This window comes from Muntiacus reevesi, chromosome 18 (genome assembly GCF_963930625.1).
Source record: "Muntiacus reevesi chromosome 18, mMunRee1.1, whole genome shotgun sequence".
NCBI lineage: Eukaryota > Metazoa > Chordata > Mammalia > Artiodactyla > Cervidae > Muntiacus > Muntiacus reevesi.
In genome coordinates this window covers 29,397,058-29,469,146 of record NC_089266.1, presented here as the reverse complement: position 1 = coordinate 29,469,146, position 72,089 = coordinate 29,397,058, and the positions used below count along the sequence as shown (strand labels likewise).

General features: G+C 42.7%; 1 protein-coding gene across 1 annotated transcript; it reads right to left on the bottom strand.

Annotated features, from left to right (window-relative positions):
• Nucleotides 1-23,832: 23,832 nt before the first annotated feature.
• On the bottom strand, nucleotides 23,833-50,012 carry TEKT3 (tektin 3). The gene is made up of 7 exons (XM_065910665.1): nucleotides 49,434-50,012; nucleotides 45,255-45,338; nucleotides 39,667-39,737; nucleotides 35,474-35,617; nucleotides 33,645-33,867; nucleotides 31,391-31,545; nucleotides 23,833-24,553 (listed from the first exon to the last, which is right to left on the bottom strand). The coding sequence occupies exons 1-7, from the start codon at nucleotides 50,010-50,012 to the stop codon at nucleotides 24,337-24,339; spliced, it is 1,473 nt and encodes a 490-aa protein (XP_065766737.1). The 3' UTR covers nucleotides 23,833-24,336.
• Between the last annotated feature and the right edge of the window lie 22,077 nt (nucleotides 50,013-72,089).

Below are 72,089 nucleotides of genomic sequence, written 5' to 3'. Positions count from 1 at the left end.
TTTTTCACCCAATAATTTTAGCGACTGAGTCTTATCCCCTACTCCTTGTACACAATGTTATGTGTGAATACCTGGGTGGAGCTGAAACCAGTTGGTGTTGTTTTAACAACCACACAATGGATGAAGACTGAGTTCCCAGTCCATGCCAGTGGCTGCTTCTATGAAGGGAACAAAAGTTATACAGTTGCTCTAACTAAGGTCACTGGGCTTTACTGGCTTCTTCCATGATGACAGAGTAAACAGACGACTAAACATTTTTGGCATCCACAGTCAGAACCAGCCTCTGGGAGCAGTGTATTTTGAGCATCTTAACCTCAACTATGTGAAATGAAGGAAAAATAAAGTCTTAAAATCTTATTCATTTAATAACTCTTTAGTGAGCAGCTACTATGAGCCAGGGGTGAACATTGTCACAGGGTCTCGTCAATCTTCATTAAATTCAAAAATAGCCAGGAAAGCTTATGGTCCCTGTATGCTCGCCTCCTTACCGTGTAGCTTTTCTGTTTCCTCCATGAGGTGGTACAGTCTGATTCTGCACCGTTTGAATCCAGAGCTGACCTGCTTTAGCCAATGGGATGTTAGGAGGCTTAAAGAGCAATTGCCCCTTGAGGGTTGATCTCCTACTGCTGGGGACTGTTCCCCCATCATCACAACAAGCCCAGGGAAGCCTGCTAGGTATGGGGAGACCTCATGGAGCATGATCTCAACCATCCCACCCAACTCCGAAGACCCCAGACCCCCGAGCCACCCTGGATGGGACAGTGGGTTTGGGGCCAGATCAGAAGGGATACCAAATGAAGCCCAGCCAGCTCTCAGAATCTTGATAGTCAATAAATTGTCATTTTAAGCCACTGAGTTTAGGAATGGGGACTTCCCTGGTGGTTCACTGGTTAAGATTCTGAGCTTCCAATGTAGGGGACAGAGGTTCAATATCCGGTGGGGGAACTAGGATCCCACATGCCATACAGTTCAGCGAAAAAAATAAAAGTTTGGGGATGATTTCTTATGCAGCTAAAGCTAACTGATACATGGGGAATCATAGAGTTAGGATTTCATATCAAACAGGTTATAATCAGAAGCAGGACTCTGTCAGCAGAGGCAATTGGAACCCCCCCACTCTGGCCCCACCCACGGTCATGGATAGACTTCCTCACATTCCTGGTTCTTTGCGGCCTAGAAAACAGGCTTTCAACACTGGCTCAGCTGCATCTCTGAGGAATGAGAGTGATAAATAAAGAGATTGAGAAGACTCCAAGGTTCTATAGGATCCCATAGATACGCCAGAGGGACATGTCCCCTGGTCACACACTGGGTGTCATGCCATGTAAAATCGCTCTAAAAACTTCTGAAGTCTCACTCTCAATGTGTACTTCCTCATGGCAGCCCTGTTCCAGTTGGCGAGCTGTGTGCGCACAAAGCTTCCAGCAGCATCACCGTGGAGACAGCTGAGGCCAACCCTGCAACTCATATAGCCCCCTGCCTGGAACTGTGAGCTCTCCTCTGTGGCGTAAGCCTGACTACTAACACTTTTCCTTTGATGCAGGTCTTCAATCCCCAATGCAAGGTGTATGGAAAATCAAGTAACAGACACCTTTTTATGAAAAACAGCACCCTTACTTGGGAAGAGCACTGAATAATTAAAAGAATAACTCTCAACGTTCAACATGTCCTTGGCCAGAGAAAATAGTCATACCAGGAAACATTGCTCTATCACCACCATCTCTGAGCCACAGTCTATTTTTTAAGTATTTATTTACTTACTTTTGGCTGTTGTCAGGTCTTCCTTGCTGTGCACGGCTCCTCATTGCAGTGGCCTCGCTTGGGCAGAGCACAGGCTCTAAAGTGCAGATTTCAGTGGTTGTGGTGCCTGGGCTTAGGTGCTCCGTTGCATATGGGATCTTAGTTCCTGGACCGTGTCCCCTGCATTGCAAGGCAGATTCTTAGCTGCTGGACTGCCAGAGAAGTCCCCGAGCTAGAGTCTTGATGGCAGCACTACTCTGAGGCTGACCCTACCCAGGGCACTGGGCGAGGGTCTCAGGGCTGCAGGAACCACACTCTACCACATGCTGAGTGGTCACCCCCCTCCACAGAGCCACACTGTCTTAACAACCTGCAGACCCCAGGACCATAAAGCTGTCATTTCCAGAGAAAATCTGCAAAGCGCTTTAAAGAGTGTCCCTTGAAGCACCTTCCTGAGGCAGCATCTTGCAGCCTTAAGATATTCCTCTCACTGGTGGAAACAAAGCTTAACATGTTTTGCCTTGCTCTGTGGAAGCAGGGAAGGTGAGAAGAGGAGCCGACAATGTCAAACAGTCAAGGCTGCTGCAGCTCCTTCACTATGAAACCACCTCAGGTCCAGGACATTCTGGAGCCTGCTCTCCTTCATCCAGAGAGGATGGGCCCCTCTGAAAGGTACCAGCATCCAACCATCCATTGTCAAGACCGGAAGCTGCGGCATCACCCCAGACTCTATGCCTTCTCTCAATACCAGTTACCCATGGATCACCAAGTATGAGCAGCTCCACCTCCAAATTGTTTCCACCACCTTCATTCTCACGGCAGCCACTCTATTTTAGGCCCTGGTTTAATTCCTCTGAATGACTGCCAAAGCCAAATGCTCTCTCTGCCTGCACTTTGTCACTATCTAGTGACCGTTAAAAATAATCATCATCACCAACTTGTTATGTTCTGGACATTGTACTCATACAGTAAGTCCCCTACATACGAACCTCCACGTTGCCAACTTTCAAAGATGCAAACATGTGTTTGCGTGTCCAATCACATGAGTTAGTTCATATGTCTATAAGATTATTGTACTATAAAATTTTAAACGTTTTATTTTTTCTTTGTTTTTTATGGAGTGTGTGTTAGTCATGTCCAGTTCTTTGCAACCCCCAGACTCTTCTGTCCATGGAATTTTCCAGGCAAGAATACTGGAGTGGGTTGCCATTCCCTTCTCCAGGGGATCTTCCCAACCCAGGGACCAAACCCGTGTCTCCTGCCTTGCAGGTGGATTCTTTACCATATGTGAAAAGTATTATAAACCTATTTCAGTTCAGTACTATCAATGATGGACAGGGAATCCTGGCGTGCTGCAGTCCATGGGGTCACAGTCAGACACAAATGATTAACTGAACTGAACTATCAATATATAACCAATCACGTTAGTTGGGTACCTAAGCTGACTTTACTGGACTTATGAACGAGTTGGACTTAGAAACGTGCTCATGGATGGGAACTCATTCATATGTAGGCGACTCACTATACTGAAATTGACCTGAGAAATAGTAATTGTTACTTTTCCCCAACATTTTATTATGATAAAAAACAGAAAAAAAGTTGAAAGAGTGGCCCAGTGAACACCCAAAGTCTTACCACTTAGAATCTACAATTGCTACCTTTGAACAGCATTTGTTCTATCAAATATGTATCCATCTATCAACCCATTTTACTTTTTATTCATTTAAAAGTTAGTTGCAGATGTCAGGTTATTCATTCTTAAATAATATGACATGTAAACCATTAAATAAAGTGCAATACATGCTTAACATTTTTAAGGTAAGATTTACATACAGTAAAATGTGCACATCTCAAGGGCACCACTGATGGAATTTGATGACTGTCTCCACCTGAGTAATACAGCACATTATTGTCAACCCAGAAAATTCCATCAAGCTGCTTTCCAGTCAATTCCTAGCCCCCAGGGTCAACCACTGTTGACAACTATTATTTTTGGAACTACTATTCCAAAATAAAACTAAAATAAAATAAAACTATTATTCCAACTATTGTTCCAAGTTTTCCCTTGTGAGGGAAGCAAAGCTAGAAAAATTGAACATTTTGCTCATAGAATCGAAGTAAAAAAGCCTGAATCCTTCTAACTCCAGAGACCATGTTCTCATCCTGGCTTTGTCCCAAAGCTTTAGCTGAGTGTCTCTAGTGAGGTGGCCTGCCCACGAAGGCCTCCGTGGAACATGCTGAAGGTTTCTTGAGAGAAAAGTCCGCTAGAGGATTTCTTGATGGATATGAACATCTAAAAGAACTTCAAAGGTTCTGAGAAGTCCTGCAACAAAAAACATCAAAACAGAACAAAACAGAAACCTGGTTATAGCCTGCTTATTGTTGCTGTTTAGTCACCAAGTCAAGTCTGACTATCTGCGATCCCGTGGACTGTAGCCCTCTGGCTCCTCTGTCCATTGGCGTCTCCAGGTAAGAATATCAGAGTGGGTGGCCATGTCCTTCTCCAGGGATCTTCCTGACCCAAGGATCTAACCCATGTCTCCTATGTTAGCAGGTGGATTCTTCACCACTGAGCCACCAGGGAAGCCCATTTATTAGCTGACTTAAATCCTTTTGTCCTGTAACAAAATATGCTGTGATGGTGCTTTGAACTATTCCCCAATACCTTCTGTACTCAGTGACAGGTGGGCTGCAGTTTGTAGTGTCTCTACCAGGCGTGTTCTGTCCTGCCTTCTGACCCCTGCCCTGCCCCTTCTCCCTGCCTGGAATTCTCTCAGCCTCCATCACCACTCTGACTTGTGCTGGTCCTCCAGCTCTCAGTCTATTACTTCTTGGAAAATTCCCAAATGCCCTGAAAGGACCGGTTAGGAATGTATCCCCTGTGTTGCAATGGTCTCTGCCCCCGCCAACATCCCCACAAATAGCACTCCTCTCTGTTGCCTTGGAGATGCCTTTTTATTTGTGTCCTTTTTTACTTATATGTTCTCTGTTTGCTAAATATCCACAGACCCTATGACCACCCAGACACATTTATTTGCTCTTATCATCTCATTCCATACCTGGATTAGAAGGAACTGTATCAAGCTGGAGAGCCTCTGGGTCCATAATAATTCCCCAGTTCCCCCTTCAGGGCAGCCAAGAGCATTGGACAGCCCTCTCCAGGGAGGAGGAAGCCTCAAGTGCTTAGAAAAGACCTTTACCCACTGACCAAACAACGCCCAGCTCTTCCCAGAGGCCAGACCTGTCCTTGAACCTCTCCATTTCCATTTCAGCAGACACCTGGCAGCATGTGAAAGGACTGTTAAAATGATCATTGTTTCCTTGTTCTTCTGGTCCCTCAACATCTCCTTCAGGAAAACAATGTATAACATGGGGAGACTGTGTCTTCAAACCAGGCTATAAAACCTACTTAACAGAGAATATAGTTGAAATTCCCTCATATGGAGGAAACAGGCTTTTGTGCATCATCCAGGAATGAAACTGTCACTTAAAACCAATTCTGTGGGGGAAGATACTTCAAGGACAAACAACCAGCTTATGAACTTTCCTTGCCATGATCACTTTGGGTCGTTTCTGGTCAAAGGGTAAATCCCTACCACCCTCCTTGGCCAGAAACAGAAGTCCCTTTGTTTGGTTTTTGCCCAGTATTTTCCAAACAGGCAAGGGTCTTTCTGAACTTTTGATCTTAGCCACATGGTCAGTGCATGACTTATGTTCCAAGAATCTGCTCCAAGTCACTCCCTTCAAGAAGCTTCTAACACTTTCCATCTACCATCACACACTTCATATAGAATAAAGCCTTTCTATTCATGAGGAATACATTCTGAGCCTGGGAAAGAACCTATTTTAGTTAACTAGCACCAAAATGCCCATGAGGCTCCTCTGTCATGGAATTCTCCAGGCAGGAATCCTGGAGTGTGGGTAGCCATTTCCTTCTGCAGGGAATCTTCCTGACCCAGGGATCAAACCCACATCTCTTGCATTGCCGGCAGATTCTTTACCTTCAGGCCACCAGGGAAGCCCCAGAATGCCGGTAAGCATTCACAAAACATAGTTGCTTCCCATTTGGAACTGAATGCTCTTTAGGAGAAGTGTGCTACCAAAGACCCAAGCACACAGAAGGCAACCTACAGTCCATCAGTATCAATGGTTACTGTCAACAGTCACGTCCTTAGAGGTCTTTCATTTCTTCTCTTCTCCATCATCGCCGCTAGCAACTGGATTTTTCTTAAGGTTGTTTCTCACTACACTCAGATAGATTCTTATCAGTCACACTATGAAGGTAACTGTGCCAATCACCACCATACCCCTCCCTCCAACCAAGCATCAGCTGGTGGTGGAAAGTCAGCTGGTCTCCTCACTAGTTTGGTGACTTGTTCCTGCCCATACATTTCACACTGTGCCCTCAGCCACCCAGGTCACACTGCACCCGGGCAAAATTAGTCACTGCATGTGTAAATGAACTGGTATATCCAGACAATGGAATATTATTGAACACACACAGTGAGCTATCCAGCCTTGAAATGACATGGAGGAGGGTAGCTCAGCTGGTAAAGAATCCACCTGCAATGCAGGAGACCCCAGTTTGATTCCCAGATCAGGAAGATCCCCTGGAAGAGAGCATGACAACCCACTCTGGTATTCTTGCTTGGCGAATCCCCATGGACAGAGGAGCCTGGTGAGCTACAGTCCATGGGGTCGCAAAGAGTTGGACATGACTGAGCAACTAAGCCCAGCAAACTTAAACGCATATAATTCAGAAAAAGAAGCCAATCTGAAAAGTCTACATACTGTATGACTCTGACTACATGACTTTCTGGGAAAGGCAAAACCTTGGAGACAGTCAAAAGATCAGCTGTCAGGACTTTGGGGAGCAGTTAGGAATGAATAGTTAATAGCAGTTAGGGCTTCCCATGTGACTCAGACAGTAAAGAATCTGCTTGCAATGCAGGAGACCCAGGTTCAACCCCTGGGTCAGGAAAATCCCCTAGAGAAAGGAATGGCTATCCACTCCAGTATTCTTACTTGGAGAATTCCATGGAGAGAGGAGCCTGGCAGGCTACAGTCCACAGGGTCCCAAAGAATCAGACATGATTGAGTGACTAACACAGACACTAGGAATGAATAAAGTACAGAAGGTTTCTAGGGCAGTGGAAATACTCTGTATGGTATTGTAATGATGGGTACATGTCATTAAACCTTTGTCCAAACCCATACAATACTCAACACCAAATGAATGCTAAGGTAAACTGTGGACTTTGGATGACTATGATGAGTCCTTGTAGATTCATCAACTGTAATAAACATACCATTTGGTGGGGGACATTGATAATGGGGAGGCTGTGTATGTGGGGAGGCGGGTAGAAGCTGTATGGGAAATTCCTATACCTTTTTCTCAATTTTCCTGTAAACTTAAATCTTGTCTTTAAAAATAGTCATTAAACTTAGCTTCACAGTGATAAGAGAATAGACTGTATGATTTCAATGCCTTTAGACCATGAAATTTTTGCACCTTGTTTTATATCCTTGGGTACGTTCCAACATCTCCTAGTTTATAGTCTATGGGAACTTGAATACAATTCATAGCCTACTGTTGTATGAAAATTGCATAAATCTTAATTACTTTGAATTGGTTTATGGTGCTGTTTGAATCTAGTATATCCTTTTCTGTATATTCATTCTATTAATTTTTGAGCATTTGATATTGGAACTCCAACCAAAAATCTTAAATTATCTACTTAAAAAATAATCGTAATATATAGTGGAACTGTATATAACTTTGTTCCGTATTTTCCAAGTCTGCTGTAAAAGTGTTAACATACTTTGGCAATTTAAAAAATAAAAAAGAAAGGGAAAAAAATAGTCAATAAAAAAATTACTGGATGGCACAGGCCTGTGTCCTTACTCAGATACTGCTGACACCCTGAATACCAAGTCCAGCTGTTGAGAATCTAATTACACTTTATTGCATTTCTTTCTTTTTTTAATTTCCTTATTGATGTTCTGCTTCTAGGCTCTAGTCTTGGAAGGCTGAGACTTGCCTTACCACTCTTCCATTCCTATGACTAACTTCAGTCCCTGGCATAACATAGGCACTTTACTAATATTTGTTGAATGCAAGAATGAAGGAGTTGTTGAAAAAACATACAAATCTCCAAACTTCTGTGTTTCACTAGAAATCTGCACATGAAGGTGGGGATCCCGGGTTTACATGCACCACATTCTGGCTGTTAAATATTGCTTTGAATTGCTTTACAACTCATTTATTTATGTTACTTCAAACATTTAAAATTTACAGCCTCATGGCTCATCCACTATCCTTTCTGTTGCTTGGACTTCGAGATGGGTTTAATAGACTTTGGTACAGTAGAATCATAGGATGTCTCAAGAATGCTGGGACATGGAGAAGGAAATGGCAGCCCACTCCAGTATTCTTGCCTGGAAAATCCCATGGACAGAGGAGTCTGGTGCACCACCATTCATGGGGTTAAAAAAGTTGGACATGACTGAGCAATGAAACCACCACCACCACCATGTATATGAATGTATGTTTGTTCACACAACGTCATGAAGTGTGCCCTTGTTAAATGCTCTTAATGTCTGAAATTTTATTACCAAACAGCAGCAGAGCACCCACCCATAATAGGAATGACCTTCCCACTCTTTTATGTTTCTGCTACATGCATTCTCATGCTTGCTTCTCCCATGTACTCAAAGCATCCATCTTCCATCATTCCTGGTTACAGGAGGCAGCACTACTAATGGAATGAGTAATTTGGGGGACATTTATTTCCCAAAGAAGAGGGAAGATATATAGATAATAAAATGCATTCTGCAAAATATAGTTTTCTTTCAAAAATAAAGAGTTTTATTTTTAGTTATGTAAAATGAAAATGTTATAATTAGTGGAAACAAAGTGCTGCAATGCATTTCCTTATTCTGAGATGTGATTCCCCCAACATATCAGCAAAGAGGCTGGTGTACATAAAGTAAGAGTTAGACATAGTAAATGCAGTTGTTTTAGAAATAGCTGTGAAAAAATATCAGTTGTTTTTTCTTTGGCTCCATAATTATTTTTCTGGGAGGAAATTCTAGTGGAAAAGATTTTTAATGGAGAAAAATCAGTATTTACAAATACATTCAACACAATTTTTAAGAGCTACAATGATTAGGGAAAGAAATAATGAAAATACATTGCATCTCTAAATAATGTGTATCTTTTAACACAGGTGTTTTTAAAAATTGTGCAGCATCGTAACGAAGTTCTTATGTTGTATAATTAATTGGGGAAAATTGTGGATGCCAATTTGAATTGTATAATTATTTTAAATTATGACATTATTTTATTATCCTAATTTAAATATATATCAATATGAAAAAAAAATAATGCTGGGACAGTGATGAATGTGTTTTTGAAGGTCTTTATCACTTCAGCATTTATCACCTTTCTCATCATTTTCTATGTTTCTTCCTGAAGGCTAATGTGTGCAGGAACTTTGAGAGCTTCCCCACCACAAAGTAGGAACCCTCTTTGCTTTTTAATCTGACTAAAAACCTAGAACATGTATATGAAGACACACTATTATTTTATTTTATTTTTTTGGCCACACCCTCCAACATACAGGATCTTAGTTCCCCAACCAGGGATTGAACCCATGCTCCATGCACTGGGATCATGAAATCTTAATCCGTGGGCCACCAAGAAGTCCCAAGACACACTATTATTATCAATGTGCTTAGTCGCTCAGTCGCGTCCAACTCTTTTCGATCCCATGGACTGCAGCCTGCCAGGCTCCTCTGTCGATGGGGATTCTCCAGGCAAGAAGACTGGAACTGGTTGACAAGCCCTCCTCCAGGGGATCTTCCTAACCCAGGAACTGAACCCAGGTCTCCCAAATTGCAGGCGAATTCTTAACCATCTGAGCCACCAGGGAATTATCATTTTATTATTCCCATTTTAAACATGAGGTAAGTGGGGTTTGGAGTATAAAGAAAAGTCCAAGTCCATTAGAATTGAACTATCCTGCCACCAGCTCCATCTCAAGTGTCAGCTTTCTCCTGGTTCACTTTATCTCCAAGGATAAACACTTCATGGTGCTCAGTCTCTCTAACAGTGGATCTGATAACCCTTGACGAGCCGCCGCCTGGAACAGGCTCAGGATTTTATGTGAACTATTTGGAGGCCTCTGATGGAAGGCTGTGCGGTATGAACATTCAGTCATGTTCAAAACATCTGAGGGACTGAGCTATGTTTATCCAGACCTGGCAGTTCTTGTGTTCAGAACTATTTTCCTGGAGCACGCTGGAGGGGCTCGCCTTTGCCAGAGAATGTTCCTATAAGGTTTCCCTCGAGTGAGAGGAGAGCATCGTCCCTGCTCTGAGGCCCTCCTAGGGGTGTGGGAACATAGTTTTCATCAGATGCTTATGGACACCTTGTTCCCAGCCTTCCCACATGGCCTTCCCAGTGCACATGTGGAAATGCCACAGCCATACAGATTTACAGCCCATCCACACCGGCTTGAAGACAAGCCCAGGGGTTGTGATGCTGGGTTCTACCGCTCTTTTCTTGACCACGAATTCCAGCCACAGGCCACTTGTGGTCTGAGTCCTAACCCAGCTCTCAGCACGTGTGACCACATGACTTCTGGACAAAAAGACGGGCTGTGTGGGTGGGGATCCCGCTCTGGACCCAGGCAGCCACGAGAGGACCCCGGGATGCAGGAGGCATCAATTCTTTCCTGAATGGGATGAGCCATTAGTGAGCTTAAAAAGCAAGCCATTTCTTACAAGCTGGATGACCTAGTTTTACCTTAGTGAGTCTGGTTCCTTTTTGCTATGTCGCAAACTTTATGAATAGTTAAAGCTGGGCTTTTTCTAGTAGCCATGTATGGATGTGAGGGTTGGACCCTAAAAAAGGTTGAGCATCAAAAATTTGATGCTTTCTAATTGTGATGCTGGAGAAGATCTTGAGAGTCTCTTGGATGCAAGGAGATCAAGACTGTCAATTCTAAAGGAAATCAATCCTTAGTATTCACTGGAAGGACTGATGCTGAAGCTCCAATACTTTGGCCACCTGATGCAAAGAGCCAACTTATTGCAAAAGATCCTGATGCTGGGAAAGATTGAGAGCAGGAGGAGAAGGGGGTGACAGAGGATAAGATGGTTGGATGGCATCACCAACTCAACGGACATGAATTTGAGCAAACTCTGGGAGATAGTGGAGGACAGAGGAGTCTGACATGCTGCAGTCCATGGAGTCATAAAGAGTCAGACACAACTTAGCAATTGGAAAACAATAAACTTTACAGAAACTTGCCTTAAATGTTTGCTCTCAGCTATACTCTTAGACATCAAAAGAAGTCACTTTCCACCCATTGTGTATTATTTGCCAGGATGGCCCTAACAAAGTACCCCAGAGAAGACGGCCACCTTCTCCCTGTGTCTTCCCCTGGTCTCTCCTCTATGTGTGTCAATATCTAAGGCATCCTCCTCTTATAAGGACTTCAGTCATTGGCAACCCACTCCAGTGTTCTTGCCTAGAAAATCCCATCGACGGAGGAGCTTGGTGCAGGCTTCTGTCCATGGGGTCGCAAAGAGTTGAGCACGACTGAGCAATTTCTCTTATAGGACCTCAGGGTAACTTACCTCTTAAAGAATCCTGTCTCTTTATACATCCCATTCTGAGATACTGGGGTTAAGACTTGAACATGGGAATTTTAGAGAACACACTTCAGCCCATAACATATCCCTACACAGGACAGTGTTGGAGGGCTTGGTAATTAATGAGCAATTCTTCAAAGGGAAGAAAAATTTGAGAGGAGAGAATTGGAGCTTCACTCCTGAACTCCCTTCTCCCCAAAGGAACAGACAGGGTTTCTGGGTTCCTTGCTTTTTTCTTTTGAGGTGACACACACATTCAAACCATAGAAATCAATGAACACTAGTGCCTGAGAGAAGCAATGTCTTTCCCTACTTTTTCATACTTTGGTTCACAGAATAATAGACTTTCTCTCTCCTCCCTATAGACAACTTTTAAAGGGAACCTGGCTGACTTTTCTCTACCACCTCCCAGGGTCCTTCCCCTAAGTAAGAATGGGATCACTGACCCATTGAACATGAAATTCATTCAAGGCACTGGGGTCACAGGGCTCAGATCACTGCTCATGGGCCCACACTGTGGTATTTTCAGGGGATTATATGTAAGGCCAGCTAGTTATCCTCACTTCTGGGTGAGAGATAGTAGCTGAAGGAACTCCCTGTGGTGGTCCAGTGGTTAAGAACAGACCTTCCAGTGCAGAGGACATGGATTCAATACCTGGTCAGAGAACTAAGATCCCACATACCTAGGAGGCAACTAAGCCCACACACTGCAACTACTGAGCCCATGTGTCCCAGCAAAAGATCCCATGTGCTGCAACTAAGTCCCAAAGCAGCCAATAAATTAAAACAGATAAAATAGATTAGGGGGGAAAAAGTCAGTAGCTGAGTCAGGAATTTTTGAGGCCTTGCTTCTCTCTTTCTCTATTGCCATCTGAGAATGTGGTCCCAGATTTCAATTCTGGGGTAAAAGCCAGGAAGTGAGAGACCCTTGTCTTTGATCCCAAGCTTGAGAACCCTCTTCTAATTACCCACACTTTGCATTGGGATATTGGGCTCTGAACTGGTGTACTCAATATGCTATTTAAAAAGGAGGCATGCAAATGAAAATGTTTCTCTGTTGTTTAGTGAGACCTGTGTATATAATCAAATAGCAGGAGGAGAAAATATCCCTCCCAATCTCTTTTCATGCTGTGATAATTAGAAGGTTAAAGGGAGGATTAATTAAAATAATTGGGGCATCTCTTGCAATAAAGGTAAAAAAAACCCATAAACTGGTTGGCGGTATTGAGAAGAACATTGTCTGATAGAACGGGAGGATCATATTCTCTGAGGAACCACAAGCTTTGAACTTTTCAGATTGTTCCCATTTCCTGAAAATAAAGACAGAAAGTTTTCTACATTATCTGTCTCTAGGGGTACTGAGTGTTGCTTATACTATTTCCACAAGTCAACTTTTACTGAATATATATATCCATCCTGTTCAAGAACATCTACCTAATTTATTTAAGAACTTCATTTTGTTTTCTGTTTATTCTTTTTCAAAAATTTGTCATTTTTTTTTGTTATCGTCACTCTGCTGTTTTAAATCCTCAGTTCACAGAAAAGAATCAACAGCTCCAAAGTGGTTTGTTAAGAGTGTGTGGAAAATAGTAATGTAAATACGAGAGCTCAAAATAGCCTCATAAATGTAAATAGGAAAGAGGATTCCAGTCTAGTTCAACTATAGACTATGAATCTGCATGTGCCAGAGCAGATTTCCTACAAACAACTCCAGCTGGAGGGTTGAATGAAAAGTCTGACAAGTGAATTTTTAGATAGGATTTCACTGGTTGAAGGAATTTATTTCTTTCTACTTCTGCACTGATTTGTCCTGTTCAGAAACTTCGTTAAATAGGAGTATGAAGATTTTGCATCATTTTCCACCAGTAACCTCTTTAATAAACCCATTGAGCAATTTTTTTCTAGAATGACCACAAAATACTGCTTTCCAGTCTTCAATGGAATCTTTTTCTCTAAGAAGTCTAAAACTTCAAAGCCAACATTCAAAGCCTTCTCCAAAGCATCAACAGGTTGGAGTCAAAATATTTTCCCAAAGTTCACAAAACCAATTTCATAGCCTTTGACACATTTGTGCTCAGAGAGGAAATCAAATGAGCATGTGGAAATCATTAGGGCATTCACTACCCATTTCTAGTTCTCTGCCTCCTGCGTTCCTGACAGCACTGCATCTCCCAGTTGCCTTTGAAGTCAGGCACAGCCACATGACCAGCTTCAGTCTGGAAAAAAAGGGTGGATAAACAATTTTCAGAGTTCTCTCTAGCCTGCTGCCAGAACAACTTGTCCGTGTTCCAGCAGTGGCTGTTCCGCCACCCTGGGTCTCAGAGTAAGGATGACATGCAGCAGTCTTCAACTGCCTCGTGCCAGTCACGAACTTTGCTGAGTGAGATCAGGGTCCCACTTGTTACTGCGGCATAACTTAGCTCAACCTGACTGATGTGTAGAGATGGGATTTATTCATCAGTGGATACCAGACGGATGATGCCCTGTATTAATAACATCTAATGTGAAAGAGCAACGTTCTGAAGGCTGGTGGTAAGGCGTGTGTTTGTTTTTGGTTTGTGGTTGGATAAAACCCTGGTGTACCAACTTTTGAACTCACTTGGAATATGAGTGACCTATCTTCAAGGAAGAAGCAGCTTATGACTTTTTCTGTTGGAAACTTATAATACAAAAGAGGTATTTATTTTAGTGAGCAATTATTGTGTGAGTCACGGTGAGGATTGGAAAATGTGTGTTGGGGACACTAGCTAAGTAGGTATGGCGGGAGGAAGAGCTGGTGAAAATAAATGTCGGGATTACCAGTGCGTGTGTTAATCATGACACAGTAAAGCAGGGAAGACACTCAAATTGGAAATGTAAATCAAGCAGTGTCCATTCAGCATAGGCCTTTTGACAGATGGTGTGAAGGTATCCGCAGGAGGTATAAGATTTTATTCTCTACAATAGACTGTATTGTAAAAGGCACTCAAATGAGTACTTGAATTTAGGAATGAGCTTTTGGTTTTTTAAAAAACATTACTTCGTGGCACTGATATTATCTCTTAAGGCCATCTCAGTGATGTCCAGGGCTTTGCACTATATATTTGGAAATTCATGAGGATTTTTCAGGAGATGGACAATTGGTAAAAATGAGTAAGTGAGTGATAGTCGCTCAGTCGGGTGCAACTCTTTGCAATCCCAGGGACTACAGCCTGCCAAGCTCCTTTGTCCTTGGAATTCTCCAGGCAAGAATACTGGAGTAGGTTGCCATTTCCTTCTCCTGGTATAAGTGACTTAATTGCAAAGAATTTGACTCTTTCCCAATACCTGTTGGTGTTTTTCCATTATCAGAGGAAGAGAGAGGTGACATTGTTGGGTAGACAACATTTTAAAACTGGAACCAAAATGATGTCACAGAATTTGAAAAATTCAAAAACTTAATTCAACCAAAAAGCGCACGAGGAAATGTTCACTGATCCTTCCCAGCTTTCGACTTTCACTTTTATTGTTCTTCTGGATGTTTGAATACATACAGAGAGTGTATACTTTCATGATACTTAAAAATCTATAGTCATCTAGAATTTATACTAGTTTATCTTACTAAATTACAGTCTACATTAATTTTTTCGGCAAACTGCTATTTATTGAATCATCCATCCTCCCTCCTACTATTATGGAGCATCGATTTTATTAGATCCACATATATAAGGGCATGATTTTGGACTTTCTGTTTTCACTGATCTGTCTGCCTATCTCAGTTTTAGTTACTATAATTTTAAAATGCTGCTTCTGTAATAATAAGTAAGAATAGCTGAAAGATTTTTAAGGACATTTAGAGAGGTTTTACCTTATAGTGACTTTAAAATTGTTATCAAGTAACTCATCACTTTAGAAGATAATATATGCAATCTGACTCCTGCAGTCTGCTTGATTTCTTCCTCTCTTCACTGGCTTCTTTCTCTATACTTGCAAACATGAACAACTTTTTCGTATCTTGAAGAAACTTGCACTGACTATCTTGTGTTTTTCCGGATGTTGCATTCCTGCATTGTCCCCAGCACCTCTGGACATCTGGGTGTGGCAGAACGGAGCCCTTAATGGGAAAAAACCTCAACATGTGGTTTTCCTAGAAGCTCTCCCATCTTTCTGTTCTGACCACCGCAAGTGTGTCCTTCCTTCTTCCTCGGTACCTTCCACTGAGAAGTTCACCAGAAGCTTCTCTGGCTTCTTGCTGCCAATAGGTCAAATCGAAATCTCTCAGGCTGGCACTCAGGACCACCAGAGTAAGAGCACAAACTTACTTTGCAGCATCCATACCCACTGCTACCCTAGTTAACACTGGGGCTGAAAGGGTCTGGGTTTCAGGAGCTGTGTGGTCTTGGGCCCTTAGCCTCACTCCCTACAAACCCAGAACTCCACCAAGGAGTGGCTTAGCCAGTGGGATTTTGAGTGTGTAAGCCACTAAGAGACCTGCGGGATTGGGAGCCCCGTCTTGAGCACACATGCAGAACACGGCCCATCTTGTGCGGCGGTAGTGGCAACACCTCTAGACTCCTGGAGGTAAACCCTGGGATTCTCCCTTTTTCTTCTGTGTTCTTAGAGGTGTGGGAGAACGTGATTCTCTTTTCTCATTGCTCACCCTTTTTTGACCCAATGAAACTATTTTATTTCTTGGCATCCCTACACCCACAATTACCCTTAATAGATGCTCTATAAAGCTTTGCAAATAAATAGAGACCACATGGTCACAACACAGAGAAAAGACCCCTGAGAATCAGAAGGTCTGAGCTTCATCTGGATTTGTCTTCTTCCAGTTCTGTGGCACTGAACCACTAAATAGCTTTCCTGAGTTCCAGTGCCCTAAATTTTCATTTGAAGTGGTGTTAATTTCCTGTGTTTAAGAGTCACGTGTGGCTGGTGGCTACTCTTTTGGACAGAGAAGACAGAGGACATTTCCATCATTGCAGGAACCTCTACTGGACAGTGCTGGGAGTTAATACAGCACAAGAAGAAGATGTTGCGACTGGCAGACATGTCATAAAATAACCTTTATGGGAAATGCCTAGAATAGAAGCTTCACGGACAGCAGAAACACCGCTGCATTGAATGGAAGAGATGGTCAGTGTCTGTCAGAGGCGCTCCAGGGCTTCAGAGGAATTAGATTAGTGGAGATTCAGAAAGCAACTGAGAAACCTCACCGGAACCATCTGGGAGTCATCTGAACTCACTGAGTCATAGGGAGGAAGAGGGGAAAGCAGCCCCACCTCATGTAAGAGTCTGCAGCGTTCAACTCAAGCTATGGGGTGGCTCCCCCAAAGTATTGTGAGGCTTCAAATGGGAGACAGTGGTATTCAGATCTCTAAACTTCTTAATCGATTTAAGAAATTGAGCTTGATGCACGCAAGGAAGTGATTACTGGCCTTAAATAGAAATGTTTTGATGAAGTAACAGAAATGGAAGCCTGATCGCAGGAGGCAGTGTGAATGGACACAGCCTATCATGAAAAGACTCTTCACAAATGCAATGAATTTTCCAGCTGCAATATCTAACCTCAGAACCAAGGTCCTATGCCTGCATTCTAGCTGTAACAACTACTAGGGAAAAAATCCTAAAAGATGCCTAAAAACAAAAATCGAATTGATAGAAGGCCAATATCTTCAGAAGCATAACATCTTAAATTCTGAAGCATTGTGCTTGAGAAGGATATGAAGAACAGAAAAGTTGGAAGGAAGTTCTGGGAAGAAATCAGATTTATTCCTCTTATAATCTGAAACCTAATAACAGTACCTTTTACTTGTATGGTACTTTAGAGTTCAGAAATGGCTTTTAATACATCTTTCTCTGAGCAAAAAAAAGAAAAAGAAAGAAAAGAAAGAAATTGAGCTTGAGTTAAAGAGGCAAAAACATGGTGTTTAGCCCAGAGAAAATAAGACTGGGTAGACACATATAAGAGGTGATACCTTTTCCAACTCACAAACGTCCTGTTAACCTGTTAACCCTCTGTTCAGTTCTCAGGATCCTCTTCAAAAGAGTCCTATAATGCGTTACTTTTAAGAACACCCCTTTGCCAGGTTTTGTTGTACCAGCTGTACTGTAAGTTTCTAAAGGGCAACAACCAAGACACCACTCCCCTCCAGTCTTCACATCGCAACCAGAGCATCTTTCAGGAATTGAGACGATGACCCTCCTTGAGTCACACCCTCCAATGATTACACATCACAAGTAGGGTCAAGATCAAACTCCCACAGCCAGGACCACCTATGAAAATGCAGGGCTCCTTGTTCAAAACTTATTAAGAATTTCAAGATGGTGACAGCAGAGCACTGAGCAAGTATGAGCTCCCCTGAGCCCAGGGCCTTGAGTGACTGGGCAGGCCTCACGCCCATGAAGCCAGCCCCGCCTGTTTGTAACTTTCTCATATTAGCGTTGCCGCTCAGTCATGTCTGACTCTGTGATCCCATGGACTGTAGCCCACCAGGCTCCTCTGTCCCTGGGATTCTCCAGGCAAGAATACTGAAGTGGGTTGCCATGCCCTTCTCCAGGGCTTCTTCTTGACCCAGGGATCAAACCCGGGTCTCCTGCATTGCAGGAAGATTTACTGTCTGAGTCACCAGAGAAGCCCTGTATGTAGCTCCTCAAATGTTCGGGATCTTTGAAAATGCACTTCTCTGTACCCTTGTGGACTCTCCCATCCCAAGCACATTGCACATTGATTCTGTCCCTTTCAGATAGTTGCTTAAATGTCACAATTTCAAGACAGCCTCCCAAGGTTCAATCCCTCTCATAAATTGTCATAATTAGCTTAGTTCTTTGTTAAGAACTAAGGGTTCTTAATTCTTAAATTTGATTGGGTTGCCCGTCAAATACACAGGGCTGTCACCTCCATGAGGGCAAAGACCATGTCAATCTATTCACTGTCTTATTTCCAGAGCTCAATAAGCACAAACATATGGACGGAACTCAGTAAAAATCTATTGAGTGAGTGAATGAATAAAGAATGAATTGCAAATAACCCACATATTTTCTTGTTTTTTTTTTTTTTGCAAGTGCAATGTGCCACTTACCGAGAGATCTTCAGCTTAGCTATCGAATTTTTGCTATTGATTTCTAACATAATTCCACAATGATAAGAGAACAGCTATGATTTCAATACCTTTAGACCATGAAATTTTTGCACCTTGTTTCTCTTCTTGAACAATAAACACATCTCAAAACTTCTCTATGAAGGTAATTACTCATCCGACCAACCAAAACTCAAATGACTCTTGAAATTCTCACTAGATAGCTCTGCATCGGTAGGTTTGAGGTTTTTGTTGACTCCTCATCTCTAAATTTCATAATTAAAGCCCTTTCTCCATTCCCTAACACAGCTACTCCACAATGCTTAGTACCCATTTTATTAATACATTCCTGTGTATCCTCAGTTCCATGCAAACAAATAAAAATGTGTCCTTAACTAAGAGTCTTAAAATCCTCAAGATAAGATGAATAGAAACCAAACCAAGGTGAGAAAGGGAGGGACCTACTTCTAAATTCTCTTTTCTGTCTAGAGGAAGTTAGCTATTTCTGTTGCTATAACTCCAGCTCAGAAGACAGTCCAAAATGCACACATACGGGAAAGAACCTATTTTAGTTAACTAGCACTAAAATGCCAGTGTCACAAAACACAATTGTTTTCCATTTGCAACTGAACACTCTTTAGGAAAAACATGCTGTCAAAGACACAGGCACATGGAGGGCAGTTCCACAGTCCATCAGTATCAACGGTTATTGCCAACAGGATGCTAGAAGAGCTTGATTCCTAGAACTGAGTACCTTCTGTCAAACTGCTTGAGATTTTTTTCTTCTATCTGCAAAACAGAGTATACACTCAGATATGGTCCTTAAATTCTATTTAAAGATATACTCAAGGAAGTTTAGATCTAGGGCTTTGCAATACTGTGACAAAATTAATTCATTGATATTGATGAGATTGATGGTTCAAAATATTATACTCTCATGAATAGCTGTTGGGAAAAATAATATGTCAGTCTTAATTTTCTTTGAAGCACCACAAGCTTTGATAATGTCTAATTTATTCTAAACAGTCAGAGCTCCCTCATCACTCTACCATGGTGTCACTAGAGCTGCTTTTTGGTCTTGATGAGCTCTTTAGAAGCTCTTTGCTAAAAGGAAAGAGTTGGCAGCAGAAATGGTCTCCTATTAGCTTCCAGCAAAATGAGAGAACAGCAGGGTTCCCAGGGAACCAGCCATCAATCAAGGAACAGAACCCTTCCGATGTCGGAAGAGAAAGATCTGGTCTGAGGGAGAATTCAGAACTGCTGGAGCAGAGGCTGCAGAATCTGTGCTGCTGCTTCTCCATCCTGGGCCCCTGCAGGTTAGAGCCCCCTTCCGACCTCTAGATTCTTACCAGTGTGAACACACACGTGGCCCCAGAATCCTTCTCAGCACTCTTGAGTAAGCACAACTATGGTCTAGAGCTGGTCCTCAAGATCAGATAGACTTCCCACCCTTGGAGAAGAGATTAAGCATTGTCTCTTTTCCCCATGAATGCATGAAGGTACAGGGTTCGGGAAATACCATCCTGGCACCTTGCCTAGAAGGCTGGTGTGGGTAATCTCAACAATGGTAGGTCCAGCACCCCTGGGAACAGCTGAAGGGCCGGGGCTAGAGGAGGGGACACCGACAGGGACAAAGGGGACACATCAATGAGAACCATTCCACCTCCTCCTGCACTAGGTCAGCCCTGCACACAAAAGGAAGCACTCCAGCCCCGTTTTCAGGGCAAAACAAAAATTATAACCGAGCACCAGACCCCACATCAGCTATTTACAGCATGAACTCAAGACTCAAAAATGCCCGGCGAGGTGTTTATGACAACACTCTCCAGGGACGTAAATGGAAATTACTAAAATTATAGGTGACTTGGCTATTTAGGGGCAGTTACACACATTTCTAAATTGGAATGATGCTTGGCTGGGTGGAAGCCTTCAACATTTCACAGCCCTTCTTAAAGCCACATAATATTAAAGACGATTTGAGCCTGAGTACATGAAGCCAGATCACGTGTTGATATTTGCAGACCTGGAATTCTTACACAAGATCATACTCTGTGAGTCTTGGCTGTTCATGGGTCCTTGTGTTTGAATATTTGCCCTGGTGAAGTAGCTGTGACATTTAGACCAGAAACCAAATGTTTATTTGTGGAATTTTGCCTTGCCCACACTTTACCAAAATAACAAGAAAACTAGCCTTTTCCTATGTCTGAACTGCATCTTCTTCCCATCACATTCTTGTAATCCTGGGAACATATGTTTAAGTAAAAGGACTCCACATTCACACATTCCTCAAAAAAATACAACAAATTATAATTCATGGAAAAAGTCGGCAAGACTTTTCCCGAAACATACAACAAATAAGAGACATGTGGAATTTATGTTTTTTCTCACCATTGTCTAAAAATGATGACTACCAACACTTGATTGCTCTAATTGCTAAGTGTTTGGTGGCACTTATATATCTTTGTTTCCATTAGAAGCAAGGAGAATGACGAAACCTACAATTTGATGTCTAAAATGATATACTGGGACTACGAAAATAACACTAGGACAAGCTTATCATGTTTATGTCAATCCTACTAGCATTTTGAGATGTTTTGTGAGGTTGACTAAACCAAGAATTTCTGGGGAAAAAACTTTAGGAAACAGAGAAAGAGAGAGAGAAATAGACTTGGGGTTAGTAGACAGCGGTTAGACGAAGCAAAGAGAACTCAGGAAGAAAAGATGCTAATGAGAGAGAGGTAGGCATGCAAGATGCAAGAAGCAAGAAACAGGAAAGAAGAGACTTCCTTCCCCCACCCCCACCCCTACCCCCAGTAATTTCATCTTCCCATTTCAGAGTTTCTAGATCAAAGGATTCAAAGCTAGCATGCTCTCTACATCATATCAAATTGAATTCCAGATGGTTAACTGAAACTTAAGAAGTCACGAACTGAATTAGAAGAAATTATAAGTAAATAATCCTGTGGTGAGAAAGAGCTTTCCTGGTATAATTCCAAAGAAATAAATCATAATGGAGACATCTACACAGTTCACCCTCTGAACATTAAAAACTATAAGCAAAATGCAAACACAAGTGGCAATAAAGAATGTATGTTCTGTTTATGTACAGCTAAGTCTCTTCGCTGTTCACCTGAAACTACCAGAAGATTGTTAATCACCTATACTCCAATACAAAATAAAAAGTTTAAAGTTTTTTAAAAAAAGACTATATAATCTTGGGAATTCTCTGGTGGTCCAGTGGTTAGGACTCAGCGTTTTCACCACCTGGGGCCCAGGTTCTAAGATCCTACAAACCGCGGAGCAAGTGCAGCCAAAAAAAAAGAATATATATATATGTTCAGTACATAGGATGAAAGTGTGTGTCAAATGATATACAGGGAACTCTTAAAAACAAATGAAGAAAAGATAAATCCTTGGGGGAAACAGGCAAATAACAAGGACAAGCAATTGACTAAAGAAAGTTAAGGACCCAGTAAACAATGTCCTACATGCCATGATTTTCCAAAGATGAGATGTGAAAGCAATAGGACCACTTTTCTGCAATGCGAAAGGCACAGAAAGTCAGACCCTCTCATGGGCTGGTGGCAGGGATGCTAAGTAACACATACTCTCAGGAATGCCATTTGACAAAATACCGTAAAAGCCTTTCCCAACGTGTGCCTGAGTTCTGATGTAATGATTACATATCTAGCAACTTATCTTAAGGAAAATATTAAAGATGTTTGCATCTTTGCAGACATTTCACTAACAAGACTCAGTCATGGCTACATTTTCATAAAGAAAAGTTCCTTTTATAAAGAGGAATTCCCTGGAGGTCCAGTGGTTTAGGACTCCATGCTTTCACTGCCAAGGGCACAGGTTCAATCCCATCCCTAATCAGGGAACTAAGATCCCACAAGCTGCACATGGAGCAAAAAGAGAAGAAAAAAATTTATTAAAAAATAAATTAAAAAAGAAGAGTCAGTCACAATAAAAATATCCAATAATGGGGGATGGGACATAAACCATTCAAAAAACTCAAGACAATGGAATATTAAAAAGCCATCAAAATGATGCTGTGGAAAGGGATTAAATGACATGGAAAGAGTATACATTTTCAAGTGGAAAAAGCATAAATGAGTTGAGGTGAGCAAGGCTCTGGGGATGGAGTCAGTCACATAGTAAGTTTCAGCTTTATAAGGGCTACTTTATTCGGAATTCCATTTCTGAGTGGAAAATGTGCACAAAATCACAAAATATATGTATATCGAAGCATCTAGTTAGTTTAGAAGTATTGGAGATTTTTATTTTCCTCTTTTGTTCATCTGTACTTTCTCTTTTTTATCAAAGTATAGTTGACTTACAGAATTATGTTAGCTTCAGGTGTATGACAGCGATTCAAGATTTTTACAGATTATAATCCCTTTAAAGTTACTAAAACATAAAGGTTGTATTTCCTTGTGTTTATGTATTTTATACATAATAGTTTGTACCTCTTAATCCCCTACCCTTCTCTTGCTCCTCCCCTCTCTCCTTTGCCCACTTGTAACAACTAGTTTATTCTCTGTGAGTCTGTTTCTGTTTTATTAATTTCATTGTTTGTCTTATTTTTCAGATTCCACATATAAATGATAATATAGTGAAACAAATCAGCCATAGAAAGGCAAATATTCTGTTATCCCTTGTCTGTATTTTCTGACATTTCCACGAGTGGTATTTATTGTTTATACAGACACTGAGGCAAGGTTTTTAAAAATTATGCTGTGTATTAACAGCGAATGACAGAAACCCATTTGAATAAGGAAATGAGATTACCAATCAATGTTATTAATTATGTATTTAAATATAAGCATTACATTATACATATTTGTAAATAAACATAAATACTGCATATTACCTATATATGCAAATACATTTTATATGTACATATAATAGAAAAAGGATTGGAAACATATACCATAAAATGCTAACAAGCTTCAGTGATTATTTCTGGGTGTTGTGAAAATAAGCAATTTTCAGGGGTTCTGTGTGTGTGTGTTCCCTATTTTCCAAAACAGATGTTCAGCAAATGTTTTTCATTTGTAATAAACAAAAAGATTTTTTAAAAAATACACAACCCCTGAGATAAGGCGGGACGTCCTACAATGTAAGTGATGTCCCGTTTACCGGTCCAGCCAGCATCAGCACCCTTTTGTCACCTTTTTGGACCCTCCGCACTCACTCACAGGTGAGGTGAGCAAGTCCTGCTGATTCATTGTACCATGTTTGGCACTTCTCTCCTCTTGGTTTCCACGGCTATCTCTCTAATTCAGACTCTCCTTGCCGAGTCATGGCTTTCACAAGGACACGTCCCCACTCAGAGATGCCCACTGTTCCCCCAACGGACATGGAATTGAAACCCTCCCCCAACATTTCCAGGCATCTCACCCATCCTATTTCTTCATACACACCCTCCATTAGGAATCACAGCCAAACTGTCTCCTTACTATTGTCCAGATGCACTTTTTCCAGCTTCCATTTTGCTTGAAGGGCCCAGACAACCACCTTCCCAGAAATCTCTCTCCTCTCAAAACCCACCTGCCAGGACACGATCTCTGTCCCCACGGCCTCAGAGGAAATACACTTCTCCTTTCCAGCCCATTCATATTACACAGAATAACAGGAATAATACAAATAAATGTTCTTACCTAGCCTGTTACATTGTATTTCTCTAGCCCAGAAGCCTAGTTAAATCATAGAGAATGAAGGTTTGGATGCAAAGAAAGGGTTCTCCAAGACAGGACCCCAGTATGTGTCTATAAACACGATCCTTTAATAAGTGAACAGATCATCCCTTGCATAAGTGCAGGCACAGCGCCCTGGTCCCGCCTGGTCCCGCCTGGTCCCGAGAGCGCCACGTCTGGTCCGGGGAGAGCCCCTAGCAGAAGCCCACCAGGCGCAGGGTGCTGGGGAAGCTTCTGCGCATGCTCATGCACTTGTCCTGGTCGATGTATAGAGAGTTGGCCTTGACCGCCAGATCATGCTCCAGCGTGGCCTTGGTGTGGGCCAGCGACTGCAGTGTGTCCTCCGCGTCCCTCAGGCGCTGCTGCAGGGTCTGGATGGTGTCGTCCACCTCGTACACCTCGTTCACCAGCCTGCATGGGGAAGAGGTGCCCATTAGGCTAGTAGAGGTCAGGCTGGTCACTGCTCCACCGGGGGCGCCTGTGCTTCCCGCATTCCCGCCGGTCACCCCAACCTCAGAACTACTTCATATCGATAGGGACAGTATCGGCGCGCAGTTGCTTGAGACCAGGAGCGCCCCTGTGGTCCATAACCAGAATCCAAAAGGCTGGGGCACACCAGCGAGTTTTCATGCTCACATTGGTCATACACACACACATATTGAAAGCCGTATTTTTTTTTAAAAGGCCAACTTTTAAACATTTGATTTTCTTTTAAATAATAAAGATCTGGGGAAACTGAAACAGTTTCATTGTCATACATTGACGTTATCATTAAAAATGGTTTGCATAGTTAGGAAGAGGGGGACACTCGATTGTATTCAGTGGCTAGAATTCAGCCCAATCTGTTAACTATGGGGGAGGGGTTAGTTAATGGGATACTTCTCCAAATATGATGCCCCTCCCCCCACCAATGCCCCAGAGTTCCAGAGTAAACATGGAAATGTCAAAAACCTAAGAGAACATGAAAATGACAACGCATGAAATCAGCTACATGAGCCACGAAACAAGTTGCAGTTCTGATTGTGTGCTGATGAAAAAGATGACACATTTTTCCTTAAGACAGAAAGGAAAAAAGGCATGATTTTGAATTAAAAAAAAAAGAAATCTAGCATCTCCCTCTCAAATTATTGTAATCCATATTGTTTTCATTTTCATTTCTTTATCAGTGAATCTTTCCTCAATGTCTACTGGGCATTTGCAATTCTGCAAAAACAATTGGGCAAATGTTTTCCCTAACTTGTTTTTGACTTTTAATTAGCTTATGATATTTTTGTTAAAAGTAAGATTTCAATTTTTAGTAAGCTGTCTTTCTTTTTCTTTGTGATGTCTTCTATTGTGTTTATATTTAGAAACCTTTTCTCCTCCCAAACAACAATGAAGCAAGGACTCCTTTACAGTCTGATCTGGCCAATAATACCCAAAGGATATGACCACATGGTCAATCAAGAGAAAGCATATGAAACAGGTTACAAAATGACAATAATGATGATAATTAATCTATTGACTGCATTAGTTTATGTGTATATATACATGCATGCTCAGTCTCTCAGTTGTGTCTGACTCTGTGACTCCATGAACTGTAGCCCACCAGGCTCCTCTGTCCATGGAATTTTTCAGGCAAAATACTGGAGTGGGTTGCCATTTCCTCCTCCAGGGGATCTTCCCAACCCTGGGATCAAACCCACGTCTCCTGTGTCTCCTGAATTGGCAGACGTTTTCTTTACCACTGAGCCACCTGGGAAGCCAGTGAAAACACCAACTCCAAATTCATCAAATTTTGACCAGCAATTGAAAGCTAAAGTTTTCCTTATTTGGAGGTTCATTTATCAGGAGACTGGAGTGCATGAAATTAACTAAAATGTACCATAATCTAAAGAGAAGAGCGACAGTGAACAAATAGGGATGGGGACATCCCTGGAGCTAGAATATGATCTCATGATCATAGAAAAATATTTAGGCCATGTTTAAATCATTATACCAAGGCCATCTTATAGCTCCACAGAACTTTGCAACTGAAAAATAAATGTGAGAGGTCATCAAGCCAAGCTTCCTTGTTTTACAGTTGAAGAAACTAAACCCCAGGGACTGATGAACTGCCCTCCCTACGGGCACACATCCATGTTTATACACAGCATGGTCATCCAGGAAGATGGAAGGAAATCAGGGGCCTTGACAACCATAATAAAGAACTGGGTCCCATTTCCTGCCCGACCCGCTCAGCACCCAGAAGCAGAGAGCAGGGAAGTTGGCCTCTGCACTCTCTCCTGCTCATGAATTTGAACAAAGTGAAGAGTTTGACATGGAAGGATAAAGGAATGATTTCTTCATTGTGTTAACTTGTGTTGAATAATATTATGTGAGAACAAGAGGAAATAACATCAATGTCTGATGATAACAGACACCATAGCTGGATGATGGGGTACTACACAGCCATACCTTTTATAAAAGAATTTGTTCTTGCCTTGGGATTCCCTGGTGGCTCAGTGGGTAAAGAATCAGCTTGCAATGCAGGAGACATGGGTTCTATCCCTGGGTCAGGAAGATTCCCTGGAGGAGGGCATGGCAACCCTTGTCTAGAAACCTATGGACAGAGGAGCCTGTCGGGCTACAGTCCATGGGGTCCCAAAGAGTTGGACACGACTGAAGTGACTGAGCATGCATGCACATGGGGAAAGAGACTTAGAATATAATTTAATATTGGTTGAAAACATTAAGCCCCCAGCCCCAGGTTGGGGGGCACTGCAAAGCACCCCCAAAATGCTCATGCAAGCAACGACAAGCCTGTGCACACCCACACCGTGACTTCATCTCAGAACCTGACCTGTTTTCTTATGTTGCAATGGGGGAGGGGAGGAATTAAACTTTTGTGCCAAAGTTTCCTTTGGTCTAAAATCAGTAAATGCAGCATCTGAGAACAGAGCTAAAAGCATATTTTTGTTGCTGCTGTCAAGGTCAAGTTGGATTTTAAAAGTTAAGTTTCTTTTTTGAAGATCCCAGGGTTTACAATACCACTAGCAAAGAAACAGGTCTTCAGAGAGACTGTTGGATAGGGTTGGGGTAGGATTTACGAGGGCTCGCTGTTTATAATCACACTGGCCTGCTTCTCGTCTCGCATCCTTCACCGAGCTGTTTTCACTGCTTCAAAAGAAACCCTGAACCCGAAGGTAGGGACGGAGCAGGATTATATGAGTCTTTACTCCTCCAAGCCAAATATGTTAGTCTAGCGGGAAATTTATCTGTGAGAGATCTTCTGAAGAAAGACACATTAAAATATCAATTTCTTAAAAGGAATACAATTTCTTAAAAAGATACTTAGAATGCATCCTTGTTTTCCTATTGCTGTGTGAAGGCAGTGCAGAGGTATTACGCCTCCCTCAACTTGCACCATTACAAATACATTTTTCCTCCTCTTTCAAGGCCACGTTCCCCTCTCAGTTTCCTTATTTTTTTGGCAGACTGCACAGAGCCATTCCGCTGGAACCACTCCTTCTGGGGGAAATCACAGAACTGAAAAACAGTTTGCATTCAAATACAAATAAAACTACCATCGTTTAAAAAAAAAAAATCAAGATGAAGTACAGCAGAGCCTGGTCTGGCCTGCCACCAAGGATGCCAAGAATGTTTAGAATTGCTCTTGAAAGGACCCATTTAGAAAAACTTCAAATGCAAAGCAAAGTCTTGAAATGAAAACAGCACTTCTTCTCTGTCCCCACTCCCCTGAGTTCAGGGTTCTTATGTTTTCCTCATCCAGACAGCCAAAGGCTGCTTTCAGAATGCTCGATTGAAAAAGAAAAATAATCCCCTCCCTCAATAACCATCCTCATTTCCACAGTTGTTCCTCTGGGACCATATTTTTGGCAACGACATTTTAACAAGAAATCTTTATGGAAACAAAAGCTGGTTTTGTCCTGAAGTTGGTAAAGGAGCAGAGGAAACAGACACACAGCAGGGTCGCCAGGAAGTAAAGAAAAAAAAAAAAAGCAAATTCTGTTCAGCCGGGAAGGGGGAGAAAAGAGGAAAACGCATTCAGCATCTTAGAAGTGGCTGTAAACACCTCATTGTCTGATAACTGCAAAGTCAAATTTGACCATGACCCAAAACCCTTCCAGAAAGCAACCCTGTGCTGGTCTGATGGCAGCCTGGACAATTTCTCTCTCCCCGCCTCTACTTTCGATGACTTTGCAGAAATTGTCGGAGCATGAAACTGCAGCTCAGCTTTTCCTAATAATATTTGCATAAAACCACAATTCATGATCTAATCTAACTGGCCAAATGGGTGTGACCCCACTCACTACCAGGTTCCTGTAATAAACAGACACTTCCGACTGGCTGCCTCCGGAGTAGAGCCCATTTATCCTCTGAGATGGGCTTTGTGTGAGTAGGGGTTCTGTGGAGCCCACTTGGAGAAAGGTGGCCTGGGTGGGTGGCCTCCTCCAAGGGATAGCCAGACGACAGCTCCACTGAGAGAAACGCAGCTGCTGCGGGAGATGAAAGCCAGTGGCATGTGGTCTAGAGCCCGTCTCTCAGCATCCAACATAGACAACACTCGTGGAGGGGGCTCTGCAGTGATGCTTCCTCTGTGACCCTCAGGTTCATCTTCTTCTCCGAGAGCCAGATGTAGCCTGTGCTCAGCTACGCCATCCCACAGCGCATCCAGAAGCCAGAGGAGCTCAGTCCCAGGACGGGTGGTGCCAGGGGTCCCCCCCAATGAAAGAGAAGCAGAAGCAAATCGCCAACTTGGCTAAATGGAGCTCAGCAGCAGACAGACAAGGATTCTAACTATCCTCCCAGCAGGTGCCAGCCAGGAGACGTCCCTCAGCCCACGTCTGCCTCAGTTTCCTTATTTATAAAGTGAAGATCATGCAGGAGGTAAAGTATGCAGGACAGCGCCCAGCACAGAATAAGATCAATAATTGACAATGGCTCTGGTGATTGTCAGGCTTCCCTGGTGGCTCAGACAATATAGTACCTGCCTGCAATGCAGGAGACCCGGGTTCAATCCCTGAGTCAGGAAGATCCCCTGGAGAAAGAAATGGTGACTCACCCAAGTATTCTTGTCTGGAGAATTCCATGGACAGAGGAGCCTGGTGGGCTACAGTCCAGGGGGTTGCAAAGAGTCAGACTTGACTGGGAAACTAATACTTTCATGGTGATTGTCAGCATCACCACCTTTATCATCTTCATCATTTCTGGCTTCACAAAGACCCCCCTTATTGGACATACATATACCTATGGCTGATTCACATTGATGTTTGACAGAAAACAACAAAATTCTATAAAGCAATTATCCTTCAATTAAAAAATAAACAACAACAACAAAAAGATGCTCCCCCTTTCCTTCCCTCCGGGAAACACACAGCCTCACCCCCCTGCTTATTCCCTGGGTAAGAGCTCAGAGTCCTTTCATCCCTGGATAGAAGGGAACTCTATCGTGGAGAAGGCAGACGACAAGGCCAGTGGCCTCTTCCCTTTGCGCAAGTTCAAGTGCTGCCCCATCGCTCCTCCAGTTGCTATAAATTTGACTCGCTTCTACACAAATTGTTTCAAGACCTAAGCAGAGCCATGATGAAATCCAGAAAGAGGCAGACAGGCTGGTACTGAGAAATTGGAAATGAAGCCAGAATGGGGGTGAGGGTGGCCAAGTCCACACGAGGCCATCTAAAAGGAATCTTCCAGGTTAAAATGATAAGAATAAAATACACCTAGTGTCCAGCAGATGCAGTGTGGAGTCAGCTCCCTCCCACTGAGCACACGTGGGAGATGCTTGATGAAGACCAGCTGCTTTCAATTTCTACTGAGAACAAGAACAAACTGAAATGAGCTGAGCTGAGCTGTTGGGGCTTAGGGAATCCTAAGGATGCTCTGAGAAGGCAATGGCACCCCACTCCAGTACTTTTGCCTGGAAAATCCCATGGGTGGAGGAGCCTGGTAGGCTGCAGTCCACGGGGTCGCGGAGAGTCGGACACAACTAAGCGACTTGACTTTCACTTTTCACTTTCATGCATTGGAGAAGGAATTGGCAACCCACTCCAGTGTTCTTGCCTGGAGAATCCCAGGGATGGGAGAGCCTGGTGGGCTGCCATCTATGGGGTCGCACAGAGTCGGACAGAACTGAAGTGACTTAGCAGCAGCAAGGATGCTCTGAAGGACCACAGCAGGTATTAGCTACCCAAAGAGGTGAAAGAGAGCAGCGGTGGGAACAGACAAATAGGGTCTGGGGAGCTGGTGCCCAAAGTCCTTTTTCTGATGAGTCAGGGGGACTGAGAAGCTCACAGCGGCCAACCTCTGAGCTGCTTCCAAGACAGGAATCTGGTAACCCTGGAGATTCCAGGGAAGTGTAAAGGAACCCAGCACCTCCTCCACCCGCTGAAGGAGGCTACATGTTTGTTAACACTTTTCTTGTATGTAGTGTTGATGTCATTTCCTTTTTTCTCTAACCGTGGTAAAATATACATAACACAGAATTTACCATCTCAGCTCTCAAGTTCATGGCATTAGTACCTTCACAATCTTGTGCATCCATCACCATCTTCTATACTTCAAGAACTTATCATCCTAAGCTGCAAATACTAATGCCATTACTGACACTTTAAAGAAGGCTCCTGTCAAAGCTATGGTCTTTCAAGTAGTCATGTATGGATATAAGAGTTGGACCATAAAGAAGGCTAGACACTGAAGAATTGATGCTTTTGAATTGTGGTGCTGGAGAGGACTCTTGAGAGTCCCTTGGACTGCAAGGAGATCAAATCAGTCAATCCTAAGGGAAATCAACCCTGAATACTCATTGGAAGGATCGATACTGAAGCTGAATCTCCAACACTTTGGCCACCTGATGTAAACAGCCAACTCATTGGAAAATATCCTGTTGTTGGGAAAGATTGAAGGCAAAAGGAGAAGAGGGTGGCAGAGAACGAGCTGGTTGGATAGCATCACCAATTCAATGGACATGAACTTGAAACCTCCAGGAGATGGTAAGGGACAGGGATGCCTGCCATGCTGCAGTTCACAGGGTCACAGAAAGTCGGACACAATTTAGTGACTGAACAACAATGACAACAAAACAGCTCCAGCACCGAGACCATCACTAGGGTCCCCCATATTCCCGAGCTGGCGGACACGCCTTTGAAAGGAGCTCAGAGCTTCAGGCAGGCTGGGGGCTTCCCCAGAGGAGCCCAAGCAGACCCAGGAGGCGCCCCCCCATCACCATGACCCCAGCCTGGTCCTCCCCACCTCTCACCACCCACTCACCGCAGCTGAGCCATGTCTCTGCACAGTTCTATATTGGGTCTCCTGGTCCGCTCGTCCAGACGGGTCTGAGCCACCTTCAGGAAGGCAGACTTCTCCACGATGGCCTTCTTGATGGATTCTATAGTCATCTCTGTCTGGAAAATCTCCTGCAAGGTCTGTACCAGGAGAAGCAAATGCCTGAGACTTTGGTGCCGAGCCACCAACAACCTGCTTCCCACCCTGTGCATCTGGGACCCAGACTCCTCCTCTGCTGGGAACAGGGGTTCTCTGGGGGCCTCCTCCTTCCAGCACCATCTGGGGGGTACGGCACCTGCTCACACCCTCCAGAGAGCATCCTCCAGATGAGGCATGTGAGCACTGACACCACAGAAATGGGCAAATGCTGCAAACCCGAGCTCGCTGTCCTCCTTTCCCCAGATCACCGGCTGTTAGACATTGACTAGTGCACATCTGTACGTGCCCCAGAGGAAAGGGGGGCCAGGAACTTTGAGGGCACCCACTTCCCTCCCAAATTTGTGTGCCCGTAAGTCTTTATCTTCCTCCTGTCTCTTCTCACTAACCTCAAAGAGGCTTTCCTGCCAGTGGAAGATTTGCCTTGAAGCAAGCCAAGGTCAAGCTTTGGGGTGTCTCCATGCAAGGGAGGAGCGCTGGCGGTCTGGTAAGCCCGAATTTATATTTGTTTTGCCTTGGAAAAGGTCGCTCCAGTTACCTAAACCTGACTCCCTCCCCACCTGGGAAGCCGTTGAAGAGGTAATGAAGTTAAAATAAGATCATTAGGGCTGGTCCTGATCTAGTCCGACTGGTGTCCTTATAAAAAGAAGCAACTGAGACAGACGTGCATGCAGGGGAGACCACGTGATGATGCTGAGAGGGGGTGACCATCTACAAGTCTAGGAGAGAGGACTTAGAAGAAACCAACCCTACAGATAACTTGACCTCAGACTTCAGCCTCCAGGACTGTGAGAAAATAAATGTCGGTTGTTTAAGCCGCCCTGTCTGAGTGCTTTGTTATGGCAGCCTGAGCAAACTTAATACAGTGGTAAATAAAAATTTGTTGAACAAAGGGACTCCATCATGTCACCTTCTAAAACGTCTTTAGATGGCCTTTCACTGGCCAGGGGACCCTGCCTTTAGATGACCTCTCACTCCCCTTTAGATGCCTAGGGGATCGTAACCCTTCCCATCAATGAGATCCACGGTCTAGTTCCACCTAGTTTTCCAAGCTTCTCTTTCAGGACACACACTGTCCGTGCCAGCCAGACCAGGCTCTTTACAGACCTGACTCAACCCCTGATCCGCCACCTCTTGAGGTTTTGTTCATGATGCTGCCCCACCTGAATGTTCGCTTCTTCCTCCAAACCCCGAAAACAGTTTCTTTATTGGCTATTTGGCAACCACAACTTGTAATTTTCTATTGTTTTTAACTGTGTGTGAGCTTTTCAAGTTACACACACCTTCTCTACAAACATAAACTTCCTGGAACAAAAACTACCTTTCATCCATCTCTCTGCCCTTCACCGAAGTAGAAACTGTCTGGCCCAAATGTTTGTGACCCAAAGAATTCACCGTGAGAAGGGAAGATAAATTCTTGCAGCCTGGGAAGAATTGCGCCCTCAATCAAATAGTACCTCCTTAGAGAAACACAGCCAACAGTGTAAGGTTCTTAAAAAGAGAAACAGAAAGCTATATGCAGCATAATCCACAGAAATAATAAGAGCTCCAAGCCCGATACTAAGTAATACAAGAGCTCCTTGTTTATCTTGAAACCCACAAATTCTGCCTAAATCCTTCATTTTATTCTCCTTACAAAACAAAAGCACTTTAAAAAGTTCAATATCAGAAACATCTTGAACCACCTAATAGTTTCCTGTGTTTGGTTTTATATTCCAGGAAAAAAGGGGGCTGAAATAATTTAACAGAAAACGTCCCTGCCATATGTTCTAATAATAAATTCACTTGCTAGTCACATACAGTGATTCACTAAACTTTAATAATAATACTTTTGTAACTGTTAAATACTAGGAGCCTTTCATGATATAGTGCATTCTTTGTGTTCCCGAAACCAGTGGATTCCAGTTTCATGCTGACACCTGGCTACCTGGCTAACGTAAATGGTGCGCTTCCCACTGGTTCTCATTTTCTTTAGTCTGTATGGCTGGGAAGTTGTGTACCTTATGGTGGAGATCTGGGGTCCCAGGGCCCCTGCCCTATCTCTCCAGGTCAGCCACGGGCCCACCCCCACTGCCAGGCTTACCTTTGCCAGGTGAGTCTGAATCTTATTTTTAGCATCCGCGGTTTCAGCGATGCGGTTGGTGAAAGCCAAGTTCACCTTGTTGAACTGATTCCACATCTCGTTGGCCGTCACCACCAGAAGGTTTTGGATATCATCTCTCAGTTTCGCAGAGGCGGCTCGCTCACTCTGGGAGCGAAGAATGTTGTCGTCGGTAAATTTGGCCCAGGACTCGGGCACTGAGACCCTGAAGAGAAAGGAAACAGATCCAGACAACGGAAACAATGATGAATCAGCCTAGACGGTCTGCAGGCAACCGTCCATCCGGCGAAAGGAAAAGAAAAAAGAAAAAACCAAATCGCTTGATTCTGGTTTTATTGCATGAAGTGTAAACATCAGAGCAAAGCGTCTTTTAAACCTGTCTTAATTGCTCCTTGTTTCACTGCTTACTCTGGAAAACCACAGCATATATTAAGTTCACTACCAATGTAGGGGGAGAAAGGATTGCTGGAGGGTGTGATTATGTCCATTCATTAGAAAGGTGTCTCACCAGCCCCATAAACATTATGAAAAACTATTCAACCTCAGGACTAATCAAAGAAGTACTGCTGAACCCTTTGTCAGAACAGCAAAGAGCTAAGAGAACAATTATTTTCCAATGAGCATGTTTAGAAACAGATTTGCTCATATCCTGCAGGTATATGTGTTAGTCGTTCTGATGTGTCAGACTCTTTGCAACCCCATGGACTGTAGCCCGCCAGGATCCTCTGTCCTTGGGATTTCCCAGGCAAGAATACTGGAGTGGGTTTGCCATTTCCTCCTCCAGGGGATCTGCCCGACTCGGCGGTTGATCCTGCATCTCCTGCAGTGGCAGGCATTCTTTACCGTCTAAGCCACCAGGGAAGCCCTGTCCTGCAGGTAGGAATGTTGAATTGCTACAGGCCTGATGGAGAGCAGTGTGAACTGAATCTCTCAAATGTCATAACCCAGAAATTCCACTTCTAATTGACATGTAACATTACATCAGTTTCCAATGTGCAACATAATGATTTGATTTATGGATATACTGCAAAATGCCCACCATAGTAAGTCTAACTGCATCACACCCAGTTACAAATCTTTTACTTAGGATGAGAGTTTTTAAAATCTCTTCCTGATGACTCAGACAGTAAAGAATCTGCCTGCAATGCAGGAGACCCAGGTTCGATCCATGGATCAGGAAGATCCTCTGAAGGAGAGTATGGCAACCCACTCCAGTATTCTTGCCTGGAGAATTCCATGGACAGAGGTGCCTGGCAGGCTACAGTCCATGGGGTCGCAAGAGTCAGATAGAACTGAGTGAGCACACACACAAAGAAAGGTAACACAGGGTTATCAAGATGCAGAGAGACAGGTCCTCTCATAGAGAAAAGACCATCCATCCCAGATCGCATCCAGGGGCCTAGCAAAGAAACCATGGACAGGGCAGGTCTAACAAAGAGTGGAAATAAATTATTCTACGTTCAACTGTTTTTCAGCTTGTACTCCTATCACCCCACCCCCCATTCAGGGCATCTAATATGCGGGTAACACTGTATTTTCCTTATGCCTAATTGTGTTTTCTAGGTTTTCTGCCTCAAGCAGGTGCTATTTTCATAGTTAGGATTATAAACAACAAATAATTCTTTTACAAAAGATCACAGGATACAAGTGGCCACAGAAGGTGAGCTTACTGAGGACCCATCCACAGCAGGTGAGTCTTACCTTTCTGTGTCCTCCCATGACTTCCAACTTACCTGTATGCTGCATCCCTTGGAAAGCAGAGAGAATGAATTCAGTGGCATGGAAATCACAGGCAGCCTGTGCCTACTTACGTGGCATCCACCCTCTCCACTCCACGGAAGTAGCTGACGCCATCCGACGTGTTTCGCAGATGGTGGCATTTATCATCGATCCTGTAAGCCGACTGCTTGTCACTCAGGTCCTTCTCCAGCTCGTGCTGGGTGGCTCTGTTGGCTCTAAAAGGCAGAAAGAGCCAGAGCTTCAGGCTTAGGAAACAATATCACACAAGGAAGCGTGACTGCCCTTCTGGGTGGGGAACCACCCCTACCCCTACCCCCATCCCCACCCCCATCCCCACACCCACTCCCTCCCATGACCTCCCATGAAAGTCTGCTCCTTCACACAATGTCCAACTTCTCCATTAAAAGGAGCTTCCCCTGCAACCTAGACATCCATCAACATATGAATGGATAAAGTTGTGGTACATGTATGTGGTGGAATATTACTCCATGAAAAGGAATGAATTCGAGTCAGTTGAACTGAGGTGGATGAACCCAAAGTCTGTTATACAGAGTGAACTAAGTCAGAGACAGAAAAACAAATATTGCATATTAAGGCATATATATGGAATCTAGAAAAAATGGTACTGATGAACTTATTTGCAGGGCAGGAATAGAGACACAGACGTACAGAACAGACTTGTGGACACAGCAAGAGGAGGAGAGAGGGTAGGATGAATTGAGAGAGTAGCACCAAATCATTCATTACCGTACGTAAAATAGAGAGCTAGTGGGAAACTACTGTAGAGTACCGGGAGCTCTGTGACAACCTAGAGAGTGGGAATGGGGGGGACACATGTATACCTATGGCTGACTCACATTACTGTATGGCAGAAACCAACACAACATTGTGAAGCAATTATCCTCTAATTAAAATCAAGGAGCTTCCCCTGGAGATGTCCATACACATGAGTGGTGAGAACTCTGTCCACACTGCCCCTGCTATGGGCAGAAGATGTGAGGACACACAGAACTGCATATCTGCAGCCCCTCAGGTTGGCCCCCATCTTCCTAACACACAAACCGCCCAGACAGGACACTGGTTTGCAGCAATCTGTCCACATCTGTGCTTCCCTTTCCTTCTGCCTTTTCCTCTTCTACATCCTAACCCCTTTCTCTTCTATCCCTGGAGAGCAATCCCCTGTAAAGTTATTAGGAATTCAGAGTCAGCCTCCTTCCATCTGTAAATGACCTCAGTTTGTGGTCACCCCAGGTCTGACAGGTTTGCCAGGAGATAGAAACCAAGAGTCAAAATGAACCTCCCTGGCAGGAGCCAGTGTGCAGAAAGAGATCAGGAATTTCGGTACCCAAGCTCATGCTCCAGCGGCCGCCCTCCTGGGAAGGATAAGCCCTTGGTGAGCTCTGAGATGCTATAATCACACAGTGCCTACTCAGCACCCAGGAAGCAAAATGGACAAAGCAAAGGTCTCCTCCCTAGAGAAGCATACATCCTACTGCAAGGCAACAGGCAGTCCCCATAAGGAGTAGGCAAATTCTGTGGCTTGTTAGCGGAACAATTCAAAAAACAAAGCAGGAAAGGGGGGCCAGGGATGTGAGTGATGATTTTAAACAGGATAGTCAGGGTAGGACTCCTAGAGGAGGTGGTGCTTGACCCAAGACTTGCAGAGGGAGAACCAGACCAGATGAAGCCTTACTGGCCATTGGAGGGAGCCAGCTTTTCCTCTTAGGTGGAACGAGAGACCACTGACTTACGTTCTTAAAGGATCATTCTGATGTGGGATTGACAATAGACTTCAGGGGACAGAGAGGTCCCATTAGCAGACACGTGCAGTTACCCAGGTGGGAAACAGTGGTGGCTTAGACCAACAGGGCGGCAGTGAAGGAGGTGAGAAAGGCTTAGATTCTGGAGATGCTTTAAAGATAAAACCAGGGGACTCTCCTAAGAGATCAGACATCGGTGAAAAAAAATAAAAATAAAAGTTGATGTTGAGTCACTGGAATAGCAGGAAGCCATCAGTGGAGGTGGGCGAAATTGAGGGGTGGGGGGGGAAGAACACAGAAGGTCTTGCTTAATATCTGAGTGTCTATTAAACATCCAAGTGGAGATACGAAGTGGGTTGTTGGAACTGGGGAGAAAGTTCTGGGCTAGAGTAAAAATTGAGGAGGCAATTGCATAAATCACATACAGAGAGCCCCGAAAGAAGAAAAGAACTGGATAATCCTAGTCATTTCTGAATTCTGGTCTCAGCACAGAAAAGCCACCCAGGAAAACCTGCATGGGACTGAACCAGCTGATTTCTAACTTGGCCTGTGCCTTTGGGTACTTCACCGGACCTGTCAGAGCTCTTAATTTTGTGGTTTGTAAAGTAGAAACGAGGGTAGCGGTGTGCAGGTCGTCTGCATTTTGTGAGTTCTAAGTCAGTGCATCCGTGTACACAGGAAGAGAGAGGAGGGGGCTGCCTTCCTGCTGCTTCTCGAGTCCAGTCTCTCGCCAGAGGCTACTGGGTTGAATCTCTGGGACTCGAAGACCTTCCTCATCTGTGGTCTGGGACCAAGATGCTCCCCAGGCTTCCTCTCTTGGGCTGACACCCTTGACCTTCTCTGACCTGACTTCAGAACTGCCTTAGGAAGGTCTTCTCTCCATCCACCACCTTAGCGCCCGAGACGGGAGAGATCTATGCTGCCATGTTGCTTTCTAATGAGACTCCATCCTCAGCTGAGATCCTCACTGGTCTTGTTGTTTCTTCTTCATCATTCCTCCCAAGACAAGTAGAGTTGAAACCCCTCTCCCATTGCCTCTACTAGACCAAGTCCAGTAACCATGTTAGGGATCCCAGCCCCCATCTCCTGGATGGAGAAACCATCCCAGGAAATTAGGTGGGCATTTTGCCCACTGTGTATTAAAGAGCAGAGGATATGGAAGATGAGCAGCAGATTTTAGATTATGGGGAAAAAAATGAAGATTAGGAACTGGACCAGAAAAAAACAGAACAATCATTGGAACCACACTCAACTGATTCTGCAATTTCCAAGGAGCAGAAACCAGAAATTAATATCACAGCTGCTGTGTCTTACATCCACTTACTTAACCAAGCCATGGGCAGTCGGCCATCCACAACCAGTCCTTACCTATTTCTGAATTAAGCCCTTTCAATCACAGTTTGAAAGACACCTTAGCTATCTGAACCTGACTGACCTTCACAGCATCCATCCTGAAGGTCAGCAGACCGAGAAAAACCACCACTTTCAGAGCACCTGTTCCCTTGCCTACATCACACACTACTGCTGACAACATCAATACAGGCAGAAAGATCGTTCCCTTTGTGTGACATATTCCACCCTAATTCTTTCCATGGCCATCATCAAATGCATGTTGATCTTTCTAGTCCTTTCAGCCAGTACTGTTTCTATGCTGACAGTTGTTATCATGGCTTCAAACACTCCTTTGACTATCATTCTTTGCCCTCAGTCTCCACTATAAATATTAAGTACCTACTATCTACTATAGCGTTGGACAGAGGAGCCTGGTGGGCTACAGTCCATGCACTTGCAAAGAGTTGGACACGACTGAGCAACTGAATTGAACTGAACTGAACTCTCTACTATTGCCAAGAGAAGAAGAATTTGTATTTGGTTAGAGAGGATGGGTAAATGATTGCAATGCCATGGATGTAGTGAATGCAATGATGTCATCACAGCACCAAGGACCATGTACCAGGGTTGCCAGGAAACCAGAAAAGGCTGTTTTTGAGGAGGAGCAGAGAGTAAATATAAAAGTGAAAGTGAAAGTAGCTCTCAGTCGGGTCTGACTCTGTGCGACCCCACGGACTATAGCCTGCCAGGCTCCTCCGTCCATGGAATTCTCCAGGCAAGAATACTTGAGTGGGTAGTCAGTGCCTTCTCCAGGGGTAAATATAAAAGTGTCACAATTCATTGCTTTTCCAGCTGTTGATCTGAACGTGTACAAGTCAATCTCTTATCAAAAAATGAAATCTTTTGAGTTAAAAGAAACTTCGGTCATACTTCAAGTTAGGACAAAAATCCTTTCCAAACCATTGCAAAAAAATATTTCTTAAAATAAAAATGTAAAGTAAATATCCCAAATATTCATCTTAACCTGTAAATAAAAACATATAAGTGCATATGGATGTGTGTCCATGTATAAGAAATCCTTACATAATAAGCTAATAGAAATCTGATTGGGAGGCATGGAAGTACAGCTTCATGAAAGATTTTTAATTGTATAGAGAAGATAAAGTTCTTACGCCAGTTGGGCAATGGCCTTGTCCAAATACAGCTTCATCCTTTCTTGACAACACAGAATAATATCAACTTCCTACTCAATTGAAAAAAAAAGGAACATTAATGTTTTGATTATTGAACATAATGTTCAAAGTCAACAATGTAACAAAACATCAATGAAGGAAAACTTTGTTACTGAGAGAATTGTGACATAAAATAAGAAAATAATTTGATACCCCCTTATTTATCTATATGCCCCTATGACATTGCTGTCTCAGTAGTAGACTGAAATTCACCCTTTACAGGGTTATTGGGAAACTATATTATGAAACAAGCTGGGACAGGGGTAAAATTTTAGGAGTTTTCTTTATCTTTTATTGCTGGAATCTAATTAAATCAATGGATCAATTAATCAAATTCTGGTGATGCACAAGGCTAAATTGAATGCATGGCTTCTTCTATACCAAGTACTCTTCCAAGAAAAGCAAATTTGGGAGGGAAAAGGATAGCCTAAAAGGCAGTTCTCTCTGGAAGTGCATGTGACTTTCAAATGACCCAGTTTTATGTTCCAGATAGAGCCCAACCTCCACCCTGGGAGGCCAGTCCTCCCCTCGGCCAGCCTCTGCCCTCAGCCCAGCTCCTATACTGGTATAAAAAGCTGCACTATCCACACCATCTGCTTGGCCACACACGTGGTACTTTGATGCTGCTAGAATGTATACACTGTTGACATATGTTGTAGCAGAGACTGTTTCAATATTTACTTCCCTTTGAACTTCATATTCACATATCAGAACCCTAAATAGCACCAAGAAGACATTTAAGAAGTGCACATAAGCACTGTTGCCACTTTTTCAAGTGAAAAATGATCATACCAGCCTATTGAATAATGAACCCCTGAACACTCTCCTGTGATATAAAACAATACTGCAATGAACAACCTCAAAAATATTTAGAAAAAAGGGATGCCTTTTTTCAAGGATTTGACAAGTGCAGCCAAGTTGCCCTTCAGAAAAGTTATCCCCAATTATTAATCTAACAATAAATGAAGGTGAATTTCCTTTCCTCGCACACCCAGTGGACACTATGAATGCTCTCAATCTTTGCCAACGTGACAAGCCCCCCACATAAAAGCACACTTGTCCAGATTTGCATTTTTATATTATCACTATGTATTTGTTCATGATTTGACTTTCTTCTTTTGTGAACCACCTGTTCATGTGCTTGTAAACCTTTTCTGCTATGTTTTTCTTATTTATAAATATTCTTATATTTAGAATTCAATCTTTTCCCATTATATGTCATAAGTACAACATGTGTCATAAAATATTTTTTTTACCAGTTTGGTCCTTGCATTTGTATTTTGTGTGTGGTGTTTTTTGATACAGACATTTATGATTTCTATGGTGTTAAACTCTTAAAAGTTCCCCCTTTGGGTTTCTGCTTTCATTAATTTGATTTAAGTGTCTTCTCTTCAATGTTAATTATTACTCAACCATATAATCTTCTTATTCTTTCATTGCTTAATTGGTGAACATAAAAATATTATGCCTAGAGCTTATTTCAGTGATGAGCCTCCTGCCTGATCCTCCAATACTCTGAATGATTGGAGTAAATGAAAAGCTAAATTCCCACCACATGTGACCAAGTTGCCCTGCTCTTACAGGCAGCAAGGATTTCTCACATGTTCCCATCGTAGGCTGTGCATGTCTTTGATTTTTAGTACTATTCAGTCTTCATCTTTCTCTCTGGCTTGGTGTGTGTGTGTACACAGAGGTGTTGACAAAGGATCCATGGAATACTGCTTAGAAAACACCACTTAAAACCCAAATTCTCAGTAAGCTTTTACGCTATGTGTACACGATGCACACAGAGGGAATTCCTGGAACTTCAAATGGAAAAAAACTACATTTAATGAAACACTTGCTATAGGATCCTTCAGCGGTAGTTTTTACATCTGAATTTAAATAATGTCATATGGTGAATGTCATGGTTGGAGGTAGAAGGCTTCATGGGGATAGGGAATGCCTGAAACCAAAGACTTTTGGAACCTGTTCCCCAACGCTAACACCTACGAATTCGTACTCATCCATGGACCTCCAGGAAATGCTCCCAATGGAAGCAAATGCAAGTCAAACGCCTTATCCCCTCAACCACCCATGAAAAGAACGTTTACAGAAGATGATGGACACAGACAAGAGGGCAGAAGTGTGAAAAGAGCCCAAGTGTAATCAGATCAATAGCTACCGCCCGACACCCAGGGAAGCAAACAGAGATCACAGCAGGAAACCCAAGAACAGCACACTAGGAGCCTGGCAAGTGGGCCCACTCCCTCTGGATCCTGAACTTGGGGAGGATCAATAAACCCCATGAATAAAAGGGTCACGGTGACTGCTCTGCATTTCTCAGAGTCTCAGTGATCAGAGTAAATATGTCATGGCTTAAGATGGAAAGAGAACAAGGAGTCGCATCCAGGCATTTGAAGAATCTTGAATGAATCCTACTCTTTGAGCAGGTGAAACCTTTGTGAGGCATCTTGTTACGGTTCTCCTCTCGGGAGCTATATAATCTTGGGATGGGGAGAGGGGTTGGGGGAAAGAACAGAGACTTCACAGCCTTTGGCTTCCCCTCACCTCAAGCGAAACCCCGCCTTGTCGCCTCACACTCCTGGGTCTTGGGTGGGATAATGGTTAAAGACATTCTTTGGCATCAGATAGCCCAGCTTCAAGACTGGCTTTGCAGATGCTGGGACCAAAGGCAGATTATAAACTAAGGGAGATAACACTTACCTTTCTAGGCTGCAGGGTAGATAATTACATGCCTTGCAGGTGAAAAGCTCTCAATAAGGCGTGGACCTTATACAACATGACATGGGTCATAGAGCGTGACTCAGAACTTGATCCTCACGTACAATGTGGGCTCCGCCCTATTCTCAGCTGAGGGACTTCAGCCAGGTCACAAGAACCCTGAATGCTGACCACACGTGTGGCTGTGTGCTGACTCGGCTACACCCTGAACTGTGGACATACAGTCATTTCTGGGACCTCACTGTTAAAACCCAGACCCTGCTTCTAGCGGAGTGTCGTTCTATGTATCCATGTTAACTGAACCTTTTTAAGTTTGGGGAAAGTGGGTCATCTAACACACTCTTAACAGAGTGAAAGTGAAAGTTGCTCAGTCATGTCCGACTTTTTGCGACCCCGCGGACTACACAGTCTATGGAATTCTCCAGGCCAGGATACTGGAGTGGGTAGCCTTTCCCTTCTCCAGGGGACCTTCCCAACCCAGGGATCGAACCCAGGTCTCCCACACTGCAGGCAGATTCTTTATCAGCTGAGTCACAAGGGAAGCCCAAGAATACTTAAGTGGATAGCCTACTCTTCTCCAGTGGATTCTCCCAACCCAGGAATCAAACAGGGGTCTCCTGCATTGCAGGTGGATTCTTTACCAACTGAGCTATCACGGAAGAGGTTACTAAAATCAAACTTTAAAAATCAAACTGTAAGTCCAATTGTGGAATCTGGATGATGGCAAATATCACCTATAGGAGTAGACTCCATTTCTTTGTGGGGTTGTTTTTGTTTTGGTTTGGTTTTGGTTTTTTGTTGTTGTTGGGGGTTTTGTTTTGTGGAATCTTAGTTCCCCAGTCAGGAATCAAACCCATGCCCCATGCAGTGTAAGTGTGGAGTCTTAACCACTGGACTACCAGGGTTTCTATATACAGTGTTTTGTAATGATGATACTCTCAAATTTTCATGTATCCTTGAGTTTGGGATGCAGAAGGTATTTCCTTAGAGATCTGCATTCTCAGTATTTGTTCCTCCATCACTTGAAGTTGACCCATCACCCGGTCAGTTGTGAGGGGGCTGTAGTCCCCCAACCTATTTAGAGGCGAAAATCCCAGATAGGGGAGGCATGTCTTGCTACTGGTGGTAAGAACCCAGTCAGACATTCTTTCCATGCTGGCATCAAGGTTCTATTCAATACTGTCTCAGAGCAGAATCCTCCTGGGACAGAGTTGTAGAACCAGTAACAGGTCCCTCAATAGGAAGGGAAGGCAGAAGGCATCAGGGCCCAAGAACAGTTCACTTTCAGGCTTCATGAATGTGAATGAAAAAATGAGTTACCAACGGACATATGTTTGGCACTTGGGGATGCAGAATGAATGCTTAATAGAGTATGCAAGCTGAAAAACAGAAACGGGGTACCAGGTACATAAGACCTGAAACCTTTCAGGAATGGCAGAGACCTTGTGAGAGAGAGCCTAGGAGGTAAGATCAGAGAATGGAGAACAAAATCATCTTCAGTTGGTGGGAGGTGGAAGAGAGCCCAATGGGAGGACCAGCACCACGCATCAGATATAACTATAAGCTTCTGGATGGCAATTTCGCTGCATGTCAAAAGCTCTACAAATGCATGTACCCTCTGACAAATCAATTACATTTTCAAAAATGTATTCTAAGGAAATAATCAGAAATACATACAGTTATTAATACCATGCCTGTATGAGGGCAAGAGCCACTTGGAAATCTCTGTACCTTCCCCTCTGTTTGGCTGTGAACCTAAAAATGCTCTAAAATATTGTCTTAAAAAGTAGCACTACCTTTCCAAATCTACATTTAAGAATAAACACCACTGAGCATGTATCCCATCAAAAAAAGTACGTTCAAATTCATAGATATAGTATAATTCTAATCTTGAAGACATGTTTGTGTGTCTTCAGATTGGGTGACGTCTACCCAAGCATGATTACAAAGAAGACCAAAACACTCTAAAATGAATAGTCATTCCTAAGTGAACTTTGAGTGATTTTTATCTTTTCTTTTTTTATCTTCTTTATCTATTTTTATATTTATTGCATTTTTCAAATTCCCTCAGGAAATATCTATTACTTTTATAAACCCCCCAAAAATATATCTTTATAAAAAAATAACATACTCCTACTGTATAGCACAGGGAACTAAATTCAATATCTTATAAAAAAAATCATAATAGAAAAGAACATGAAAACATATACATACATATGTATATTTTATACACACACACACACACACACACACACACACTCACTCATATATGAATCACTCTGCTATACACCAGAGGCTAACAAAGTGAAAATTGCTCAGTCGTGTCTGACTCTTCGCGACCCCAGGGACTATATAGTCCATGGAATTATAGTCCAGGCCAGAAATACTGGAGTGGGTAGCCTTTCCCTCCTCCAGGGCATCTTCCCAACCCAGACACTGAACCCAGGCCTCCTGCATTGCAGGCAGATTCTTTACCAGCTGAGCCACAAGGGAAGCCCAAGAATACTGGAGTAGATAGCCTATCCTTTCTCCAGTGGATCTTCCCAACCCAGGAATTGAACCGGGGTCCTCTGCATTGCAGGTGGATCCTTTACCAACTGAGTTATCAGGGAAGCCTGTTGTAAATCAACTACATTTCAATTTTAAAAATTAAATGTATTTTTTTCTAAATGCTATAAATATCTGATACTATAGCTCCTTACTTATAAGTGTCTTTATGAAACATTATTTTTGTTTCTATACGTTAAATGGTAAATGCACATTTGCAAGTGAGTTTGTTATTGAAGGATTTGCCCCATATTTACCGTCAGCAGCTCTTTTTCCACTTCATCATGAACTAGATCAATTCCCATTCTCTTCTCTCGATGAAATAGACATTCTCGGGCTACCTACAGACACAGAAATAATGGGAAACACTAATACAAACTGACTAAAATCAGTGACTAGCACTTCTAATAAACCTGTTTCTAAGACAAGTCAATAAATACTCCCAATACCAACTTTTCTAGCCATTTTGTTGAAAACCAAACAAGAAACTCACTGTGACAACTAAATGAATCCCTACTGCTAGTGAAAAGGTAAAGAGTTTGAAAAACTACTGATTTGGAAAGTTGATAAAATGAAACAGATGGTGTCCTACCTAATCCCCACAGATCATCTGAGAAAATTATGTGGCATCAATTCCTTCTAGAGAATAGTTCAATAACCCAAATCATAGTCTTCAAGATATTATTTCTAAATATTTTCTACTGAGAAGTGAGAGGAATAAACAAGTGATTATTTAAAGACACCAAAACATTTGTGAAGCCAAAAATCCAGGTGATTATTAAGTACCATTTATTGCTTTCCTAATTATAAAAATAGTACACCTCAGTCATTAAATAGAAAAAAAGAGAGAAGTTGAAAATGTTATTCATACTCTTATCACCATTGTATTTGCTTTTAACAAAACAGAAGTTATAATGCCCTCATAATTTTACATTTTAGGATTGATATTAAATAGTAGACCTGAAATAGTCTTTGAGACAAAGTATGTTAACGACTCCAATAGAAAACAGCTTAGGTAGCCAACAACTAAATTATGTATGAAAGAACATTATGTGTTAAAATACTATTTTTCAAAGAGTATTTCATGATGTGGGATGACTGTATAATGTTAAAAATTTTTAGAGCATAAAATATAATAGTATGTACATCATAATCTGGATATAATGTCATTGAGCAAAATCTTGGAGTGAATCTCTAATTTTTTAATAGTACAATGTACACTTACTAGAAGATGAATTAATGAGTTGAAGGAAATTCTTTTTTTTTTTTTGAAATTGTGTTTTTAATGTGTATTACAAAACTGCTTTCCAGCAAGTTTCTTTTTTTTTTTTTTTACATAGTATGTGCTTTTTTAATACCAGGAGAAGCATCCTCTGAGAGATCAGGCAGACCCTTGATTAACATCCCCTTCATGTTTATGCTGGTAATACTTCTAGCTTTATATGTTTCTTTGGATTTTTAAAAGTATGCCGTGCTGAGCACTGCCAAAAACGAAATGTTTGCTGCTTTCATGGGCTCCTGGTCTAACGAGGGCTTCAGCCACAGGTGGAAATGTGATCTAACAGGCCCTGGTGGAGGAACACTGGGTGCCCTGGAGCCCAGGGAAGGCTTTCCTTAAGAGGGGACATTTGAGCAGAGCCCTGAGTTCCCAGCAAAGGAAGGAAACAGCTGCATGGCATGTTTGGCCATGGGGTATAGAGTCTGCACAGGAGCAAGGGGGGAGCCTGAGTCAGGTGATCCTGGGGTGGAGGTACCCCAAGGGGTCAGGCCTAGGAGATAGACGAGCATTATAGGTAGATGTGTCATTGCCCCTCATCCTACCCAGGGTGCCAGAACTTCTACCCCAGGGCAGGGGGTGAAGTCACTGTCCCTCTGGGCACAGCCATTGATGAAGGTAACTCCCAAATGCCCCTTCAGACACGAATGGGCCCCCTCTCAAGGAGACAGACTTGAAAGGCTGCCACTGGGCACATGAAAATCCTTTGTGTCTCGTCCTGATGCTGAGAGGGCCCTGCAGGCAGGCCTGGGGCCAATCTCCGTGGCAGGTCAGCTCCAGTCCCCCCGATTCCAGCTGTGCGGGTGGGATGCTGGGCATCTCACTGTCCCTCCTGCAGGCTCAGGGCAGCACACGTTCCTCGTGGCACCCTCTGGCCACCGGCTCCATCTTTTCCCAGCAAGTTTCTACTCATCCATAGTCTACTAGCAATATGTGGAGTATCTGTCTTCTGCATTTTTGCTGACCCTATACATTATCAGTTTTCATTTTTGCACATTTGAATGAGCCAAAGTTTCACTTCATGCCTTAGCTTGCATTTGTTTCAGCTTGCAAGTTTATCATTGAGTTTTAATATTTTTTCTTACATACAGTGGGCCATCTGTATATCCTCTTTTGAGATATATCTGTTCATGTGACTAATTCTCATTTTAATTAGGGTCTTCTGCTACTGTGCTGATTGTAAATGTTTAAACACACAAGATGTCTGGACCAAAACAACTGCAGAAAAGAAATTTAAATTATACCCATCTTATGGAAAGCAGTCATCACTGAAAGGAATGGTAAGGGAAGAAATTTAATCTCCTCTGGAATTAAGTAAAAGTAAGTGGCTATCATTTTAAGGCTTCATTAAAGTGGGAGTGGGAGGGATGTAGAACAGACCAGAAATCCTCAAAATGATCCAGAGCTCAGAGAAAGTACGGAAGGACTTCTGATCCCCCCAAAAAAAACTCATGGTAAGTTCATTTACAACAATCTCATTAGTGTCCTATAGACCTTTCTCAGGATTTCTGTGGTTCTGTGTATTTGTGTGCACTTGTGTTCAGTGAGGAGGAGGCACAGTGAGAAGTTACAGTGTGGGGGAGGGGTCTCCAGCAAACCCTCCAACCCACTAGACTTCCAGCTCCTCAATACTCTAATCTCTTCTACTACAGATGCCATAAAATAAGACCTACTGGAAATGCTTATCACTTGGAAAATGAGTTATACAAACATGGAGTAAAATGGTGTTATGTTAGCCTTGCCCATCCACATACATACAACTTCTCAAATAATTTGTCATTTGCACATCTTCAGAGACAAAATGTTTTCTTTCAATGGTAGTGGACAGAATGCAGTCAGGGTAAGGAGGGGAGCAACATACACTCAGAGGGTTAACTGTAATTGGATCTCCACTCAGAAACCTAATCAGAGGCCAGTAGCCAGATGAAAGGCTGCCTCTAAGACCACAGCTGGCTCAACCTCCATCCCATTTCTCTATTTAATCAAACTCATTCCATCTCCTAAGAAAGTCTCATTTGATCATTTCACTGTGCCCCAAAGTGGAATCACCACATGCACTCAGAAGGCATTTCGTTGACATAGACTAAAAGAACAGCTTATCTTTTTCTTTTCAAACAATGTTTATATTAGACCAGGGACAGCAATGACCAAGCAGCCTATTTAAGAGATGGGAAAATGGCATTTTCACCATAAAACACTGTGTGTCCTAAGAATGTCGCTTTTTCATACTGTTCATGGGGTTCTCATGGCAAGAATACTGAAGTGGTTTGCCATTCCCTTCTCCAGTGGACCATGTTCTGTCAGAACTCTCCACCATGTATGGTGGGAGAGCTGGACTACATATATGTATGGATGGATGTGAGATACAGTAATGTATGGACATGAGAGTAGGACTATAAAGAAAGCTGATTACTGAAGAATTGATGTTTTGGAACTGTGGTGTTGGAGAAGACTCTTGAGGGTCCCTTGGATGGGAAAGAGATCAAACCAGTCCATCCTAAAGGAAATCAGCCCTTAATATTCATTGGAAGGACTGATGCTGAATCTGAAACTCCAATACTTTGGGCACCTGTTGCAAAGAACTGACTCACTGGAAAAGACCCTGATGCTGGGAAAGATTGAAGGCAGGAGGAGAAGAGGATGACAGAGGATGAGATGGTTGGATGGCATCACTGACTCAATGGACATGTGTTTGAGCAAGCTCTGGGAGTTGGTGATGGACAGGGAAGCCTAGCGTGCTGCAGTCCATGGGATCACAAAGAGTCAGACATAGTGAGTAACTGAACTGAAGAATGTTGCTTTAATTATCCTGTGTGCAGAATTTTCTCTTTTTTTTTTTTTTTTTTTTTGGCTGTGCCACTGTGCTTGCGAGAGGAGATCTTTGTTCTCCAACCATGGATTTTACCAGTGACCTCAGCAGTGAAAACACAGAGTCCTAACCACTGGACCACCAGAGAACTCCCAAATTCTTTCTAGTTAAATGGCTGTTCTGAAAAAATGTGTGACAAATAGCAGTGGTTTTATCATCAATGAAACTTGTTACAGATATATTGATAGGGGCTTGGCTCCTACAGGTTAAGTGAAATATACTGCAATAGATAAATGATCTTGACAATTCAATGACTGGGTTATAATCCATTTAATAAAGCCTTATATTTACCTGAAGAGGGGCTTCTGTCTCCATCAAAGCCCTCTCCAATCTTTTCTTAAAGTCAGTTAGTTCATTTGTCTCTCCAATCATTGCATCCAACTCATGAATGATTTCAGATTTCCAAAACCCTATGTCGTTGACTCGTTCTCCCAAGTTTTGGGTGGAGTCCGCCTGGGTTTTTCTCGTTTGCTGGTATTTGTCTTGAATCAAGCGAGATGTGTCTACCCTTAGTCTCTCTGAATTGTGTCGGGAAGTGTTGGACTCTTGAAAGTTGGTTAGGTTGGACCTGTACCAATCGTCAGGTGTATACCTGGTGAAGAGGGTGGTTCTGTTGGAGACAAATGGTAGCATGGCGCTCTCGGACACCCTCTGAGATCTGGCGCAGTACGGATCCAAGGTTGGCCAGTTGGACGCTGCTTTATAGTATGTGCTTGGTCTCCAAGGCAGGCTCAGGCTATGGGTCAAATTGTAGTGGGGAAAGCGATCCCTGTAGCTTGAAGCCATGGTACTGATGGCTGGTAGGAAGTTGGTTGGTGTTGGTCTAGGGTGGGCATAAGTTGCCGTTAAGGTAGAACCTAGAAGCTCCATGATGCTCAAAGACTATGTGTAAATCTCTCCTGTTTAAAAGAGGTCAGGGGGAGGCAAAAATAGATAGTCACATAAACTAACTTAGGCAAAAACTTACACATAAAAGGTCACATCTGCCTTACTATAAGTAGCAATGATAACACATTAGATATTTGTTTTAGTTTGATGTCCACCTTTACTAGTGATAACATACCCCAATTTTTTTTTTAATCTCTGTATCTCTAGACTGTAGTCAAATCACATTTTTGTAGATTTGGGCCATTTGAGTTTTTGAAACTTTTTTTTAAATTATGAGAAGTAACATTGTCTTGTAACAGATTCAAATCAAGAGCGTGAACCATGCTTTTTAACAGGTTGGGTTCAAATCTTGGCTGAGCTCTTTACTAGCTGTGACACCTGTGAAAATGATTTAACCTCGCAGTGCCTCATCTCTAAATTGGGAATAACAATAGCAATCACTACTTTGGATTGCTACAAGGGGTTACTTGGGAGTATTCCCCGGCCCCAGCCCCCATCGAGCTTCCTAAATAAACTTGCGATCACAGTAGCAATGGCAAGTATGCAAACACAGTTGAAGGAAGTACCCTGATACCCTTTTCGTGGCAACTTGCCACCCCCAATATACACAGACATGTAACTCAGCCCCTGCAGGGCTATGAGGATTGAGGAGGATGAGGCTGAGTGTTTGGAATACTTAGCACAGTTCCGAGCACAAAGTAAAGGCTCATAAATGTTAACTTTAAAAATTACTAGTGTCGAGGAATAAACAAAGTAAAAGATTAATATCCATTCTTTCCCATCAAAAAACTACTCTTCAGAAGTATACATTGTGAATAGTTCATTAATAGCTTTATCTTTCCAGATTTTTCCTTTTCTTATACTAACACATATACTATTTTTAAATCTATATACATCTCCCTAACATACATATGCACAGGGCTTTTTAATATAAAAACTGAATTACCTTAATCATTATCTTAATCATTAATGCATTTTTGCATTTTATATATATATATATAATATATAATATACATATAACATGCATTTTTTAAAATAAATGTATTTTGGATCTTTCTCCTTATTAAAACATATAGATGCACTTCATCCTTTTGGGGGGCTTCCCAGGTGATGCTAGTGGTAAAGAACCCATCTGCCAATGCAGGAAATGCAAGAGACACAGGTTCGATCCTTAGGTCAGAAAGATCTCCTGGAGGAGGGCATGGTAGTCCACTCCAGTGTTCTTGCCTGGAGGATCCCATGGTCAGAGGAACCTGGAGGGCCACAGTCCATAGGGTCTCAAAAAGTAGGACACAACTGAAATGACTTAGCACACCCTTTTTTACCAGCTGAAAAGTATTCTATTGTCTGAAATTTGAGGTCACTGTCAGTCCACAAAGCCAAGGATACCATAGACTATGACATACATTTCAGCGTCTAAATGTCATTCTATTTGGGGGTTAACGTCTATGGACTCTTTTACTGAAAATAAAAAATAATATCAGATTCAATTTTGTAGTCTGCTCAAAACAAACAAATAAACAAAACAAGTTCAATGATTCTTTAAATAGCTGTTTTGACACCATTGGTACCCAAACCACAAAGTGATCTATTTGTTGAACTGTGGCTGAATCAAAATCCATTCAGACCACATGTGATGAAACAGCTGCCCACCGCCACAGGTGGTGTCCCCCACAACACTAGCTCCCTGACTATTTCCTAATTCTCCCCTCCCTCAGTCCCCAAATGCCTTATACTGGCCAACCTTAGGTTACAACAGAGAAAACAAAAGCCTTAACAACCACTTGCCATTGTGAATCTCTGTTTGAAACACACTGCCTTTTGAAAAAGCAAATTCAAAGTAACTTGAAACCTTAGGGTCCTCATGGCTACTTATAGTTTCAACCTCTTCCTCAAGTCCCATATAGAAATAAACTGGTCAGTTTTCTTTGAGACAGAAGCTTCAAGTAAGACTGGACCACTCTTGATTGGCTTTTTTTTTTAATTACTGACAACAATGAATCTAAAAGTTAATGTCACACTTGGTTCTTCAACCATGGAATTCCAGGTGTAGAATTACTACATGTATTTAATTGACACCTATGATGTTGAATCTTAAGGCATTTCAATCCCTGTTTGTCAAATATTGAACCATGAGTCATCCACTCCAAAGGGTGAGTGAGATGTGAAAGGCTGAGGTTCACAAGCCAGAGAAGACCTATGAATTGAGAAAATCAATATGGTTTGTAAAAGCATCCAGTGATATTTTTAAATTAGAGATGGGATATAATTTAAAACCTGGAATCTGAAGTATAAACTCAGTTGCTTAAAAAGTTCCCAGATATAGAGCTCCTCACATATGGCAGTAAGTTTCACATGAGAGACAATATTCTGTCTCTACTCCAGACTCCAATATTCCATATTCTATCTTATCAGCCATGACTGTGCTCAATTGCTCAGTTGTCTCTGACTTTTTGTGACCCCAGGAACTGTGGCCTGACAGGCTCCTCTGCCCATAGAATTTTCCAGGCAAGAATACTGGTGTGGGTTGGTGTTTCCTATTCCAGGGGATCTTCCTGACTCCAGAGATCGAATCCATGACTCTTGTGTCTCCTGCATAGGCAGGTGGATTCTTTACCACTCCACCACCTGGGAAGCCCTATAGGTCATTTAGGAAGACCTAATAAAAGACAACAGCATGGTAATTTTTTTTCCCCACTTTGGCCAAGAAAATTAAGAATGTCATGGCCCCTAAAATACTTAACTCAAAATAGATTTCTGCTGTCAACCAGGAAAGAGCAATAAAAAGTAGACTTAGCCTCTTCCAACTAAAAAACTAGACAAAATATATGCAGCAACTGTTTTCAGGCAGCACAGGACTCCAATCCCTGAGAGAAGAGAAACAAATACAGTGAGCCCTCTGATCACCTGGAGGCAATTTCCAGACCATGGGGAAAACAGATGAAAACCAAACACAGCCTGGAAGCTCTGACCTCAATTTGTGAGTTTAGGAGGAGGTCAGAATTTGGAAAGTCTGAGACAGCTGGAAGTTGTGATGCAGGATTCTGGAATAAAACGATTTATGCAGAAACAGAGCTCCATAAATCTATGTAGGGTCCACTTGAGTCTTTGCTGAGTAACAGACTGTACAGACATCAAGAGACATTCCACAGACCTTAGCAAAGAACGATGGCAGTGTTGTTAGCTGAACAATTCCTAGAGCCAGAGAAGGCACAGAGACATTCTGAACCCAGACCAGTTGGAGTAGAGACCTGTTAGTGATCACCTGGAGCATTTGGTGGAAACCCCAGAAAGGTCACACATTAGAATGGGACTGACCTATCTCTAGACTGAAGGTACTAAAGACTCTAGCAAAGCTTGAATACAGGCCTCAAAAAACTGAAGCTAACCCACAAGTGCCTGACAACAACAAGATGCTGAAACATATAATACCACAATGTCCAGCACCCAGTCAGAAACATCCAGACATGCCAAGAAGCATAAAAATGTGACCCATAAATAGGAGAAAAATCAGTCAACAGAAGCAGGCATAAAAATGGCAGAGATGTGATGGAGATATAAAACTATGTACAAGTATTTAAACAAAGACAAGAACATAATAGAAATATGGAAGACTTAAAAAAGAACCAAATGAAACGTTAAGGATAATGTGAAACAGATCATCAGTCCAGGTTTGATGCATGAGACAGGGTGCTCAGGGCTGGTGCACTGGGATGACCCAGAGGGATGGGATGGGGAGGGAGGTGGGAGGGGGGTTCAGGATGGGGAACACATGTACACCCATGGCTGATTCATGTCAATGTGTGACAACAACCACTACAATATTGTAAAGTAATTAGCTTCCAATTAAAGTAAATAAATTTTTTAAAAAGGAAACTTTAAGAATAAAACATACAATATATATTTTCACAATTTCACTGGATTGGATTAATTGCATAATAGACACCAGAGAAGCAAAGATTAGTGAGCTTAAATCTAACCAAACCAAATCACAGAGGTTTTTAACTAACTGAAAGAAATGAAAGGGGCTCAGTAAACTACAGGATAATATCAAGTGGTCTAAGATCATATACTCAGAATGTCGTATTAGGAGAGGAGACAACATATCTAAAGAAATAATGGCAGCAAATTTCCCAAATTTGGTGAAAACTATAAACCGCTAGGTCTAAGGAGTTCCACACACTCCAAGAGGATAAGTACACGCCTGAATGTGTGCACACACACCACCACTACCACCAACTCCTCAAGGCTCATCTTAATAAAAGTGCTGAAAGTCCACAATAAAAATTTTTAATCAGAGGAAAAAGCACATTAAGTAGGCAAGAAAAAAAATAAGTGAAGAATTCTTCTCAGAAGCTCTGCAAGCCAGAAGACCATCAAACAACCTCTTCAAAGGACTGGAAGAAACTGCAATCCTATTCTATTCTAGAATTCTATTCCAGTGAAAGTATCCTTCAAAGATGAAGTTGAAAATAAAAGTTTTTCTTAATAAAAGAGCAAAAGCCAAGAAAATTCAGCAGCAGCAGAACTGCAGTAAGAGACTTGGTAAAGGAAATTATTCAGGCAAAAGGAGATTATACCAGATGGAAACTTGGATCTGCCCAAAGGAATGAAGTGTCAGAAATGTTAAGTATGTGTGCTAATAGAAAAAAAAAAAAAACCTTTTCTAACTTTTAAAGTTCTCTAGAAGATGGTTGTTTAAAGTAAAAATAATAAAAAATGTACTGTGAATTTTATTATAAAAAATAAAAGTTGTATGATAATAATAGCACAAATGATGGGAGAGCTGAAATGGAAAAGTACTACTGTAAGGTCTTATGATTAAATGGAATAATGTTATTTAAACGTATACTGCAATAAGTCAAAAATGCATACTGTAAACTTTAGAGCAGGAGTTCTCAAAACACGATCCAGGAAACCATAGGCTTGCCTCAAGACCTCCTCTGGGGTAACAAGGTCAAAATTATTTTTATAGAAAATACCCAGGTGCAATTTGCCTTTTTCATTCTTGTTCTCTCACAAATGTACACTAGAGGTTTCCAGAGGTGACATAATATGTGCTATCACGACAGATAATATAGAAACAGATATGAGAGCCAGATAAGAGAAATTTTAAAACTTTACCAAAAACGTAAAACAACACCACTCTTCTCACTAAATTTGTTTCAGAAAACATGGTTTTTCAATGCAAGGTGTTATTTATGCTACTCTCTAAGAGGCTTTTGACATTGTTTTTTAAAGAGTTAGTATTTTTAATTTCTCAATTTTAATTTCTAGTAAGTATCAACAGTGTAATTAAATTAAAGCTCTACAGGATATGTTCTCTGACCATATCAGAGTTAAACTAGAAATCAATAGTAGAAAGGTATTTGGAAAATCTTCAGAAAGTAGGAAACTAAACAACACACTTCTAAATACCCTCTGGGTCAATGAAGAAATCACACAGGAAATTAGAAAATATTTTGAACTGAATGAGAATAAAAAACAGAACACATCCAATTTATGAAATTCAGCTAAGTGTATTTTGAGTGAGGCTTTTAGCTTTAAATGCTTATACTAGAAAATAATGAGCCAAAATCAATTATCTACACTTTCATCGTAATGGCTAGCAAAAAAAAAAAAGAAAGAAAGAAAGCAAAGTAAACCCAAAGTAGAAGTAATAAAAAGTTAATGAAATAGAAAATGAACAAATTTTTGGAAAGCAATGAAATCTTAACAGTAAAATTGATAAACCTCTTGCAAGACTGATTCAGATTTTAAAAAGAAGACCAAGTACTACCAGGAATGAAAGAGGGAATACTACTAAAGGCCTTGCAAACATTAGAAAGTTAATAAGGTGCTATTACTAACAACCCTATGCCAAGGAATTTGACAACAGAGAGGAAACAGACACAATTCTTCAGACACAGCCAGTCAAAATTAACTGGAAGAAAAAGGGTAACCTGAATAGCTGTATAGGAATTAAAGAAATTGAATATGTAACTTAAAATCTTTCTTCAAAGAAAGCTTCAGGCCCAGATGGGTCCAATGAGAAATTCCACCAAAGTTTTAAGGAATAATATCAGTTTTTAAAAGCCCATCACTTACTTGGGTGATGTGCCTTTCACAATATTTAAATTATTTTCTAAATTCTAACTCAACCTCTTCCCAAGAGGCCATGAGCAGCACATACTAAGATCATTAACTGATGCTATAAATATCTCATATTTGCAAGCAAACTAAACAAATTCTTTGGGAAGATGACTGAAAATAGCTGTGGAAAAATTCATCCCCTAAATCATGCAATTGTTTTTTATTGTTTGCTTTTAGTCATGACCAAAAGGCATTTTAAGAAATAAGACCTGTTACAAAGTCAAATACAGTATTTGACTGTATTCATTGAAGGTGGTGTCAATAGTTATTTACATACTGGAAAAATGCTATAATAGTCTTCTATAAATATTAACATGCTAAAATATAATTAATCACACAGAGATTGTAAGTCTGGGAAAGCTCTATTTAAAACCCAAAAAGTGGCCTCAAGTTGGAAAAAAACATTAGCACATTTAGGCAAGACTTTAAGATCATAAATATTTTAATGTATAAAAACCTATAAATCATAGTCTACAGAAGGTATGACAAGGACAGAAAGTTTCCATGAATTGTTTCACACCTTGTCTCAGATCAGTGGCCAGCACAGGCTTGAAAGAGTCACACAAAACCTCTGTTCCTTTGGCCATATGTATTTAGTTCCAATTTCAAGCTGAAACAGAAATAAAACACTGCCCCTAACACATTAATAAGTACCAGACTTGAAGAAATTATATCATATTTCAATGTTTAAGTAATTTCTCCCTATGCATATATTAAATAAGAATGCAGGAAAAGTTTAATAACTCTTTCTTCTAAAATAAAAGCTTGATAAGAAACTCTCTTCATTGCTCGTGAGAGTATAAATCACTACACACTGAAGAACTATGTATGGGGCAGTATCTATTAAAGTGGAAAATGCACATTCTCTAAAAACCGAAATTCAATATATATTATATATATACACACACAAATACAAAAACCCAAGTTTGTATACAATTAGAATGTACAAGAATATGCTTCTAGTAGTTTTTAAAAGGGAAGAGCCTAAAAGTCCATCGACAGGAGTACGCATGCGTAATTTGTGGTAAATTCATGCCAGAGTTATCACACAACAGTTAAAAGCAATGACTTAGAGCATGCATAGAATGATATCATTATATAACTGTTTAAAAGGAAAGTATATATTGGTTTCTGGATAAATACCTAAGGAGTAAAAGTATAAAAATACACAGAGTATAAATAAACACTATATTCTGGTTGATGGGGAAGGAGAAAAAGGACATGAAATTCCCAAGGGACACATAGGTGGCCTCTTCCCTGTAACAGCTGTTTGGTTTTTTGTTTGTTTTTTAAACAAGGCATACATGCATGCTTGAACACTTTATTTTGTGAAATATTTTCTTTTAAAAAGAAAAAGAAATTTTATCAAAACACTTGGCCTATAAGTCAAACAATTTGCTTGCTTTTTTCACAATAGCCAAATGAGTAATTTTACCATTTCTAAAATGTTTATTTACCTACACCTACACAAGAATCCAGGGAGAAAACAGGGACTTGGTGTAAACTGCCAAAATACAAGTGAGCACGTCATAGCCAGAGCTAAACAGAAAAGGCCATGGTCAGTGAGCAACTGCCATGATCTGAATTTCAGCACCTCTTTGACGGGCCAGGTGACTGGTTGTCCAGCCCTCCCCTTGGCTGCATTCTGAAGACCTGAGTAAGGAATCCGGGAGAACAAGGACCAGGGTTGGGGCACCGCACAGGTAACAGGTGTAAGAAATTATACTTGGGGTCTGGGGTTCTGACGCCTCCTTCCTGGTTCTGCATTTAGAAATAACTTCTCAATTCTTGAAAAGCATCAGAAATATGCATTAGGAAGGCTTGGGGGACTGGGTAAGGGTACCTGTGGGTTTGTGTGGTTTTTATTTGGAAGGGTGGGAGGAGAGAAGTGAAGATGGACGGGGAGGTGAGAATTTCAGGGTTTCCAAGACCTCACCCCGAATTCGGAGGCCAGACGTTGGAGTCCGAATCGGGGCGGGGGCGCTGTAGGGGTCGTCCCAGCGGCAGTCAGGCCCCCACGGGGCCACTCACCTGTCAGGGGTGCCAGGCGAGGGGCAGGGAAGCGGGCGGTGGGCTGGGAGGGGTCGCAGCCGCAACACCTACAACCCGCTGTGGCTCGGAGGACTGGCCCCGCCTCTCTCGCCTGTGACGTCAGCGCCCACGGACCACTCAACGGCCGCCGCTGCGGGCTCGCCGGCATTCGATTGGTCGATGGAGAGAGAGAGAGGCGGGTGGTGGAGCTGGAGGGAGGAGGGAAACCCGGCGGGTGGGTGATGGTTGCCACGGACGCTCAGGCGCCTAGTAACCACGGCTCCCGGGAGACCTCGAGGCGGAAGGGGTGAAGGGGCGAGGGATTCCCGGCCAGATGTTGGTGGTCCATTCTAGGAATGCTGATAGGCACCCACATTTCCACCAGCTTCGCTCCATGAAGGGATTATCCAGCGAGCTTTCCGCACTTCCTCACTCTCAGGAAACGATTTGGAGCTTCTGTAAACAGGAGCCCTAGCTGTTTGGATAGGTCTGGGCCACGTGTCTTACCTACCTCAGTGTTCATCCATGCACCTTCCATTACATACTCAGGCTTGGAAAAGTTCATTGACTTAGGCAAGGACAAATCAAGTCTAGGCTCCCAGACCCTTACCAGCGCCCTGCCAGCGTCATCCTATTTTCCCATATTCCTTAACCAGCTACTCTTTCTATATCTGGCCTAAGAAACAGTTACCCTGAGCTACGCTTTTTACTGGGCTTCCCTTGTGGCTCAGTTGATAAAGTATCTGCCTGAAATGCGGAAGACTGTGTTCGATCCCTGTGTTGGGAAGATCCCCTGGAGAAGGATATGGCTACCCACTCCAGTGTTCTGGCCTGGAGAATTCCATAGACTGTATAGTCCATGGCGTCGCAAAGAGTCAGACATGACTGAATGACTTTCACTTCATCCTTTTTACTGGGGCTTCCCAAGTGGCTCAGTGATCAAGAATCCACCTGCCAAGGCAGGACACACAGGAGACTCAGATTCGATCCCTGGGTCAGGAAGATCCCCTGAAGGAGGAAATGACAACCTACTTCAGTATTCTTGCCTGGAGAATCCCATGGACAGAGGAGCCTCAATTCAGTTCAGTTCAGTCACCAGGCCTCCCTGTTCATCACCAATTCTTGGAGGTTACTCAAGCTCATGTCCATTGAGGTGGTGATGCCATCCAACCATCCCTCTGTCATCTCCTTCTCCTCCTGCCTTCAATCTTTCCCAGCATCAGGTCTTTTCAAATGAGTCAGTTCTTCACATCAGGTAGCCAAAGTATTGGAGTTTCAGCTTGAGCATCAGTCCTTCCAATGAATATTCAGGAAGCAGTTTTCCTTTAGGATGGACTGGTTGGATCTCCTTGCAGTCCAAGGGACTCTCAAGCATCTTCTCCAACACTACAGTTCAAAAGCATCATTTCTTTGGCACTCAGCTTTCTTTATTGTCCAACTCTCACATCTATACATGACTCCTGGAAAAACCATAGCTTTGACTAGATGGACCTTTGTTGACAAAGTGATGTCTCTGCTTTTTAATATGCTGTCTAGGTTGGTCATAACTTTTCTTCCAAGGAGCAAGCATCTTTTAATTTCATGGCTGCAGTCACTATCTTCAGTGATTTTGGAGCCCCAAAAATAAAGTCTGTCATGGTTTATACTGTTTCCCCATCTATTTGCCAGGAAGTGATGGAACCGGATGCCATGATCTTAGTTTTCTGAATGTTGAGTTTTAAGCCAACTTTTTCACTCTCCTCTTTCACTTTCATCAAGAGGCTCTTTAGTTCTTCTTCACTTTCTGCCATAAGGGTGGTGTCATCTGCATATCTGAGGTTATTGATATTTCTCCCGGCAATCTTGATTCCAGTCTGTGTTTCATTCAACCCAGCATTTCTCATGATGTACTCTGCATAAAAGTTAAATAAGCAAGGTGACAGTATACAGCCTTGACATACTCCTTTCCCTATTTAGAAACAGTCTGTTGTTCCATGTCCACTTCTAACTGTTGCTTCCTGACCTGCATACAGATTTCTCAAAAGGCAGGTCAGGTGGTCTGATATTCCAATCTCTTCAAGAATTTTCCACAGTTTATTGTGATCCACTCAGTCAAAGGCTTTGGCATAGTCAGTAAAGCAGAAGTAGATGTCTTTCTGGAACTCTCTTGCTTTTTTGATGATCCAGAGGATGTTGGCAATTTGATCTCTGATTCCTCAGCTTTTTCTAAATCCCGCTTGAACATCTGGAAGTTCTCAGTTCACATACTGTTGAAGCCTGGCTTGGAGAATTTTGAGCATTACTTTATTAGTGTATGAGATGAGTGCAATTGTGCAGTAGTTTGAGCATTCTTTGGCATTGCCTTTCTTTAGGATTAGAATGAAAACTGACCTTTTCCAGTACTCTGGCCACTGCTGAGTTTTCCAAAGTTGCTGGCATATTGAGTGCAGCACTTTCACAGTATCATCTTTTAGGACTTGAAATAACTCATCTGGAATTCCATCACCTCCGCTAGCTTTGTTCATAGCAATGCTTCCTAAGGTCCACTTGACTTCACATTCCACGGTGTCTGGCTCTAGACCAGTGATCACACCATCGTGATTATCTGGGTCATGAAGATCTTTTTTGTATAGTTCTTTTATGTATTCTTGCCACCTCTTCTTAATATCTTCTGCTGCTGTTAGCTCCATACCATTTCTGTCCTTTATCGAACCCATCTTTGCATGAAATGTTTCCTTGGTATCTCTAATTTTCTTGAAGACATCTGTACTCTTTCCCATTCTATTGTTTTCCTCTATTTCTTTGCACTGATCCCTGAAGAAGGCTTTTTTATCTCTCCTTGCTATTCTTTGGAACTCTGCATTCAAATGGGTATAGCTTTCCTTTTCTCCTTTGCAGAGGAGCCTGGTGGGCTACATGGTATCAGAGTTGGACATGACTGGGCACACAAGCACCCTTTCTATTGCTTTTCTCATGCACAGTGTGTTGCATTTTGTATTAATCCTCAGAATTCTGGATGGGCCTTGCTGATGCCTCAGGCTGTGGATAAAGTCATCGCCACCAGTCAAAAGGCCTGCAGCAGTCGTGAAACAGCCTGCAAACTTGTTGGAGATGATACTTAACCTTTGTGCCTGCATACAACAAAATGCCCAATATCACTGCTAACTGAATATCAAAATCAGTCAATGTCTGATTTTAAAATAAGTAGGAAAAATGATAGCAGATTCAATCTTTTGTGTGATACTTTGAGTCACTGAACTTTAAAACTTCCTGATTGTTGGTCAATTCGGATCTCTGCAGAAATAACTGGATGATTTCTTAAAATAACTTAGAAACCCTCCCTCCAAAAAATTGTTCCATGATTATCAAGTCTTTGCCAGAATTAAGAGGTTAGTTATCTCACTCTTTAGTTTTATTTTACAATAGACACCTTCTAACTGCTTATTTTTCTCTGTTTATAAAGAGAATAAACCTAAACAACCTGCATTCTGTGATTCTATCTCACTCTTCTCAGCTGCTCCAGAAACTCGGTATGTGTCTGTTTCTTTTCATCCCTGTGTCTGCAACGTGTGGCTTAGTCCTGCCACACAGGAGGTGTTTTGTTTTGTTTTTTTGGTTAAGTGAAAGGATGTGTGTGATGATTAGCAATAGGAGATCATCAAAGGTCTGGAGTAGAAGCAATAAAGCAGATCGTGCCTGTTTTTTAACTTTGCTCAAGGAACACACTGCTTGAGGCCCTCTCTGCCTCTGACTTCCTTATCTGCTATGTTTCATCCCCTCAGCCCCATAACCACCCAGCCTCCTCACCTGTCTCTCTGGGGCTTCCCATCACTCAGCCCATTACTCTTTCTCAAAGATGCTATCAGCCAGAGACATCACTGGAGGTCCAGTGGTTAAAATTCCACCCTCCTACTGCTTGGGAGTTAGTGGAATTGAGATCCTGCCTGCCACACAGCAAGGCCAAAATAAATTTTTTTTAATATTTTAATAAGATGCTATCAGCCCCTCTCCAGCTCTACTTCCCCATCAGAAACAACATGTGTTCCCTCCGTCTTTACTCCTGAATCCCCACCATTGTCTCCACCCCCATGGCTGGCTCGCCCTTGGCCTGCTCCTCTGTTCCTCCTCTCAATCCCTGAGGTGGGCGTTGCTTTAGATTTGCTATTACTGAACACCAGTGCCATTCCTGTTTGGTCTAAGATCTGATGCTACTCATTTGAAATCTGTTGACTCAGTTCTCCCTAATTCACAAAGGACTATTGCCCTAAAACTCCCATTTCACCCCTGTTTGCCCAAGATTCGTGGTGAATGGAAAGCTTAGCCTCCATCTCTGTGAAGGCCTGTTCATCACCCTCCATACTTCACTCTTCTGTCACTCACACCCTCATCATTAGAGAAAAGTGAAAGTATTTGTTGCTCAGTCATATCCTACTCTTTGCAACCCGTGGGATGCAGCCCTCCAGGCTCCTCCATCCACAGAATTCTACAGGCAAGAATACTGGAATGGGTTGCCATGCTGTCCTCCAGGGGATCCTCACAACTTGGGATTGAAATCGAGTCTCCAGCATTGCAGGCAGATTCTTTACCATCTGAGCCACCAAGGAAGCCCTCATCCAATAAGAAAGCAGATTTTTCACAGAAGCACACTGCCTCCCTCCACTCAGATGTCTGAAATATTTCCAGCATCTTTCACTTCTCTTCTTCCCTCAGGACATTCCCTTCCACCTTCCAACACAACCCAACCATGGCTGGTACTGAATAAAGCCCCTGGGCGTTCCTGCTTCTCTGAGTTATTGACCTACACTGCCCTTCCTTGCCTTGTCAAATCCTTAAATAAATGATCTATATGCATGGCCTCTACATGGATTCCTGCCTGATCTCACAACTATCCCAGTCTCCATGGGCTCAAGGTCCATGTTTAGTGGTCAGAGTCTGTGTCTACATCCCTAGTCCAGTGGTCCAGCCTGGTTTGATGCACTGCATGCAGGAGAGCCAGCTGCCACAACCCTCCACTGGAACTTTCCTGGACTGTGAGCTCCTTAATCTATAATTGGGTATGGGATCCCAATGGACTTCATAAACAGAATATAACACTAATATTTGCAGAAAAGCTCTTTATGGAGGGTTTATTGGCAACTTGAGTGTGTGATGCATTCACTGAGAATTTTATCTCCTACAACAACACAAAGGTAATAGCAGTTGTAACTGTTATGTTTTGCTTATGTTACTAGGTTATCTATAGGGGTGTGTTTTACCATCAGCTTTTTTCACTGAATGACTTTTTTCATTGACATGAAATTGCAGGGCACTCCTTGTTGGGAATATGTCCAGGAGAGCCAAGGTACACTGACTCCATCAAGTTTAGATATTGTATTCTAGCTCCCTTGCTTAGCAAGTGAGGAACTGTGTCCTAGAGGCTAAGTGACATGCCAGGGTCACATTTTTGTGTTGCTTTAGGATCAAGTAGAAAACAGTGGACACCACAGGGCCCTCACTCTTTATGTTCCCATCAGAGATGTGATCTCGTTGTATGTTTTCACGTATTGCCTTCCGTCAGACAATGTCCCTGGGAGGACAGGGACAATATTCTTCAAGCCTTCATCACAGGAACAATTTTGAAGCACTCCCTCTGTGCCAGCTTCATACACATTCTCTATGACCTTCATCATAACCCCATAAAATTGATGATATGGTCCCCCTTTGGCAGGGACTTTCCAAGCTTAAGTAAGCTGACCAAGGTCACATTAGCCAAGAGGTCTTAGAGTTAGAGTCTAATCTAGGTCTGTCTGACTCCAAAGCCCACAGTCTTTCCTCTACATCCAATGGCTGTATTCCTTCTTGTATATTCTCCTTTCTAGCCTCAGCACACCATCAAGCTTGGTGTGTGTGTGTACTTGTGCACGCACACACACATGCACTCAAGCATGTCCAACTCTTTGCAACCCCATGGACTGTATATAGCCCACTGGGCTCCTCTGTCCATTGGATTTCCCAGGTAAGAATACTGGAGTGGGTTGCCATTTCCTTCTCCAGAGGATCTTCCTGACCCAGTGATCAAATTCGCCTCTCTTGTGTCTCCTGCATTGGCAGACAGATTCTTTACCACTACGTGTCTCTTGAGAGAATGAATGAGCACTTGGAAAAAGAAGGACCAGCTTCTCTTCCCTGCTCTTACTGGTGACATGGTCTTGGGCAAACCCCAAAAACACCCCAGGTCTGTTGTATCTCTCCATAGAATAGGGCTAATGATGCCTCACGGGCCTGAGAGGAAGAGTATTAATCCTGTGCTCTGTTGAAACTCTTCCCAGAAAATAAATTGAAATTCAGATGCTCACTAACAAGTGGTTCTGGAAAAGCTAAGGGTACTTAGCGCATCTAAGGGGAATGGCAACCACTCCAGCAGGGCTAGTTGGACTGCCTCCCCATCTCCCTGAAAGAAATGAAACTCAAGGGATAAGCAACTCAGATTGGAGTTATCAGGGGAGGTGCACTATATAGTATTAATCAGCAGCTGAGATGGCTAGACAGTTTATTTATCTCCATAACCTAAAGTCTTATATGATCTGGGATGCCTCTAAAATTCAAAGTTCCATTTAGAAGGTCCTGGTATTTATTGGCAGGCCAACATCATCAATTAGTCATCATCAACAACAAAGATGACTCATTTTAAGTGCTATAGGGAAGGTCCTGGCCATCTAAAGGAAGAGACAAAGGCACAAACAGGACAGCTGGGGTGGGGGGAACTTTCCATTTAAAGTTGTTCAGAGTCATACAATGGTAAAGGTTAGGTTGTTGATTATACTTCATGCTATGTATGAACAAGGCTACTCAAAAGATCTGACATTTTAAGAGTTGAAGCCATTTTGTAATATTCTTGCAAAGATTCTGCAGAGACTGTATTATTTTTTAAATGTGTTACAAGCAAAGAGATTAATAGGTCTGAGTAGGCTGTTTTTTTTTTCCCATTTATTTTTATTAGTTGGAGGCTAATTACTTTACAATATTGTAGTGGGTTTTCTCATACATTGACATGAATCAGCCATGGATTTACATGTATTCCCCATCCCGATCCCCCCTCCCACCTCCCTCTCTACCCGATCCCTCTGGGTCTTCCCAGTGCACCAGGCCCGAGCACTTGTCTCATGCATCCAACCTGGGCTGGTGATCTATTTCACCATAGATAATATACATGTTTCGATGCTGTTCTCTTGAAACATCCCACCCTCGCCTTCTCCCACAGAGTCCAAAAGTTTGTTCTGTACATCTGTGTCTCTTTTTCTGTTTTGCATATAGGGTTATCATTACCATCTTTCTAAATTCCATATATATCTGTTAGTATGCTGTAATGTTCTTTATCTTTCGGAGAACAGTGTGGAGATTTCTTAAAAAACTGGAAATAGAACTGCCATATGACCCAGCAATACCACTTCTGGGCATACACACTGAGGAAACCAGATCTGAAAGAGACACGTGCACCCCAATGTTCATCACAGCACTGTTTATAATAGCCAGGACATGGAAGCAACCTAGGCTGGTTTTTAAGCAGTGATACACTGTATTTCATCTAGATGAGCCTTTATCAGTTAAGAAAAATTAGCTTCTAAGTAAGTTCATTTGTATCATTTTTTTTTTTTAGATTCCACATATAACGGATGTCATAACGATATTTCTCTGTCTGACTTACTTCACTCAGTATGACAGTCTCTAGGTCCGTATGACATACTTTATGTGTGGACTCTAAAGAGACATGATACAAATAAAACTTATTCACAAAACAGAAACAGACTCACAGACTTTGAGAACAAGCTTATGGTTGCCAAGAGTAAGGATGGGGGGACGGGATAGTTAGGGTGTTTGGGATGGACATGTCCCCACTGCTATACTTAAATGGATAACCAACAAGGACCTACCATATAACACAAGGAACTCTGCTCAGCCTAAATGGGAACAGAGTTTGGAGAATGGATACATGTATATGTATGGCTGAGTCCCTTCACCATTCAACTGAAACTACCACAACATTGTGTACTAATTGGCTATACCCCAAAACAAAATAAAAAGTTCTAAAAAAAAGAAAGAAAAATTAGCTTCTGAACTCAGCTACCACTGGGAGGTTTTTAACTTTAGTGAAAGCGATAGAACATGTCAAACAGAGAGACAGTCAGTGTCTCAAATTTACTGGACCAAGATCACGCAAGCTATCAGAGTGTTTTTTAACACTGGACATGCAAGGCAGTGAACTAGGTTAACTGACTGTAGTTTGGTTTATAATGGCTCACAAGAGCCCATTAGTAAGTTCTCAGGAATTCTGTAAGCCTATTGGTTTATAGTCATTATTAAAAACTAAATTATATCAATGTACAATTAAATAAATTGTATTGAGACAATGGCAACAAATACTCAAAACATCACTTTCTAATTCTTTTATAGCACTGTACCATTTTTCATCCTCTTGAGTTTCTTTTCTCTCTCTCTCTCTCTTTTTTTTTTTTTTTTTTTTTTGCTGCTCCACACAGCTTTTTGTTCCCCAACCAAGGATTGAACCTGGACCCTCTGCACTGAAAGCTCCAGGTCCTAACCACTGGACCACCAGGGAAATCCCCTCTTGAGTTTTTCATCTATTGCCCTATTATGGTAGAAAATCAATACATAATGACAACATCCATTCCCATTTTTAAGTTCAGTGATATCACATTGGTAAATTGGAATTGACCACAATGGGAGTATTTAAACCATGAAAATCATTAAAAGCTATAAATCAAGGATTGATTTATTGTTTTCTCGATTGTTTAGACTCAAGAACATCATAAAGAAAATGCTATAACACTTATGAAACTTAAAAGTCTTGTGCCTGTAGCCCTACATTGTGACAAACAAACAAACAAAAAAAAGAAGCTAGATTCTTCTTACTGAAGGCAAACATCTTATTCAGCAAAGAAGCAGTTCATTTTATTAAGTGAAATTTCAGGATACATCTCCAGTTTTGTCTTATTCATTAACAGAAAGGAAAATATTGATCAACAACCAAGTTGAAACTCTTGTTCATCATTGCAAGGTTGGCTAGAGATAGAAGAGTGTAGCAAAAATCAATAAAAATGGGTGGTGACGATCAGTTGGCTGTGTGGACTTTACAATCCAGAGCCCTGTGATTTTTGCGATTATTTATAACTTGTATGTTGTTAATACCTATCTTTGTATAGTAAAATGTGTAGTAAACTTATGTGTGTATATATACAGACATTTTCCCAAGAGAACCAGCTGTTAAATGTTTACATCAGTGGAAGTGGGCCCCTGTGCTTATCCTTAAAGAGATTATCATCTGGCAGGACCCAGGCAAAACCCCTGTGGTGCAGGCCCCAGGGTGGTGAGAAGTGTTAGAAAGGAATTCAATCTGGAGTTCTGACAAGGCAAAGCAGCAGTATCCAGGGACTCCTGGAAGATTGGTTCACAGGTTACATGGAAAATCATGTAGCTCTTTAGACTGAGAAGTGGAAATAAAAATGGAGCTGGATATACATAGACATGCTATATGTGTATGACATATTTGAAACGGCATTTCACAGTGACTTAATGAGAAAGTTAATCTATTTTTGTTGATGTGTCTGAAAATAGTTTATCACTTGTTTGTAAACTAGAAATAGGCAGAGTGTGGTTGGTGGTGACTGTGGTCTGCCTGGTGCTGGCCTTTGTCTGATCTCTGTCCACTTCAGTCGATTGCGTCTGCGGAGGTCACGCTGTGGACAAAGTTACTAGAAAACTGAAGGTGCCCGCTATGACCTGCATCTAGTTTCCGCTTGGGTTTGTTGTTGTCATGGTCAGGCCATAGAGGAAAGACTTTTCAGCTGATGGCATCAGCCATGACCCTAGAGCCTGGGGAACAAAGCCTCTCCAGAGTGTTATTTGAGAGGCTGTAGAGGTGCTGTTGGTGCTCTGATCCCCCCAACCTTGGACCCTTTGACCATTCTCGAGCACAGGTGTCTGGTGGGCTTTACCTCCAGCAGTGGACTCTACCTCTCCCTAAAGAAGGATCTCCAGAATCTAGCTTGCCTGCACCAGAAAAGATGGGAAGCCATGCATCAGGCCAGCCCTTGACCAAAGACCAAGTTCAACAGAGGAAACAGCCCAGCTGAGACAGCGTTGAGATGTGACATATGCCGTCCCCAGGGCTCCCCTGTAGGTTTGAACCAAAGTCACCCCCACTTCCCACCAGCAGGGGTTTTCCCTGGCGGCACGCTTCTGCTTCTCCTGACTTCCCTTCCAGACCCATTAGTTTGTTTCTCCACCAGCTTTTCCACGGGAACATCCTCTGATCAATCACTTTCACATGACTTCTCAGAGGAACGCAAGTTAAGACAATGGCCGCGTTCTGCGTCATGTGGTCCTCACCTCCATCTAGCACCCACGGCCACAGCTGACTGGCCGCAGGTGGGCACAGGTGGCCTGTCTGCAGTTTGGCCAGCATGCTGGAGGAGCTGTCACCCAGGCTGCTCTACGCAGATCTGCTCTCTTAGGAAGTCTGATCCTGAGTCAACGAGAGAGTAGCCAAGTCATCACATTCGATGTTGCAAAACTCTGGTCAAGAATCATATACGTGGCCTGCCTGGGAGCCACCAGATACCCTGTCATTGGAACTTTATTGTCTCCTCGGTGACTTCCCAGTTTCCAAACAATCTTCCATTTCCCAGAGATTTCTTACTTCTCCACATCCCCTTCTTCATATCCTCCTGGTAATCATTGTCTCTATTTCTCAAAGAGCCTAAAACACAAGCAAAGAATCACCTCTGGTGGACTCAATTTCCTGGACACTCATTGTCAAATTCTTAGGGAAAGGGTCCTGAAAACTACCGTGGAGGCTGTAATGATTCAGCAGAAGCAATGTGAGGTCAAATTAGTATTCATATCACTCAAGTAGTGAAGGCGGAAGAAAACTGTACGCAACATTGAAAAGCTGGAAGAGGCAGATGAAGTTGTACAAGCAATACCCACAGTAGTTACCTGCACAGGGTACTGGTACTGGGTCACCTGCCACCCGGCCTGACACCACCAGGGAACCTTCAGTGACCTCTTCGCCGACACAGCTACCAGAGCCGCGGTACCGGCAGACGCTATGCTGCAGGAGAGGGCCCTGGATCAAGGAGCCATTTTGGTTTTAATTTTAATTTATTATGTAACACTAATACCACAGGATGTAATAATAATATTACAATGTTATTATTATGTAACAACATCACACTATGTGATAATAATATCATTGGAAAAGACCCTGGTGCTGGAAAAGATTGAAGACAGAAGGAGAAGGGAACGACAAAGGATGAGATGGTTGGATGGTATCATTGATTCAATGGACATGAGTTTGAGCCGACTCCAGGAAACAGTGAACGACAGGGAAGCCTGGTGTGCTGCAGTCCGTGGGGTCGCAAAGAGTCGGACAAGACTGAGAGATGGATCAACACCAACAATAATAATATCACAGTCTGTTTTACAAGTTAAATGTATGAGAATGTATGAAATAGAAATGGTAGGAAAAACATAAATGTGGTTCAGAAACATGAATTTTTTCCCAAACCAGGGACCAAAGGAAGGTGTGTCACCTGCAAGGCCCAAAGAGGAGGCAGAGAAGGTGGCAGGACAGTGTGTGTTTGTCCCTGTGTCTACTCCAGCAAGGAGTCGAGGCAAGCCTTCTGCTCGGGTCTGGAACTGGGGGTTTAGTTTGGTCAGTGGGAGATGCTGGTTTGAGAGAAAAAAGCCATCTGGTCACCTACACAGAGCAGGTCCCCTGGTGACCACAGGTTGGTTTTGCCATAAAAGAAATTGGGGTGAAGCAGAAGTAGAAAAAACAGCTGGCTCCCCTTTATCTCCTACGCCCCTTCTCTCCCAAGGTGAGGTTCTCAACATAGGGAGGAGAGCAATCGCAGAAAGAAAGAATGGGAAGGCTATAAACCAAGAAAGCCTATAAATCAGCGATGCTGCGGTCTTTGGCTTGGAGGTGCTTTTAGAGTCTTTGGCAGCCTTTTGCTCAAGAAAGCATGTGACTTCTAGGGATCGGTGGAGACTGAGGCGCGTTGTCTGGGCTTGCTCCAGGTTTGCCCTCTAACTAGATTTAAAAAGGAACTTCTGACCTAGCCTGGCTCACCAGGGCCCCCAAAGAGGCAGGAGCTCAGGGCACACATCTTTGTTCAGAAATGGAGGTTGAACCGTCCTCGGGTAACCTGTCAGGTTGGGTGCAGAGAAGAGAGATGCCAGCTGCAACCCTCCATATCGAAGATGGAAGACCAGCCCTCTGCACACTCCTGCAAACAAACAGAATCTGTGCTCGCCTGGAATCAACATCAGCTCCTCCACGCCCACCCCACGCTTCCCCGGAATGCTCATAAAAATACTAACTGCTTCGCATAGGCCAATAATTAGCTCACCAGTCACAGCACAGGGACGCTGTGGCTCTGGGAGAACATTCCCCAGTGAGGAACAGGCCACATTGGAACTTCCCTGAGAGCTCTTAGAATGCAGATTTCAGGACCTCATCCCCAGAGGACCTGATTCAGTAAGTCTAGGGTGGGGCCTGGAAATCCAGGCAAACTTTGTAACAAAGAAGGGCTTTACTTGGATTTGAGCAAGGATACTAGATCTTACGTTTTGTTCAAATAGCCCTTCCTTTAATCTTTATAAAAAAATCTGGGGATTCTTAAAGGTGAAGAAGGCACCACCCATGGCTCATCCCATGAAGGGACGCAGCTCTGCAGAGGCCCCGCTATCGACAGCGGTGGTTCCCTTATGACGTGCGCGGTGGGTCAGCACCCGGCACGCAGGCAGCGTGGCTATCAGGGTGCCTCCTTCAGCAGCCAGGTCAAGGTCAGGCCCCTGGCCTCCAGCTTTGGCCAGCTCCTAATGTGTAACTGCAGAATACACCTTTTTCCTTTTCTCCTTGAGCCTTGATGTAGAAAGGGTGGGGTAACGCTGCTCAGGACTCCTATCTGCCAGGCATCCCTAAAGATCACAGCATCACCAACAGGGACTGTCCATGTCCCCTCCCGGTACCTGCCCCAGCCAGGAGCTGCATGCTCCGGCAGTAGAAGAACCATGAAAAAGATCTTTCCATCTGATGTGGGCCCGTGATGTGTTGGAAGGGACATGGGCTCAGTGATGAGATGGACTCGGGCTGCAGTTTTGTTTCTGCCTCTTCTGGTTCAAGATGATGAACAAGCCATTTAAATCTTACTGGTTTCAACTACACCTTCTCAAGTGCACATGGAACATTCTCCTGGATTGACACCACACTCAGTCACAAGGTGAGCCTTGGTAAAATTTAAGAAAATCAAAATTCATATTAAGCATCTTTTCTGAACACAAAGCCATGAGATAAGAAATAAACTCTAAAACACACAAACACGTGACAGCTAAACAATATGCAACTCAACAACCATGGGATCACTGAAGAAATCAAAGAGGAGATAAAAGAATACCTAGAAACCAGCAAAAACGAAAGCACAATGGTCCACAACTTCTGGGATGCCGTAAACCTCACTGGTTTCCCGTCTGCAATGCTGGGATAGTCATCCCACCTCCCCAGCTTCTTACTCAGGTTCACTGAGAGCACAGGTGGAATAGCCCCTGCCTACCCGCCACAGAACCTGCTCGCTCCCGTGGAACAAGAGAAGGGTACCTGGGGGGCGGGTTGGGGAGCCTACACAGCCCCAGGTGGCTATTTTCTCCCCGCTGGAAAGGAAGCCTCTCACGACAGAACCGCAACAGGACAGGATGTAATTACAGGTGGCTGTAACTCAGCCACAACCTGGGACGGTTCACCAGCTCTTCCAGAAAATGACCAAGGGCTTCTTGAAAGGTGACAACTATTTTTAAATAACTAGACTGGGGGGTGGGAGAGGTTTTTTTTCCCCCTCTCCTCTCAGCTTAAGGCAG

What these genes read in the sequence shown, in the direction of transcription:
- TEKT3 (XM_065910665.1), bottom strand. Translation starts at nt 50,012, where the DNA reads ATGGAGCTTCTAGGTTCTACCTTAACGGCAACTTATGCCCACCCTAGA. An exon ending in GTGGAGAGGGTGGATGCCAC is followed by an intron (nt 33,868 to 35,473) that starts GTAAGTAGGCAC and finishes CTTTCTCTTCAG; the next exon opens with GGTCTCAGTGCCCGAGTCCT. An exon ending in AGAGACATGGCTCAGCTGCG is followed by an intron (nt 24,554 to 31,390) that starts GTGAGTGGGTGG and finishes TTCCCCATGCAG; the next exon opens with GCTGGTGAACGAGGTGTACG.